The 58,351-nt window shown below is 49.8% G+C and overlaps 2 protein-coding genes across 3 annotated transcripts; one reads left to right on the forward strand and one right to left on the reverse strand.

Moving 5' to 3' along the window:
* Positions 1-1,683: 1,683 nt before the first annotated feature.
* Positions 1,684-15,910, reverse strand: LOC148454490 (protein CutA homolog). 2 transcript variants are annotated; one of them, XM_088460910.1, is made up of 6 exons: positions 15,808-15,910; positions 10,720-10,868; positions 9,321-9,380; positions 7,829-7,865; positions 4,813-4,862; positions 1,684-2,226 (listed from the first exon to the last, which is right to left on the reverse strand). In XM_088460910.1, the coding sequence occupies exons 1-6, from the start codon at positions 15,880-15,882 to the stop codon at positions 2,124-2,126; spliced, it is 474 nt and encodes a 157-aa protein (XP_088317036.1). In that variant the 5' UTR covers positions 15,883-15,910; the 3' UTR covers positions 1,684-2,123. The 2 variants fall into 2 exon arrangements, with proteins under 2 accessions (XP_088317036.1, XP_088317035.1); XM_088460909.1 differs by having other exon boundaries at positions 7,820-7,865.
* An 8,484-nt stretch (positions 15,911-24,394) lies between these two features.
* PSMD5 (proteasome 26S subunit, non-ATPase 5) lies at positions 24,395-44,711 on the forward strand. The gene is made up of 10 exons (XM_088460908.1): positions 24,395-24,639; positions 24,716-24,860; positions 32,439-32,552; positions 34,204-34,332; positions 35,007-35,116; positions 35,622-35,764; positions 35,845-36,036; positions 39,652-39,761; positions 40,819-40,959; positions 44,359-44,711. Exons 1-10 carry the CDS (start codon positions 24,467-24,469, stop codon positions 44,614-44,616), a joined length of 1,515 nt encoding a protein of 504 aa, XP_088317034.1. The 5' UTR covers positions 24,395-24,466; the 3' UTR covers positions 44,617-44,711.
* The last annotated feature ends 13,640 nt before the right edge of the window (positions 44,712-58,351 follow it).

Consider the following 58,351-nt stretch of genomic DNA (forward strand, 5'->3'; position numbering starts at 1 on the left):
TATGATGTGTGAGGGGCTGACGCGCTGGGGATCGGGATAAATGACTCAGGCGTAGCTGCCCAACATCACAGTCACTAAGCACCTGGCCCCTATGATGTGTGAGGGGCTGACGCGCTAGGGATCGGGATAAATGACTCAGACGTAGCTGCTCGGCATCACAGTCACTAAGCACCTGGCCCCTATGATGTGTGAGAGGCTGACGCGCTGGGGATCGGGATAAACGACTCAGGCGTAGCTGCTCGGCATCACAGTCACTAAGCACCTGGCCCCTATGATGTGTGAGGGACTGACGCGCTAGGGATCGGGATAAATGACTCAGGCGTAGCTGCTCGCCTTCACAGTCACTAAGCACCTGCCCCCTATGATGTGTGAGGGGCTGACGCGCTGGGGATCGGCATAAAAGACTCAGACGTAGCTGCCCGGCATCACAGTCACTAAGCACCTGGCCCCTATGATGTGTGAGGGGCTGACGCGCTGGGGATCGGGATAAATGACTCAGGCGTAGCTGCCCGACATCACAGTCACTAAGCACCTGGCCCCTATGATGTGTGAGGGCAGAGGCTTAGGTGCTGGGGATCGGGGATCTGGCGTAGCACAGTCACTAAGCACCTGGCCCCTATGATGTGTGATTGGCTGTGACTGCCCTCCTTTTCCTCACCTATATATATATATATATATATATATATATAGAAGGGTACGGTCCAGCACTCTCTCTTAAAAATAATTGTTTGCTCCGGTGCCCTCAGCATACACTGAATTTCTAGACCACAAAAAAGGGATGCGGCACTCAGAGACTGAAAGCAAATTAAATGTATTAAATGGTGTCACATGAAACAAACCAACGTTTTGGAGCAATTGAGCCCCATTATCAAGGTGTATCACACCTTGATAAAGGGGCTCAATTGCTCCGAAACGTTTATATATAAACGTTCTATATATATATATATATATATTTATAAAGGGGCCTAGACCATGCAGTGCAGTATCCATGTTGTCTGCAGGCTATGCACTCTGTAATGGTTGGCAAGCCTCTGAGGTAACTGGCCACACCCCTTAAACATGGGCTCCTACCACTGCATTCCCCCTGTTGGCCCTTCATGCTCTCAGTCCGACGCTGGGCGTAAGGGGGGAGACAGTCAGTTACCTCAAACCAACTGTCACGCTGCGTGCCTCACTATTATTTATAGCTCCTGGGTTGCCATAGCAACATCCCTCCAAATCACCTCTTACCTGTGGCAGCTGCATTAAACCCCTTCACCCAGGGCCTGAATAACCACTTACCTGACCATTTTTTATTTATTTTTTACCAAAAACCGCTGTCATTTTTTTTTTTTAATTTAATAAAGTTTTAAATCCATTTTTAAAAATATATTTAAATATTCTGTGACTATAGGCCCCTATTATAAAATGACCACCCATCAGAAATAGCCCCCCCAGTGGAAAAAGATCCCCAGCATTATCCCCCCCAGCCCTCTAGTGGTATTAGACTTCTGTGCAGAGCCCTCATCCTTACCCCCAATGACAATGGGCCCCCACTGTTTACTGCCCCCCTCTCCATGTGTCACTATACATTCATTTTATTTTAATATGGTGTCTTATAAATCCGTGACCGTAATAAGTCCAGAAACAAAGTTATCGGACTAATTTATTGTGATACAGGTGTAAGGCACATGTGTGACTAGTGTGAGATACCTTTATGGATCACTAATGGTTTGCTTGCTCTTCTCTTTGTTGTAATCATACTTAGCCATTCTCCTCCTTTCATTGCTATGTGCACACCCAGCACCCACAATCTACATCCTCTTCCAAATTTTCTGCCATCCAGATAACGGCCTGTCCACCAAGACCTGGAGGAAATGGATGGCTGCTCTCCCCTGTCCCAGGAGCACTTTGTCCGGCATGCTCCATAAGATCGAGAGCCCCCCAAGTGACATTGACGATCCAGGAAATCATGATAAGCAGCATATTCCCAGGTGGATGAGGTCAGACGTTTGCTAAGTGTGTCTACTGTGACTGGGAATGACATCTACTGATGGCTGTACTGCTGGTATTCTACTGCTTAGGAATGCTCCAGGTATCTGCTGCAATAAAATCCTGAGGGTCTCCCGGACCACAAACCGCGTTCATTTCTCTATCAAAACTTCTTCAATCCACCTGAAATAATCTGAGTTTCCCTGGTCAATTGGAACAGTTACAAGGTCTGGTGTCTCGAATGGGTGGACAAGTCTGGAAACAGAAGGAAAAAATAAATATTCCAAATGTGATTTACATTGTATGATCTGGAGATCAGCACACACAACCAATTGGGAAGGGGGGCTTGCTAAACTGATTGGCCAGAAACGGGAAGCACTCAACTGAGGCAGTTTCTGATGGTTAAACTGCAGCCAGATATTGGGGTCTACTATGTAACTATAAATATGTGTCTATCTGCACTGAGGCAATTATTATGGTTTTTTTTTAATATAGCTTCCTTCCCATGTATGCAGGGATGGCGGTTCCGAGAACACGTCGTCCCTGCAAAATACAAGATGAGAAATGTGCGCAGTGACACATCGAGGAGGACAGAGGTTGTGGCCAGTACTGGGTGGGTGTGACCAGTGCCAAATGAGTATGTACATCCCCTACACCAGGGGTGGCCTACCAGTCCGAGTCAAAGAGCCCAAAACTATCTGTAGGTATGGTAAAGAGCCAATATCGTGCCAACATGCAAAAAGAGGTGTGGCCTTGTACCAGCTAGGCCATGCCCCTGTTATGATTTTTTTGTAGGAGCATGTAAAAGAGCATGCACACAATCACCCTGGAGGTAACTATTAAAGGGAAAGAAAAAGCCAGAACAATTAATAAAACATTAAAAAAAACAGATCCACATAAAATACACTGAAAAAGCCACATCCACAAATAATACACTGAAAAAGCCACATCCACATAAAATACACTGAAAAAGCCACATCCACAAATAATACACTGAAAAAGTCACATCCACAAATACACTGAAAAAGCCACATCCACATAAAATACACTGACAAAGCCACATCCACAAATACACTGAAAAAGCCACATCCACATAAAATACACTGAAAAAGCCACATCCACAAATACACTGAAAAAGCCACATACACATAAAATACACTGACAAAGCCACATCCACAAATACACTGAAAAAGCCACATCCACATAAAATACACATCCACAAATAATACACTGAAAAAGCCACATCCACATAAAATACACTGAAAAAGCCACATCCACAAATAATACACTGAAAAAGCCACATCCACATGAAATACACTGAAAAAGCCACACCCAGAAATACACTGAAAAAGCCACATCCACATAAAATACACTGACAAAGCCACATCCACAAATACACTGAAAAAGCCACATCCACATAAAATACACTGAAAAAGCCACATCCACAAATACACTGAAAAAGCCACATCCACATAAAATACACTGACAAAGCCACATCCACAAATACACTGACAAAGCCACATCCACATGAAATACACTGACAAAGCCACATCCACAAATACACTGACAAAGCCACATCCACATGAAATACACTGACAAAGCCACATCCACAAAAAAATACATTGAAAAAAAAAATCAGATTCACATAATACAATCCAGCTCCCCCATGTGTCACAACAGCAGCCTCTCCAAGTGTCCCAACAGCAGCCTCTCCAAGTGTCACAACAGCAGTCAGTGTCAGTCAGGGGAGCCGCATCAGGACAATGGAAGAGCCGCATCTGGCTCAAGTTCCAAAGGTTGGCCACCGCTGCCCTACACTATCTGCCCCCATGTCTCCCTAAAACCATAAAAGTAGAATAATTGCAATATTTTGTGAGGAAAATTGAAGTAAAATTGTAATACTAATGATTTTTGACCTACGCTGAGGTCAGCTGGGCGGCTAGTCGTCATCACGCTGTCATAATGATGGGCCTATTTTAATGCGGAGGCCTGCAGCTGTCGCCCCATCTGTCCCATTGTTACTCTGGCCTGGATGGGCATGTGGGAGGGGGATCTATCTCCTGCTCAAAACTTTTGAAGCCATCTACAACCTACAAGGCCAAGCTACAAGGTGCTTAGTACATAGGGGCAGATCGCAGTTCCCATTACGAATAATGGGGAGTGCTGTCTGAAGCGCTATTTGGCCTTATCTATGATACCTCTTGCATAGGGCTATTGTTGCTTTGCCAAGATACATATTGTGGGGCTTCATAAAAACATCTAATAACAGGAAACTGATCGCCTTATGTTCTTAGGGACCAAGCAAACCAATATATCAGTTGGTTTATATAAAACACATATATAACATCCGCATGTTGTATACCCTCCGGGAGGGGGCTGCCTGGCTGGTGGAGCAGGGAGGGTGGGGGCGGCTTAAGTGGCAGAGCGGAGGCGTGCCAGCGCGATTGTGTCATCGCTTTATAATGCTTATATTACAGGCATTGTAAAGTAGGGGGCAGGGCTACATTGACGTGATTCAGTGCGGATCGCCTCATCCCCCCCCTCCCAAACCGCCCACTTTCACGTGTGGGAGCTGGGGGTCGCATGGGGCTGGCGGGCTGCTGGCAATCCCTCCTGGACCCATGTGCCCATCTGCACGGCACGCCCTGAATCCATTATAGATACGCCCATGTTGTGTTCATAGCCTGTGGAGCAGTGGTCCCAACCTCATGACGATAATAGATGGTGGTGTTGTAAATGGAGCATGTGAGGCGTGTACCTAGATATGTATCCCCGGCCTTACACATGTCATGGTTAGAGGCTCTGTAATGTGAAATAAGTACTCAGGTAATGAGAAAATACCGAACGTATCCTGATAGTTCATATATCTTCGCTGTTCTTGTTTTCACTACCTGTACGAAAAAAAATGAAGATGTGCTTCACAGGAAAGACAAGGGATGGGACGGTCACATAAATAAATAGAAATCAAATGTGTGGGGTAAATACATCAGAGAACATTTAGTTTTCTATCTGATTAACGTATAGCTTCATACACGTAAAGATCTTCTGTCCAACCAGCCTACTAGTTGATTGGTTGGAATGAAAATCTGGTAAGGTATGATAGTAAATGACAATCAGCAATTTGCTCCCAAATGCCGGAAAATGGACAAAAACTGTTGTTTGAACAAATTGTTTAGATCAAACATTTAACAAACTTGTCTGACGCCATTTTCATCTGTTTTCTGGCATTTAGGAACAAATTGCTGATCATCAGTTACTCCCATACCTTACCAGATTTTCATTCCAACCAATCAACTAGTTGGATTGTTGGACAGAAAATCTTTACGTGTGTATGCAGCTTTAGGCCTGTGGCTGAGGGCACCAGAGACTCACAGGGAGCTTATATGAAGAACCAGGAACCATATTTAATGGGGGGATTTTAGGAAAATAGAGTTCTACATAATCTGGGTTGTGTCATCCCAAAAATCCAGCAGGTCCCCCCAAAAGCTCCAGTGGTCCAGTACAGCTCCTAGGGGCCAGCTTTCCTCCCTGCTCCTAGGGGCCAACTTTCCTCCCTGCTCCTAAGGACTAGCTTTCCTCCCTACTCTTAGGGGCCAGCTTTCCTCCCTGCTTCTAGGGGCCAGCTTTCCTCCCTGCTCCTAGGGGCCCACCTTCCTCCCTGCTCCTAGGGGCCAGCTTTCCTCCCTGCTCCTAGGGGGCAGCTTTCCTCCCTGCTCCTAAGGATTAGCTTTCCTCCCTGCTCCTAGGGGCCAGCTTTCCTCCCTGCTCCTAGGGGCCAGCTTTCCTCCCTGCTCCTAGGGGCCAGCTTTCCTCCCTGCTCCTAGGTGCCAGCTTTCCTCCCTGCTCCCAGTGGCCAGCTTTCCTCCCTGCTCCTAGGGGCCAGCTTTCCTCCCTGCTCCCAGTGGCCAGCTTTCCTCCCTGCTCCTAGGGGCCAGCTTTCCTCCCTGCTCCCAGGGGCCAGATTTCCTCCCTGCTCCTAGGGGACAGCTTCTCTTCCTGCTAACAGGGGCCAGCTTTCCTCCCTGCTCCTAGGGGCCAGCTTTCCTCCCTGCTCCTAGGGGGCAGCTTCTCTCCCTGCTCCTAGGGGCCAGCTTTCCTCCCTGCTCCTAGGGGACAGCTTCTCTTCCTGCTAACAGGGGCCAGCTTTACTCCCTGCTCCTAGGGGCCAGCTTTCCTCCCTGCTCCTAGGGGACAGCTTCTCTTCCTGCTAACAGGGGCCAGCTTTACTCCCTGCTCCTAGGGGCCAGCTTTACTCCCTGCTCCTAGGGGCCAGCTTTCCTCCCTGCTCCTAGGGGCCAGCTTTCCTCCCTGCTCCTATGGGCCAGCTTTCCTCCCTGCTCCTAGGGGGCAGCTTTCCTCCCTGCTCCTAAGGACTAGCTTTCCTCCCTGCTCCTAGGGGCCAGCTTTCCTCCCTGCTCCTAGGGGCCAGCTTTCCTCCCTGCTCCTAGGGGCCAGCATTCCTCCCTGCTCCCAGTGGCCAGCTTTCCTCCCTGCTCCTAGGGGGCAGCTTTCCTCCCTGCTCCTAGGGGCCAGCTTTCCTCCCTGCTCCTAGGGGTAGCTTTCCTCTCTGCTCCCAGGGGCCAGCTTTCCTCCCTGCTCCTAGGGGCCAGCTTTCCTCCCTGCTCCTAGAGGCCAGCTTTCCTCCCTGCTCCTAGGGGGCAGCTTCTCTTCCTGTTAACAGGGGCCAGCTTTCCTCCCTGCTCCTAGGGGCCAGCTTTCCTCCCTGCTCCTAGGGCCAGCTTTCCTCCCTGCTCCGAGGGGCCAGATTTCCTCCCTGCTCCTAGGGCCAGCTTTCCTCCCTGCTCCTAGGGGCCAGCTTTACTCCCTGCTCCTAGGGCCAGCTTTCCTCCCTGCTCCTAGGGGCCAGCTTTACTCCCTGCTCCTAGGGACCAGCTTTCCTCCCTGCTCCTAAGGACCAGCTTTCCTCCCTGCTTCTAGGGGCCAACTTTCCTCCCTGCTCCTAGGGACCAGCTTTCCTCCCTGCTCCTAGGGGCCAGCTTTACTACCTGCTCCTAGGGGCCAGCTTTCCTCCTGCTCCTAGGGGCCAGTTTTACTCCCTGCTCCTAGGGACCAGTTTTACTCCCTGCTCCTAGGGCCAGCTTTCCTCCCTGCTCCCAGGGGCCAGCTTTCCTCCCTGCTCCTAGGGGCAGCTTCTCTCCCTGCTAACAGGGGCCAGCTTTCCTGCCTGCTCCTAGGGCCAGCTTTCCTCCATGCTCACAGGGGCCAGCTTTCCTCCCTCCAATAGACGCAGCTGCGGAAAATGGATAAATAACCCTCATTGCAGCTACGTATAAATATATATTTTTCAGCAATTTTATGATACTATCCATACGATTCCTTTTTAAAAATGTTTTAATTAAAATAAAGTGTTAATATATCATTCAGAATAAACTTTATAAGCAGCTTAACTCTATCCCAGTCAGGTGACAGTCTAAACACTCTGCCAGAACTAATTATACGCCAAGGTTACATTACCCTTCTAAGATTAGTTTCAACTAGAATAGCTAAGAGAAAAAAATAACATGTTGTGTCTTTACATGACACAGAAGTCCTCTGATTCAGAGGTGAGCACGGTGTTAACGCCGCTCGCAGTCGGCCCTCAATCCACACACGTATTTCTACATAACAAGTCTGCAAAACTGTCAGTCCCCCCGTGTCTGCTATGTTACGATAGCTCCTCCCCCCTAACATGGCTGTCTGCTGCAGAGAGGCGACAGACAGCTTGGTCATGTATAACCACTGCAATTACTTCATTTATGTCATAAACCTCGGTAACACGCAATCTGTGATCTACACTAATGGCGTACCGAGGCTGTACTTGATTTTAAGGGCGAAATTAAACACTTACTAAAAGTACCTCTGAAGATTCCTCTATTTCTCCTTTCCAAATATATCTGTAGGATAAGCATAAATAAGAATGGTACATGAGATAATGAGTTGTGATACCATAGGAAAATATACAGTATATCTATTGTATAACTTTGTTAAATGCCTAAAATGAAAGTGTTGCTAGGAGGAGCTGTCCGTACACGTGAGGATTGTAACTCATCAGTTTAAGTAATAGGATGAAACTGACCGGCTGCCTAATTGTGAGTTACACCCTAATCAAACTCCAGCCCGACCGGATCCGATTTCATTGTGTCAGGCAATAACCCCCTGACTTCTAAGGTTTATCATAAGACCCAGGTGTACAGCAGCGGGTGCCAGTGCTGCAGATGATAGTGCATTGCGAAACGCGTAGCAGAATATGTAAGTTAGAACCAATCTAAGAATTTATACTCTTACTTTATTTTTATACTTTTTTTCAACATTTTATTGCTTGTATTTATATTTACACTTAATCCGCCCCTGCTCAGGCAAGTGGTTTATATCCTGGAATACAAGCTACAGCCAGTTGCCCTGCCCTTCCCCCTATACCCGTCACTCCATGTCCGTGGATGCACTGCCATGTTTGTTATCATGCTTTTTACTTATGAGATGATTAACTGCTGTGTATAGTCAGGGCAGTAACTAGGGTAGTGTGACCAGTGCCATGGCACAGGGCACCGCAGGGCAGGGGGCGCTGTTTGGGCCTATTTATCCACAGCATCTCCTGGCCTCCCCTATCTCTTCCCTGGCCCTTCCCCATGAGGCCATGGCCCTCTCTAAGGTGCACTATATTATGTCCCTATTTATCCCCATCATCTTCTGGCCTCCCCTATCTCTTCCCTGGCCCTTCCCCATGAGGTCATGGCCCTCTCTCAGGTGCACTATATTATGTCCCTATTTATCCCCAGCATCTCCTGGCCTCCCCTATCTCTTCCCTGGCCCTTCCCCATGAGGCCATGGCCCTCTCTCAGGTGCACTATATTATGTCCCTATTTATCCCCAGCATCTCCTGGCCTCCCCTATCTCTTCCCTGGCCCTTCCCCATGAGGCCATGGCCCTCTCTCAGGTGCACAATATTATGTCCCTATTTATCCCCAGCATCTCCTGGACTCACCTATCTCTTCCCTGGCCCTTCCCCATGAGGCCATGGCCCTCTCTCAGGTGCACTATATTATGTCCCTATTTATCCCCAGCATCTCCTGGCCTCCCCTATCTCTTCCCTGGCCCTTCCCCATGAGGCCATGGCCCTCTCTCAGGTGCACTATATTATGTCCCTATTTATCCCCAGCATCTCCTGGCCTCCCCTATCTCTTCCCTGGCCCTTCCCCATGAGGCCATGGCCCTCTCTCAGGTGTACTATATTATGTCTCTATTTAAAAATTGGAAGGGAGGGGGGGCGATAATGATTTCTCTGGCACAGGGCACTAAAAAGTCTAGTTACGGCTCTGTGTATTGTACTGTATTTATATGACTGTACTTACAGGGATGAGCTTTTAGGCATAATATTCACGCTGGCAGCCAGTTTCTTTTCCAGAATGCCCCTAAGGGAATCAGACTGTGTTTTAGACAAATAATATCTATGCATTTTTTTGGATAGGTTCATAATTTATTTCTCTATTTAAGACTCACTACTTGTCCATACCATGCATTATACAGCCTTGTGTAGCAGAATCTGTGCCACAGCTTTACTTCCTACAATACAGGGAACCTCATTTGCCTCTTAATTACAGAAACTAAAGTGGTAGCCTCCATTTTGTTGTTTTGGGGCCTGAATCAGAGATGGACGATATTTCACAGCCACAAATAAGTGTGTGTGTTATACCGTCTAAGAAGATGTGAAGGCATCAGAAAGTGTCTATAGGAAATAGACACCTCCTGCATTATATTTGCGATCCGAATGCTGCAGAACTGCCGACTACGCCAAGCTGCGCATACGTGGAGATAAGCCTGTTTCCAGACGAATCTCTCGCACCAGTGATAGGGCTGATAATGATGACGGCTGTGATACCTAGGGGTAGATTTACTAAGCATCTAAAACATACAAGCATTGATGTCGCCCATAGCAACGAATGAGATTCTGTCTATCATTTTCTAGAATGTAATAGAGAAATTATAGCTATAAACTGTTTTGTCGCTATGGGCAACACCCCCACTCTTAATTTTTAGAAATTTTAGTGAATCTACTCCCTAGTGTACGGATAGGGGCACTATAGTCGCATACAAGTCAAATCTGAATTTAGGGCCTGATTCAGAGCCGGACGCTCTGACAGAGCGCTCGCTCTGAATCAGGGCCAGGCATTTTTTTTTTTTAGAACAGCCTCCTGGCCGCTCGCATAGCTGTGGGTGACCACCCACAGCTATAGCGAGCGGCCATGATGATGGTCGCGATGATTAAGACCATCGCGACCATCGTGCTTGTGACGAGACCCTTGTGGTAGGGTCTCGTTGCTGCAAGCCCCAGAGAGCTTTCGGCTCTAACAGAGCCGAAAGCTCTCCCACTGACATCACTTGTGATGTCAGTGGGGCCGGCCCCAGACGGTAGGTGTTCCCATGGGAACGCCTCCGTTTGGGCAGCCACGCCCCTGGCCCACCCACCAAAGGGGGCATGCTGTCACTCAACATCGACAGCACACCCCCTTTGGTACGAGACCCGGATCGACGTAGTGCCGTCGCTATCCGGGTTGTGCGCATGCGCACTGGCCTACCATCGACCCGGTTGCGAGCGCACAGCGCTTGCCACCGGGTCTGAATCAGGCCCTTAATTCCATGCATTCAATGTGGGTGTAACTACGTCTATCTTGCATTCAACTCCACATCCGCCATAGTGTTGTTACTTATATATAAATACGGCCCCAACACCTCATTGAGGTCTTATTGCACCTGGCAATTTCTCTTGCTACTTGTTCATTGGGGCAATTGACGAAAGCCAGAGAATGAGCCCCTGAGATGTAGCTTCCGGTGACCGCGGAATGAATCTGACAGAAAATGCTTCTTAATACCGGGTACATTAAGCACGATCCAATCACTACCTGCAAAATAAACAAATCATATACAGATTATTGCTAGAGCGTGCGTGAAATAATACATGTATTTCCCGTGTCTGGCATATTGCGCCCATGGAATATATATCGAGCCTTCTCAGCTACAAGATTAAGAGCTTTCATAAAGTTTGGGGCCCTTTGTGCTCGGGGCATGATTAAGAGATGGGCGCTAATAGCAACGCCGCAGCGTCATTGTACGCAGCGGCTGTGCGAAAATCCAAAAAAGCCACAGGAGGCGTCTTGGCCCACTGGCGGCCTCTGTAATCCACTGCTGCGCCCAAATAGATAGAACAGAATGTATTAACATCTCATCTGCCGGAGTGAATCAGCCCCTCGTTTCACAGCTTTCCCATGTCAGGGACTCTCTATAGATCAAGGGTAGGAAACGTCCGGCACTGTGGGGGGGGGGGTCGTGGAGCAGCTGAAGTGGGCAGTGCTGGGGGCGTGGTGATGCAATTGCATCATATAGGCCCCGCCCCTGCATTGTAAAGTGGGGGACAGCCAAGATGACGCAATTCACCGCAAATCACCTAATCGTCTGCCTACAACGCCCAATGTACTCTGGAAATGGCTGGCTATGGCCTGAGTAGTGGCCGGCACCAGGAGACTTGGCTTTTTCTCTGGGCGGCTGGGAGCACCACCCAATTTTTGGAAGCTGTGTGTGCTGGGCTGCTGACAGAGGTGGAGGGAGGCATCATCAGACAAGCCCGGGCCCGGGGATTGCTGGAGGGAGGAGTTTTACAATGGTACTAGATATATTATACTATACAAACAAACATACAAAACAGACTGAGAAAAATATCCTCTTGTACAGAGTATATAATAAAACTCCCCCCCAAAAAATAAAAAATAAAAAACAAAGACATAAACAGCCTAAACAGTAAACCACAAGCATGTAGCCTGTAATGCGGTGGTATAGACACCCTTATCTACTCCATGCCATGTTCCCAACAATATCTGGTTCTTTTTGGAGATGCCTTTCAGCCCCAGAGGCCTATTCATTAAACCTAAAAATTCTCTGGAGATAATTAGCTTTAGAACTCATGGAGTTCTAGCTAATTATAGGTGGAATTCATCATTCCTCCTCTCCATAAGGATCTATTCCGAAAAGCTGTCACTTTTGTGATGACAGCTTTTCGGGAAATAGATACTTTCCCTGCCTACACTACCTTATCGTGTCTGGAAACAGTGCTGTGCATGCGCTGTTACATCTGTAAAACCAGCGCATGCGCAGCAGTGCCTACAGATGCGGTAAGTTTCGTACCCCCCCCTCCGCTCACCTCCCCCCCACCGACTTACCTGTCCGCGCAGCAGCCTCAGGCTCCGGAGGCTGGTCGGACATGTGTGCTCCCCAGCAGACCACATGACAGATTAGAAAAGAAAAAAAATTTTTTTTTTTTCGTCTAAACTTTCTTGTGCTCTGCTGGGGAGCACACATGTCCGACCAGCCTCCGGAGCCTGAGGACGGAGCAGAGCGCCGGAGGGACTCGTCGGGGGACCTGCACACGCGGATACAGGTAAGTTTCACCTGCTATTCACCACCTCACAGTGGCGAATAGTAACTGCATCAAATTCCGAAAATTTATAATTTTCGGAATTTGATGAATACCACAATTTCCACATCCCCATACTAATGTACTAATGTACCCATACTAATGTACTAATATACCCATACTAATGTACTAATGTACTAATATACTAATGTACTAATGTATGGGGAGTGTGGAAATTAACGCAGGGGAACTTAGCAAGGAGATATCTGTGATATCTCCTGTGCGAAGTGGCTACATGAATACCAAAATAACGTTATTTAAGGAAAATGTCCTTAAAAACGTTATTTTAGTGTTGATGAATAGGCCCCCCAGGGTCTTTACGACATATTTGGTGGGACTGTCCTCGATTATCTAAATTCTGGTCTGAGGTTATTTCCATTTCGCCAAAAATCCTAGGCTACCCCGTTCCTACTGATCCCGCATTTTGGCAGCTTAACCACTCACATACCTCACTAGGGCCCTATAAAGAATCCTTGCTACGCCATCTTAGTAATGCTGCTAGGGCAGTTATTCCAGTACTTTGGAATTCTCAAATCCCCCCCTTCCTGTAAAGATTGGTTTCAGAGGATTGCTTACAATATGTCCATGGAAGACCTCCTAAGCTCTTCTACTGACAAACCGTCTCTTTTCACCGATATTTGGTTCCCATGGCTGGAATATAAATCCACCACGGAATATAAAAATGATGTGCCTTCAACCCACCATCCCAGATAATGTTTTGGTTTCCTTCTAACCTGATGCCATCAGCTTGACCCTGTATACTGTCCCCCCAGTTCTTTTTTGTCTGTATATATTTGATGTTTTACTATACGAATTTTATTGTATTTGATTCCAATTTATGTATACCTTTGCTACATTATCTGTCTGGATACAGATACGTGTGTACTATCATGCTTCTGTATACTTGTTTCTTTGGAATCCTTAATAAAAACAGAATACACAAAAAAAAAAGAATGTAGTCTGATTCCAGCTGTTTTTGAATATCTACTATTTTTTACTTTGTATATACATTTTTGTTTGTGATTTACATGCTTACAGTACATTAGAATAAAACAACTATTATACTTTATTCTATGTGGCCTCTATGATAAGACCCTTACATATGCACTTATCTTCTTGCTAGCACTATAGAAGCTGGGTACGCCCACCTATGATTTATTTGCGATAGACGATAGAATTTCTGGGAACACAATAAAGAAACCATTATGACTTTGTGTGAGTACGGTAAGTAATTTCACCACACTCCCATAGGGTGAAAATCACTACCTTATCGATAATTACACTACAGGGGTGATCGCCCATTTGGTAAATATACGATACGATTATTTGTGTTCCTTTTGTGTGTAAGTACGGTACGCATTACGTATATTTATCTATGATCAACTTATCAGCTAGGCGGGGATCTTTCAGTCCCAAGCTGAATTACTTATTGCGAGACTAATTCTTTTGTTGGCAGATATATATACTATACGAGCGTCCTTTCTCTTTTATGTTTACTTCGACTATCTGGGACTGAGAAGCAACTTGGAAGAAAATAGTTATTGCAAATTGTTTATCACACATTAAAAGAGAAACACACTTCATTGACTTATGAGAAGTTGGACATTTCTCCAGGAGTGCATGTAAGGACAATGGCCCTCATTCAGAGCCGTACACTCTGAGCAGAGCGCACGCTCTGAATGAGGGCCGTCCTCCATAACTATGGAGCGTCCTCCTGGACGCTCGTATAGCTGTGGGTCACCACCCACAGCCTATACGAGCGTGCAGTTTGATGGCCGCGATGGTCTTGACCATCGCGACCATCGAAACTGCGAGCCGGAGCCTGCGGTTGAGGTTTTCAACTGCAAGGCCCGGAGTGATTTTGGCTCTATCAGAGCCAAAATCACTCCCACTGACATCACTAGTGATGTCAGTGGGCCGGCTTCTGACGGTAGGCGTTCCCTTAGGAACGCCCCCGTCAGAGAGGCACGCCCCCGGCACGCCCACCAAAGGGGGCGTGCTGTCAATCAACATCGACAGCACGCCCCCTTTGATCAGACACAACGAGCGAAGGAAAGTCCTTCGCTCGTCGCGTCTGGCGCATGCGCACGACGGAGCAGAACATCGACCCACTTGCGAGCGGACAGCCGCTCGCGAGTGGGTCTGAATCAGGCCCAATGTTTTCCCTTTTATAATTTCGACTTATATAAGTGGGGTTGGTGACCTGTATTCTACATTGTCCCCCTGCAACTTCTGGTGTGCGCATTCTGTATATATTACCTGTTTGCCACTGTATATCACTACAGTAGATAAATATCAGTTGTAGCATAACTCCAAATCTATATACAAGCCCGTAAGCTATGCTCCAGGCAGCTCGGACTAATTCAACGGCATTTGGCGTATTTAGATTGTAGCCGTCTCTGTCAAATCCTGTCGTACTTGGATTCAGCTTCACGAGTAATATACACATATTTTTCATGGGATACTGTTGTATTTACCCACATTGGAAACTCAGGACCTGTAGTAACCATCCAAGCTCTTGGTATACAGACCTTGGCTAATGTGCAAAGATTAATGGTGCATACACACGGTCATATTTTTCTTCAGATCTGAACGATAACGATTTAAAAAATCGTTCATATCTGAAGGAAAATCTGACATATCTGAACGATGCACGTTCCCGATGGTCAGATAACGATATCTGACATCTGATGTGTTTGCAGTCAGATTTGGACGATTCCATTCATTTTAATGCAGTCACAAATCGTTCATAGTTCAAATCGTTCATCAAATCGTTGAGATCGTTCATTCAATCATTCAATCGTTCATCTGACACGTCTGACAGTGTGTATGCTCCATAACATATATACTTAATGTGTTTTTTTATAACCTATATTTATTGACATTGCCAATGCAGTCCATGAAACGTTTTAGACCCCTCCGAATAACATACGAATTGAGAAGCCCCCAAATTCTACATTACATCCACATCCTTTTTTTTTTCTATCATTTTGTACAACATTTAAAGGAAAATGACTGATTAATGACTTCATCCAACGTATTACAAAAAGTGAATCTGCCCAAAAAAATAATAAATAAATAACTTGACAAGTTCAAATTCCTGTACATAAAATAAGTAGTTTTATATCTAGTAACACTGAGTGTAATGCAGAAAGCACATACAGAGGTAACATCTAAGCTGTGAGAGGTAAAGCACCTAGTAGCAGGAATGCACTCAGAGGGGTGCCCGGCGTTGCCAGCCCTGTGACATTTCTCTACACATCTATTTAACCCTCCAGTGCCAGGGGCCCCTATCCACGGATGAGCGAGTCTAGCAGGACAAAAAATATCCAGCCTGGACTGGAAAATATATTGCCCACATCACAGCAACTCACCAGCGCCAATGTCATCCAGCCTGGACGGAGCCAGCTCTGAGTTGATGCTTGGATCCGTTGGCACCAGCAACCCATGGTCACGTCCTGGCAAGTTATGCCCCTGGTTCCCTCATGACAGTGGATAGTGGAGGGAAAGGGGAGGAGGGAGGTGGGTCCAGCCTGGTGTGCCAGCGTACTCATTAGCTGTAACTCCTGCCATGTGAGCGGAGCTGCCCAGCTCTACCCACCCTCTCCGGCTTCTGGCAAATCATCTCCTTATTTCCATGCCCAAAGACCAGCCCATCTCCTCCACTCGCTGTGTGCAGGTCATGTCAGTGTGAGACACCAGTGTTCCTATATTCCACATCAGCCTGTAACTCTCCAGCATCAAACCAGTGATAGTGCACATTTCCAGCTCAGGTCACTGGTGATGTGGGAGGGTTAAGCTGCAGCAGGGTGAAACATGACTCTGCTCCTGATACTGCTGCACTAAATATACTTTCCAGCCCTCCCTGCATAGAGAGCGATAGGGAAACACATACAGTAAGTTCTACAGCATAGAAGGTAGTGTCTAAGAAAAATCAAAATGTTTCTGTATTGTCTTAATGGAGATGTACTTAAAGATAAAGTGGAGAGAGATAAAGCACCAACCAATCAGCTCCTAACTGCCATTTTTCAAACTTATAGCCTGTAAAGTGACAGTTAGGAGCTGATTGGTTGGTACTTTATCTCTCTCCACAGCTTAGTACATCTCCCCCAATGTATTTTAGTGAAAAATAAAATGTGTTTAATTCTCTGCAGTGACAAAAGATGTGAGGTGTTAACTACACCGGAACTGGAAGGGCGAGCTACGGGCCTGATACAGAGAGGGTCACGATGCCGTTGTTTACGCATTTGAGCGATTATCGGGGGTCTGTGTCGCCATGCATTAAGTTTCCATTACTAATGTCGCACGCAGTGAGGATTCATGCGCAAAGTGATTGACAGGCAGGGACCGTTTGCGGGCGGCAACGGGGAGTTGCAAGTCAAACGCACAGGTGTCTCGCCACCGTTTTCGGCCGTGTCTATGCCTGCAACTGCGAAAAAAAAACGCCGGCATCTTAGTTCCCACGCCCATTCTGCGCAGCCATAAGTGGTGTCTCAATACAAATCTAGACAGCTGCTACATTTGCATTTTTTGCGCACAGGAGATGCGTGCAAATTCGCAGCGACATCAGCGCCCATCTCTGAATCAGACTCTTAGGGGTAAATTTACTAAGAATCGAGTTTGGGAGAGTTTGATTTTTTTTTAACTCGTTTAGCTTCACCGACACTCAGGTGATTTGAGGCTCCTGAAACTCTCAAATTTACCAAGAAGTGAGTTTAGCTGAGAGCGAGATGGCCGATGGTGAAGCAGAACGAGATATCTCCCCCGAGTAGCAGGTTTTGCAGGAGATGACTCACCCGAGATTGTTACAATACAATAAGAGACAAAATTCAGATTTCACCTAAATCTCACCGAGAGCAAATCTGGCTACGGGTGTCATCGATTAAAGTCCGAATAGCCGAGTTCCTGGTAGCAGAATTAGCAAGTCTGTAGGGAAATGCCGACTTAAGATAGGTAAATCCGCAGCTTCGGAAGCAGATGGTTCATCGGAAGTGAGCGGACCATGGGCCTGATTCAGAGCTGAACACTCTGACCAGAGCGCTCGCTCTGAATCAGGGCCCTCCTACCTTTTTTTGGAGCGTCCTCATGGACGCTCGCATAGCTGTGGGTTACCACCCACAGCTTATGCGAGCGTCCATGATGATGGTCGCGATGGTCTTGACCATCGCGACCATCGGGCTTGCGACGGAGACCCTGCGGTAGGGACTCGCTGCCGCAATCCCTGGAGTGATTTTGGCTCTATCAGAGCCAAAATCACTCCCACTGACATCACTAGTGATGTCAGTGGGGCCGGCTTCAGACGGTAGGCGTTCCCATGGCAACGCCTCCGTCTGGCAGGCACGCCCCCGGCATGCCCACCAAAGGAGGCGTGTTGTCAATCAACATCGACAGCACGCCTCCTTTGGTGCGAGACCCGGAGCAACAGCTTGGCTGTCGCAGTCCGGGTCTCGCGCATGCGCACGACGGAGCTCCATCCGTCGTGCGCATGCGCAGTGGGGCAACATTGACCCGTTTGCGAGCGTGCTTTGCACGCGAACGGGTCTGAATGATCTCCCATGGCTTTGGTTAACCGATTTCTGCAACTAGATCAAATAACTCACTTTGTTAAAACACTAGAGCAATGTTGTGGCATCTTATTACTCGTGTATGTTCTATGGCCATTCGTATGCAATACTAATTTAGCAGGTGTAATATTTGTTATGGGAAGTGCTGGGATTGGCTCGCCAACAGCGCAGTACGCAGTGGTTTCGCACTCTCCTATGGAAAGGGCTGTGCAGATCAGGATCACAATTGTGTTCTCTCTGCAAAACTCTCCCGAGCAAGCAGCCTGCACATATCAGTGAGATATGTCTAAGCTGCTTGTGTTCTAGGCTGTTAAAAAAGGGGATAAATGTTAGAAAAAAAAAGACATAGGGTCACCCCCCTAAAGCTTAACCAGCCCCGGACTTGCCAGCTAGTCCTGGTTCCTAAAATTACGGGGAACAAAATGAGTAGGGTTCCACCGTAATTTAGAAATCAACACCAGACTGCAGAGCCAGTCCTGGATTTAATTATAGGGGAGAAAAATGCGTAGGGGTTCCCCTATAATTAAAACCAGGACCGGACCCAGAACAGCCGGGCTGTAATGCTACAGCCTGGAGACCCTATTACTGGGGCTCTGTGGCCAAAGCATTATCAGTCCAAGCTACTCAGGCCAAGCCGGGGATCTCAGGGGAAGTGGGGACCCCCCCAAGAAGGGGTCGTCCCCCCAAAACCACAGGCTTGGACTGAAGCCCGGGGAACTTCCCCGCACCCCTGGGCTGTGGGTATGGGGGTAATAAAGTTATAAATATAAGTAAACTATTGTATTTTACAGTGGGACTACAGGTGCCAGCATGCCTGCCCTTTGGTACTTGTGGAACTACTACCACTGTAAAATAAATTATTAAATAAAGACACCACACACACACCTTGCCTAGTAAAACTTTATTCCATACACCTACCCACATACTTACCTGCTTCCAGATGTTTCTTTCCCCTTCTCCAAGTAGAATCCATGGAAGGAGCTGAAAAACAAAGTCTAAACTCACCTAGATCCTGGCGCTGCTCTCCGTAGCATCTAGGGTCTTGTTAAAACAATAAAACGACTTACCCGAACCATGGCGGACATGTGTAAGTATATGCTGTTGCATATATACTTACTCGTCCCGAAATGACAGGTGACCGAAGTCAGCTGTAATTTCTCACAGGCCGCGAGCCAATCACCGGCCACTTTACATATAGCGGCCGCTCATTGGATGGGGCCCATCTGGAAGCAGGTATCTATGTGTGAGTGGGTAGGTGTATGCAATTTTTTTCCCCCTATAATTAAATCCAGGACTGGCCCTGCAGCCTGGTGTTGGTTTCTAAATTACGGTGGAACCCTACTCATTTTGTTCCCTGTAATTTTAAGAACCAGGACAGGCTGACAAGTCCGGGGCTGGTTAGGCTTTTTGGGGGGACCTCATGTCATTTTTTTATTTAAATTAACTTTTTTTTTTCTATTTACAGTCAGAAACATACATGGATCAAAGTGATCTGTGTATGTTTCTGCCAAACTCGCAGATCACAGGCAGGTGAATTTTTTCCCCGAGTTTTTACAGGAGAGTTCTCCCTTCTCAAGAGAGTTTAGAAACTCTCTGCTTAGTAAATTCCAGAATCCTATCTTCACCAGTGAAAAGGTTCTCGAGTTTTGCCGATGGTGAATTGCAGAGAGTTTGCTAACTCTCCAGTATTTTCCCGTAGCAAAGGAGATCTCTCTCCCGAGTTTGACATTAGTAAATTTACGAGTGGAAAAAAAATGCCCAAACTCTTCAGTGTATGCTAACTCTCCCAGACTCGATTCTTAGTCAACTTACCCCTTAGTATCTGTGCAAGCTTGATTCCTAAAGGACCTTGGACGGAGCACAGCTGATAGTACGAGATAGGAAATCACCTGTATAAGTCCCTTAAGTGGAACTTATCAGTGTTATCAGGTTACTATCAGGATGGACCTTGGACCTTCAGCTATAGGGCTGATTCAGTGACGGTGGTAAATACCATCGCAGTTGCCTTCCTGTACGCATCGGATGTAAAAAGAAGATGCAAATATCGCAGGTGCCGGGACTTGTATTGAGTGTAGAAAGATACAACCATCGGACGTAGATCGGTCGATCATTGAGCTTCTAAGTGACCCTATGGCTGCACACAATGGCCATCAGAAGTAAGACGCTGGAGCATTCTCTACTGTGTACGGGATCGCAATTGAAGCCTGAGACAGGCCCTTGACACGGTCACTACACCTCGTTACTGCCCACATACGGCCCCTGCCAGTAACATATGCAGTGTGACTTATAGCATACCCCCCAACTTTAATAAACTGATGCCAAAGAGGGGTTGTGGCTTTGAGACAGGAGGCGTGGCCTCATGGGAAACATGGAATCCACAAGCCACGCCTCCAGTTCTCATCATGCTGGGGGCATGCCCATTGCTCCAGGACAAGCCCCCAGTCCCTCTCTCCAGTGAATGTGCATAGCATCCCAACCTCTGCCCTCAATACGAGACACTGCGGCCCACGGGTGGAACAGCGGGACAATGCCCAAAAAGCAGGACTGTCCCTCCAAAATTGAGATGGTTGGGAGCAGTGGTGTAACTAGGGCAGGGCGAGCGGGGTGTGTGCCCTGGGCGCCATTGGACCGGCGGCGTGGGGGGGGCGCCGCCGGCCATAGTACCGGCCCGCCCGCCATAGTTAGCCAGTATAACGCCGACTGCAATGACTGCGGTCAGCGCTACACATTTACACAGGACCGGCGCTAGGCTTCCAGCGCCGGTCCTGTGCTGCACACCTGAGCCCGTTCCCTCCCCCTGAGCGCTTGCCCAATAGCGCTAGGAGGCGGGCTCAGGCTGTGCATAACATACGCATCGCCGCCAGCGCTGGCGGCGATGCGTGTGTTAAACAGCAGCCAATGAGAGTCAGATAGACTGTCATTGACTGCTGCAGCACCCACTGCAAGAGGCGGACTTCCGTCCGGCTCCTGCAGTGGGTAATGGGACAGACATCATGACGTCTGTCTCATAATGCTGAGAGCGCCAGCCCGGGAGGACTGGCGGGCGGGAGCGGCGTCGCAGACCGGAGCAGCAGCAGCGTGGATTCAGGTAAGTATATTTTTATTAGGGATGTGCAGGCTCGGATAGGTTCGAGTTTGCACGTTGAGTGGAGATTTTTCCCTCCAAAAAAATGGAACTCAGAAAGAGGCAAAACGTCATCTTGCATGGACTTTTGGAATGATGATGTTCGTCCATGCAAGATGACGTTTTGCCTCTTTCTGAGTTCCGTTTTTTTTGGAGGGAAAAATCCGAACTCAACGTGCAACCTCGAACCTATCCGAGCCTGCACATCCCTAATTTTTATATATATATTTTTTTTTAACCAATCTGCACAACGGGGGAGGGGGGTGGCTACTACTGGGGGGACCTCTACTGGGGGTGGGGGCACAACGGGGGAGGGGTGGCTACTACTGGGGGCACCATTATTGGGAGGACCTCTACTGGGGGGGGCTACTACTGGGGGCACTTAATCGGGAGGGGGAACCTCTACTGGGGACTACTACTTGGGGGTGAACTACCACTGGGGGCATTATAAAAGGGGCCTACTACTAGAGGCACTGCACTCGGGGGACCACTACTGGGGGCAATAATAGGAAGGGCCACTACAGGGGGCACTGGATAGGGGGGATCACTACTGGGTGCCTGCATAAGGGGACCACTACTGGGAAAACTGCATGGGGGGGAACGACTGCTGGGGGCACTATATAAAGGACACTGCATAGGGCGGGGGGGACTACTACTGGGGGCACCATATAAAGAGCACTGCATAAGGGGATACCGCTACTGGGCGCACTGCATTGTGGGGACTGCTACTGGGGGCACTGCATAAGGGGGAACACTACATGGGGCACTGCATTTGGGGGGCCACTACTGGGGGTACTGAGTAAGGGGAACTAATTGGGGGCTGTATAAGGGGGACCACTACTGGGGATACTGAATAAGGGGCACTACTATGGGCCTGCATAAGAGGGACCACAACTGCATATTGGGGGTACTGTATAAGGGGTACTACTGGGGTTAAGGTGCATATGGATAGGAATGTTCAATGTGAAAATAAAGGGGTGTGTCATGTTGACACGCCCCATTTTTAAGTGACCACGCCCATTTTTTTTGCCGCGCGCGCCTTCGGGCCACGATGATGCTTTTGAATGTGAATTGCATCATCAAATCCCTAGATAGCCCACTTGCGGGAGTCTTTTGCCCTCTTTTAGGAGTGCGGGAGAGTCCTCTGAAATTCAGGCGTCTCTAAAAATGAGGCCAATTATCAACAAGCAGCTTTAGGAAGCATGGGTTCCTAAATAGTTCAATAGTGAGTGTCCAGGCTGAGCAGAACGAGGATTCAGAGGATGTAGAGTAGCAGGAACTCACAGGAGAATGATGTTTTCAGCTTGTGCCTACTCTGCAGCCAGATACGGAACCTCAGCCAGATGATTTGTGTAGTATGCACAAACATATGTCTGTAAATTTGCAACTGCAGCCTTAATAAAGAAAGGCTGCATTCATCCGTACGAGTACACTGGAACATTCAGGGCCTTGCACCACAAGTACCATTTTTTTCTATATGCAGAGTTTTCCATTGCCTCACATGCTGCAAATAGGAAGCCGTCTGCCTGAAGTCCATCAGTAAGAAATGAAGCACAGTCTAGGGGCTACTCTCATACCCAGGATCCACAGGAAAAACCTCTTTGTTGTTATAACTTATAAGTATTGCTCGACACATATGACCCAGTTACCCTACCCACTCGTGTGCACTAGTCCTGGCACAGAATCTTACTTTTCTACCCTACCAAATGCTTTCCAGAGGTTAATACTGCAAGATCTCTACGACATGGAAGCAAAGTTGGCAACAATCAAAAAATATTAAAACTGGGGATGGCCATCTACCATCGAGGGTTAATCTCCGATGGTAGATGGTTTTGCCATCGATGGCGGTGATCCAGTGGATCTCCGCCATCGATGGTAGAGAGCTCCCTGATGTTTCTTTTTATCTTCTACTTGGTGCCGGAACACGGAGCTTAGCTACACCCCTAGATGCGACTCGTGTTTTCCCTGTCAATGGTTTCATACCATCGAGGTTAACCATCAATGGTAATTATTGACGGTTAAACCACCGATGGCCATTCTTAATTATAGCTGAAAGTAGAAGCAACAGATGTACAGGAAGGTGTACGTGGGGGGGGCGGGTGAATCAGGAAATATGAGTAAGGGAGAGGTCACAACACTATATAATATGATATAATTGATGCAGCACCAGAGTGATGTGAGCAGAGGATATATGCTCTAGTTTTTCTCTTTTTACTAGCATATAAAAATGTGATTTCGTATCAGGGATGGTCATCGACCATCCATAATTACCAACCATCGAAGGTTAACTCCTGATGGCCTATGGTTTTCCGATGGTTGTCTGCCATCTATGGCACAGAGCCCCACAATGTTTTTTTTTTCTCTCCCTGGCGCCGGGACACGGAGCACAGCTTCGTCCGTATCCCCTCCGCGATGCCCCGTCCCCAAATCTGTTTGGCCCGCCACCCAGTGAGTAATAGGGACGGGCAAAACCATTGATGGTTACCCCATCGATGACCATCCTTACTTCGCATTTGTCGATGACCTCTGCATTGTTGTTCTCCCCTCTTTTTTGTCCCATTACTCTCTATTCTTTCTGTACCCCATCATTTGAAACTTCATTCAATAAAAATCATTGATAACATAAAAGTCTTTATACTGCCCGTCATCTGTTTGCATCCCTGCATAAGAGTAGCCTGTATAAAGGCTGGTGTATATATATATATATATATATAATATAATACATTTATCAGTTTCTTTTCCATAAGAAAACATTTCCTGGCCATAGCGACAAATGACGGTTTGAGGATTACCGCATTACAAATGGATCCCATTTCCCATATGTATCAAAAAGCGTCACAGCCTTGACCCGATAGGCAACGCCACCACAGACGGTCTTGGATCCCTCTCCGTCCCCCCGTGGCTTGTGCATGACAGGAATATTATCATGGCCACCCCCAATCATTTTTTAAAAAATATAGCATTCATTATCCGGTGCGAACACAATATATATTTATTTATTTATTTATTTTAGTTGTTCATAAATCACATTTGTACATGTTACAGGTTCCCCCTATGGCTCTCTAGCTGTAGAACTACAAATCTCAGCATGCCTGTAATAAGCAGATAACATGAGGGGGGTCACATATTATCAGGTATGTAGGGAGCAAGAACCACCACAGGTTAGCATTATTACATGCCAGTGGTGGGCTGGCCGCAGGCATTCTGGGAGTTGTGGGGTCTTTTCCGCCATCCAGTCGGAATGAGGAGACTACAACTCCCAGAATCCCCCGTGTCACACAGCGCGGAGTGAGCGTGGTCTCGTCAGTCACAGTCTCGCGAGAGCAGCAGGCTACTGTCGGCAAGATGGCGGCGGCCATAGAGGAGATGCTGGCTGCTCTGCCAGGACTTGCGGAGCCCATTGAGGAGCTGCGGTCGCTGAAGACTGCGGCACTGGCGCTGCCCCTGAGCGCCCTGAGGGAGAGGGCCCCGCAGCTGCGCCTGGGGCCCCTCTTCTCTCTGATGGCCGTGGCTGACAGGTGAGAGTCTGACACATGACAGCTGTATGCAGTGTGTGTGATAATGGGCTCATGTGGCTGCACCGTGTCATTGCAGGGAACAGGCTGCTCTGTGTGTGGCCATATTGGAGCGATTCCTCCAGGCTCTGGAACCAATTCATGTCGCCAGAACTTACAACGAGGAGCTCCGGAGGGGGCTGTATCATACTGATGATGCCGTGAGGCTCCTGGCTATATCACAGGTGTGTATGGGTGGGGACCTGGGGACAGGTGTGTATGGGTGGGGCTGGGAACCAAGTGTGTGCGTCCAGGGATAAGTGTGTGCATATGGGGGACTGAGGTGTATATGAGAGGGGACCGAGTGACAGGTGTATGTGGCTGGGGACAGGTGCGTCGGTCCAGGGAGCGGGGGACAGGTGCGTGCGTCGGTCCAGGGAGCGGGGGACAGGTGCGTGCGTCCGTCCAGGGACCGGGGGACAGGTGCATCCAGGGACCGGGGGATAGGAGGTGCATCCAGGTACTGGAGACAAGTGCGTGCGTCCGGGGGACACGTGCGTGCTTCCAGGGACCGGGGGACAGGTGCGGGGGACAGGTTCGCAAACTCGGTCCTCCAAACAGTGCATAATTTGCAGGTCTCCTCATAGAATCACAAGTGCAATAATTAGCTCCACCTGTGGATCTTCTAAAATGTATCAGTGAGTAATGACTACACCTGTGCACCTGTGAGGTGATCTGGAAAAAGTGAACTGTGTGGGGTCCTGAAGACAGAGTTTGAGAACCATTGGTTTAGGAGACAGGTACGTGCGTCTGGGGGACAGGTGCGTGCGTCTGGGGACCAGGGGGACAGGTGCGTGCGTCTGGGGACCAGGGGGACAGGTGTGTGCGTGCATCTGGGCACTGGAAGACAGGTGTGGGTTGTGGACTGGGGAACAGATGTGGACCATAACAGAGATGTTTGGCTGGGGACCAATGGGCAGGGGTACAGTCTGGGGGCCGGAGGGCAGGTGTGTGTGGCTGGGCAGCACGGAATGGACTCGGGAACCCATTTATATCACCAGTATTTATATTTCTACTTCAGGGTCCATAGGGTATCCACAGGATACCTTGGGGTATAGGTGTGACGTCAGTCATCGGGCACCATAGAGTTAAGCTTTCAGCCTCCCAGGATGCACTAGGGTCCCCCTCCTATACCCCGCCCCCGAGCCAAGGCACCTCCGTTTAGTTTGGTGCCCGGCCGGAGTCGGGTGCACCTGTTGGAGTGGGGGCTAAGAAGAGCCCCTGAAGTTTTCCTGCATGCAGCTGTGGCTGCACATCTGGATGTACAGCATGGACAGTCAGTCCTGACGTCCATGCTGTCTTCCCTACACCCCCGCCGGTACCGATCCGGGGATGCTGGTGAGCATCTGGGGTCACAGCTAGCGGTGACCCCAGATGTTCCGGACCATGGCCGGAATCAAGGGGGACAGCAAGGTAAGCAGCGGGGTCCCGCGGTGGGTCCCCGCTGTTACATGGTCCAGAGTCCCCAGGCAGGGGGCTCCCTGGGGACTGGCTGCAGTGTGGAGCCAGGTATATAACCTGCGCTTCCACTACCCCCCTGGGACAGCGGACCGCAGCAGAGCGGTAGCGCTGCGGCGTCCCGGGGGTTAAATGCATGCCAGGGGAGCGCGCCTTCCCTGTCTCACAGCCGGCGCCTCCCCCGCTGCACACATTTCTCTCTGCAACACGCCGACTGGCCCTGTGGCAGCGCTCCTCCCCCAGGCCAGCCTCCTCTCTGCTCCTCGGCGGCCATCTTCCAGAACGCATGGTGAACGCTGCTGGAAGCCTGGAAGGAGGCATCGTGGTCTGGGTCCCCCCCGCATACCTCTCCTCCGCTGTGGTCAGGTCTGTGTATGCAGCGCTGTGTCCTACCAGACTCTGTGTCTGTGTAGTTGATTTGTCAGCGCTGGTTAGTGCAGGAATTGATTTTCTTTGCATTGTATGTGACTGTGCTAGCGCTGCTGCCTGTATCTTCTGTTCTGACTGTCAGCTTTATTACTGTCCCTGTTCTTTCTGCTAAGCCCTTGCGGTGCGGTGCTGCAGGGTGGTCTCTCGCCTTTTTCAAAAACAATTGGTGAGAGGGGTCACACACTTTGTACCATCATGTCTGAAAGTGATTTTCCTCTCCGGCTACAGTGTACTACGTGTAAAGTACCTTTAGTGGAGGGGGAGGGTAGCGCGGAGGGCCTCTGCCGGCAGTGTTTGTCTAAGGCGCGGCCTATTACGGTTACAGCACCGGTACAGGAGCCGCCCTGGGCTTGTTTCGCTCAGGCGCTTACAACCTTAGTGGGCCAGTTAGCTCCGCAGTCCGCGTTTACGCAGATGGGTTTCTCCCAGCAATCAGTGGTGTCGTCACCCATGCAGGGTTTCCCAAGACAGTTGGTGGTACCCCGCAGTCTCCCTATTTCCCCTCTCCCGGTTTCTCAGGAGCCGGCGTGGGTTAACTCCCTGACGAGTTCTGTACAGCACTTGTCGGATGTGTTGCAGGGGGAGGCTGTGATGCGGCCACATAAACAGCCGGTGGCGTCTCTGTCGGCTCCTTATGAGGATGACGAAGGGACATCTGATGATGGGGAGATTCTGGATCCTTACGATCAGGAACCTCTCCATACTAAGGACGCTGACGCTAGGTCCAAGGTGTATATTCCTGGACTTATTCGGGCAGTCCGCACAGCCTTGGTGATTGAGGACGAAGTTCCCCCAGCTGCTAAATCCAAGTATGCCTTTTTTAAGGATGTGAAGGGCGACGCCACAGTCTTTCTTCTTTCGGGTCAGTTAGTGGACCATTTAGAGGAGGCGTGGATACCAGCCGCAGAGGCGCCTGGCGGTGGCTTATCCGTTCGCGGATAATTATTTTGCTAAGTGGGAATCCCCTCCACAGGTGGATTCTCATGTGACACGTCTTGTCCGTAGTACCACATTGCCGATGCCATCCATGTCCTCCCTTAAGGATGCTACAGACCGCAAGGTGGAGATCTGCCTGAAGTCCGCTTATTCCCTTGCGGGGGGGGGGCAGCACGGCCGGCTATGGCCATTTGCTGGGTTGCCAGAGTGATGGAGCGCTGGGCGGATTCATTGGAGGCGTCCTTTGATTCCGACTGTCCAGCCGAACAGACGGAGTTGATTGGTAATCTCCGTGATTCGGCCACTTATATCAACAAGGCGGCCTTAGACATTAGTACCCTGGTGTCTCGAATTTCTTCAGCAGCGGTGGCTGCTCGTCGCACCTTGTGGTTGCGATCCTGGAAGGCGGACGCTGATTCCAAAAAGGGTTTGGAGGCGTTGCCCTTTAACGGAGAAGTTCTCTTCGGTCCAGATCTGGACAAGATTGTGGCCACGCTGACGGCAGCCAAATCGGCATGTCTCCCGTCGGCCGCTGTTCCTTCTGGTTCAGGACCATCGTCCTTTCGGTCTTATAGGGCCCAGGGCAGGCCCAAACCACAGTCTTTTCCCCGACAGACTGGTCCCAAGAAATCGGCCAAGCCCCGGAAGCAGGCATGGAGTACCAGACGTCCGGCCCCTAAGCCTGATGACAAGCCTGCAGCCTGACGGTCCAGGCCTCCCTTTGGGGGATCCCAAAGTGGGAGGCCGCCTGCTGCAGTTCGCCCGGTGTTGGTCGGTCACCACGACAGACACTTGGGTTCTCGAGGTGGTCTCCCATGGGTACGCCAGCTCTTTCCGGCACAGACCCCCGGCTCGATTTTTCACCACGGGTCTACCATCAGACCGGAACAAGGCCACGGAGCTGCGGAAGGTCTTGCACACTATGCTCCAGGCTGGAGTTATAGTGCCTGTTCCATTCTCCCAGAGGGGCCAGGGTTTCTATTCCAATTTTTTTTTTGGTGCAGAAACCCAATGGGTCGTATCGTCCGATTCTCAACCTCAAAGCTCTCAACAAGTCTTTGCGGGTGCCGAAGTTTCGGATGGAGACCCTACGGTCCATCATTCTGGCGCTGGAACCTGGGGACTACATGGTGTCATTGGACATACAGGATGCTTACCTGCATGTCCCTATTCTTTTGCGCCATCAACAGTTCCTCAGGTTTGCAATCCGCAGCGACCACTTTCAGTTTCGGGCGTTACCTTTTTGCCTGGCGACAGCACCGCGTGTGTTCACCAAGGTGATGGCGGTCATGGCGGCTTCTCTGCGGCTGCAGGGAGTCCGCATGTTGCCGTACTTGGACGACCTTTTATTAGTGGCAGGATCTCCGGAGCTCCTTCTGCGCCACTTGGACCTGACCATTGCGCTACTGCAACGGCACGGCTGGTTAATAAACTGGCAGAAGTCCACTCTAATCCCGTCTCGGCGGATTCTGCACCTCGGAGCCTTATTAGACTCGGGACAGCAAAGGATCTTTGTGACGGGGGAAAAGATCTCTGCTTTACAGTCGAGGGTGCGCAGTTGTCTGCACAGCCGCTGGGTGTCTCTACACTCGGCGATGAGGTTACTGGGCTCCATGGTGTCGGTGTTCGACATGGTGGAATATGCCCAGTTTCACTCCAGACCTCTGCAGCACCTGATCCTGTCCAAGTGGAACGGGCTGCCTCAGTCTCTAAAGTCCCAGACGATAGTGCTCACCCCGGAGGTTCGCCTGTCCCTTGCCTGGTGGTTGCAGACGACCCATCTCAGCAAGGGACGTCCGTTCTGGGTACCAAATTGGGTCCTGTTGACAACGGACGCCAGTCTTCGGGGCTGGGGAGCAGTTTCGGGTCCACACTTGTTCCAGGGCAGGTGGACACCGACAGAAGCGGAGCTTCCAATAAACATCTTGGAACTCCGTGCGGTCTTCAATGCCCTCCAGCAGGCACATCGGGTTCTCCAGGGTCGCCCGGTGCAGGTCCAGTCGGACAACGCTACCACCGTGGCCTACATAAACAGGCAAGGAGGAACCCGAAGTCGGGCGGCTCTCATAGAGGTGTCTCGGATCCTGGTATGGGCGGAGCGCAATCTTCTGGCCATATCAGCTGTCTTCATCCTGGGAGTGCTAAATTGGGAGGCGGACTTTCTAAGTCGCCAGGACGTTCATCCGGGGGAATGGTCCCTGCACCCGGACGTTTTTCATCTGCTGGTGGACAAGTGGGGTCTTCCAGAGATCGACCTCATGGCGTCCCGGCACAACAACAAGTTGCCGGTGTATGGGTCTCGCACAAGAGATGAAGAGGCGTCTCTGGTGGATGCTCTGTCCGTCCGGTGGACGTTCCGGTTCGCATACCTGTTTCCTCCGGTTTCCCTTCTTCCACGGGTAATCCGGAAATTCAAACAGGAAGGAGGGACGCTCCTATTGATAGCTCCCGCGTGTCCCAGACGGCACTGGTTCTCAGACCTTCAGGGTCTATCCGTGGACAGTCCCCTGCGGTTGCCGCTACGACCGGACCTTCTGTCGCAGGGTCCTTGTCTTCACCCGGACCTGACTCGGCTGTCTTTGACGGCGTGGCTGTTGAGACAGCCATGTTGAGGTCCAGGGGGTTTTCCAGCTCTGTAGTGCTTACCATGTTACGAGCTCGGAAACCGTCTTCCGCGAGGATATACCATCGCGTGTGGCATACGTTCTTCCAGTGGTGTTGACCGAGAGGTTATGCACCGCGGGAGTTTCGTCTGTCTAGGATACTCGCCTTCCTACAATAGGGACTAGATCATGGGCTTCGCCTTGCTTCTTTGAAGGTACAGGTTTCGGCCCTGTCTGTCTGGTTTCACAGTAGGATTGCTACAATCCCGGATGTGCGCACCTTTATGCAAGGTGTTCTCCGCATTCAGCCGCCCTTTGTTCCACCTGTGGCGCCTTGGGATTTGGCTGTGGTCCTGAGGGCTCTCCAGGGACCGCCGTTTGAACCACTGGGCTCAGTGGATCTTAAATGGCTAACAGCTAAGACTGTTTTCCTTCTGGCCATAGCTTCGGCCAGACGTGTTTCTGATTTAGGGGCTCTTTCTTGTAGACCCCCTTTCTTGATTTTTCATGGGAACAGGGCAGTGCTCCGCACTCGGCCTGAATTTCTTCCCAAAGTTGTTTCCCAGTTTCATGTTAACGAGGAAATAGTTGTTCCGGCCTTTAACTCACCTGGTCTTTCAGTGGGTGAGGCCACTTTGGATGTTGTGCGGGCCTTAAGGACTTATGTTGACCGCACTTCTTCGTTTAGGAAGTCGAACGCCTTGTTTGTCCTCTATGGCTTCGTAAAAAGGGTTGGCCTGCTTCAAAGCAAACTTTGGCAGCCTGGATCCGTATGGCTATTTCTGAAGCTTATCTTCATGAAGGTCTGCCGGTTCCTCCTTCTTTGAAGGCTCATTCCACTAGGTCTGTGGGTCTTTCGTGGGCAGCTCGACGTGGTGCCTCTGCAGTCCAGATCTGCAAGGCTGCTACGTGGTCCTCTGTCCATACCTTCGTGAGGTTTTACAGGTTTGACACCTTCGCCTCTCAGGATGCTTCCTTCGGGCGGCGGATTCTCCTTTCAGCACAGGAGCGTCCCCACCCTTAAAGGATACTGCTTTGGGACATCCCCAAGGTATCCTGTGGATACCCTATGGACCCTGAAGTAGAAAATATGAGATATGGTAAGAACTTACCCTTGTTATCTCTATTTCTACGAAGTCCATAGGGTTCCACAGGACTCCCGCCCTGTCGCACCTGTGCTGCAGATGGGCTTTGGTCTGGTCACCGGTTTTTCCGTCTCCCTCTGGTGAGAATGTGATTCTTGTATGTGTCCAGATCTTTGTTCTCTCTCTTCCTTCTCCTCCTCCGGCCTATGGCTTAGTAACTAACTGAGGTGCCTTGGCTCGGGGGCGGGGTATAGGAGGGGGACCCTAGTGCATCCTGGGAGGCTGAAAGCTTAACTCTATGGTGCCCGATGACTGACGTCACACCTATACCCCAAGGTATCCTGTGGAACCCTATGGACTTCGTAGAAATAGAGATAACAAGGGTAAGTTCTTACCATATCTCGTATTTTAAGAACTTGGGAGGGGGCTGTATCATAGTAACAATTCTGAGAAGCTCCTGGATATATAACGGCTATTGCATGGTGTTGGGGGGGGGGCTCGGGGCAGTGAATGATGCCCCTGGCTGTATTGCAGTATGGGTGTGGGAATGAGTGACCGGTGCGGATTGGGGAGTTAGTGATGCGCCTCCTGACTGGGTTGTGAGCGGTGTTTTGGCTTAGGGAGTAGGTGATGCCTGTGGCTATAACACGCGTTTGAGATTGAATGAATGTTTCGTGAAGGTTTGGTAAAGGTCCTGGGTGTATAACGTGTATATTTGGCTCTGAAACCACATTGCCTAACAAATGGAAGTATTTGGTACTTCTGTGGGCTGCAGAAAGCACAGGTGGCTGGATATAAATACAGCTGTATATTGACTGGTTTTTGCTGTTTTTATACTTGGTTATTTTTCATCTATTAATTCCGTATGTAAATATCTGTATCACTCTGGTATTTTTGTTATTATTGTTACTCCAGAAATACATTTTTTAGCAATGTCTGTGAATCCCAGAAGCCGTTTCCAGGCTTTACATCTTTCCAGAATCCAGCCATATGGAGTTTGTCATTTCTTTTCATTTATTTAATTTAGACAAACTCATTGTTGCATGTAAGCACAAAAACAGGGATATTAACCGCGAAAGCCGGAAATTCTATTACTAAATCCTGATCTCTGAATATCGTCTATCTACAGCAATTTGCAGTACTTTTTTGAAATAACATATTTATAATTTATATAGGACTCAAGGTTCCTGTAATTACTGTGTTTATCTCATGCCTTTTTGTAAGAACTAATGCTGAGGCCTTCTCCTTGTAGGTTGGGAGAATTGTGGAATGTTCTGAGGCAGTAACAGAGATAATGAACAGCTTGGACCTGCTCAGGCAGATCATCCTGTGTATTGGAGGGGAGAAGATTTCTGTGGCTAAGGAGGTGCGCTAACTCATGTAATATTGCAGTCCTGGACGCGTGAGCGGTATCACTGCCACTGTTGAGAATCCGCTGAGAGTGATGGGTTATGTCTCTATAACAGGGGTGGGGAACCTTTTTTTCTGTCGTGGGCCATTCTGATGTATATAACATTATTCGCAGGCCACGCCCCCTCCATGTGACATCACATGGGGCGGGGCTACAATCACCAGTGATTACAATAATGCCCGGAGTATCCTGGGGATGCTTCGGGGAGCTGTAAGGGCAGCAGTGTGACTGTCTGAAGCGTCCTAAGGATTCTCCAGGCGGCACTGCTGCATAGGTTCTGGCTGCAGGGTACCATTCTAGGCACACGGCTAGCCAGATGAGGCTGGCAGAGAAAAGCTCAGAGGACCAGACCAAATGATTCCGCGGGCATTATATGGCCCCCGGGCCTGAGGTTCCCCATCCCGGCTCTATAGACTAGCACTGGAGAGGCTTTGCTAACTGTAAGGTGGAAATATGGAGCCTCTAGATTAGAACAATATATGTGAAATATGTAGATGCTGGCATTGGGAAGGGATGTAGTTTATAGGGTTAGGTACCCCCCGGGAGGGTTGGGTTTAGGGTGTGGTAAGGAGGGGTTAGGGTTAGGCACCCCCCGGGAGGGTTGGGTTTAGGGTGTGGTAAGGAGGGGTTAGGGTTAGGCACCCCTGGGGGAGGTTAGGGATAGGCACCACAAGGGGAGGGATAGGAGGGGGGGAGGGATAGGGTACTTACCTGCCCTGTAGGGATCTTCTCACTCCGGACTGCCGGCGTCAGGATATGAACCGGCGGCTATTCAGCCACCAGGACTTCATACCCATTCTATCAGGAAAGGGTGAATGGAGCCTAATTGACAGTAATAATAATAATTTTATTTATATAGCGCTTTTCTCCTAAAGGACTCAAAGTGCTTTACATTTACAGTACAAAATACAAAATAAGCTTAAACAAGGGACATTAGTGAAATGCTTGGGTGAATAGGTGAGTCTTGAGTCTATTTTTGAAGGATTCTAGAGTGGAGGCCTCTCGAACTGTGCGGGGAAGTGAGTTCCAAAAGGTTGGAGCCACAAAACTGAAAGCTCGACCCCCAGACGAATTCCGTGAGATTCTAGGTACTGTTAATAGTCCTTCGTCAATGGATCGCAGTAATCGAGTGGGACAGTAAGGAATCAGAAGCTGTTTCAGGTACCTTGGGCCATGGTCATGAAGGGCTTTGTAAGTTATTAATCCAATCTTGATAGCAATTCGCCATCTGACAGGCAGCCAGAATATATATCAGCCGTACAACTTATAGGGTCAATATTGCTCTTAATGTACATGAGTTGTTAAGAGCAGACAATGGGGTATATGTAATAGGCTTCGGACTTCAATCATCGGGGAGTCCCGATGTTTTAAAGTAGCACTCGTTTAAAAGGCAAAATAAACCTGGGTTGATTTTAATATATTCACTTGTCCACTTTTATACTGTATTTGCATATATACCTGTGCACCATCTTTTCTTTGAGAGAGAGAGAGATTAAATAGGGTTTGCATAGTCAAATTAATAAAAATGATCAGAGTAACTTTTTTGTCATTTTTTTTATTTTCAGACTGTAGATTTTAAAATAATTTTTATTCATTTTGTCTTTAGGCCATTAAATCTCTCTCAAAAATCGCCCATACCACGTCCGGCTTAGATGTGCTGTTCGGGAGTAATTTGCTGTCAGACCTTAAGTCTGTTATGATGGTCAGCGATGTTGTGCGATACCGAGTATATGAGGTAAGGGTGAGCGACGATTCTATGTTTATGAAGCCATTATGGTGACCTGTGACCCCCCGATTCCTGCATTTCTGATAGTTTATAAAGTAAATTACTGTATGCGATGTGTGCTGTGGGGTTTCCTATATCCGAGAGAGAAAATCACATTATAAACGCCTTCATCCCAGTACAGCAATCCTGTAGTATAGAACATTCCATAGTCTCCTTTATATTGCATTGACGGGAGGTAGTGTGTGTGTGTGTGTGTGTGTGGAACCAGAACATCCCTGGGGCCAGATAATAGCCCAGATCATTATGTGCCATGGTGGAAAAATGCCATCAGCCTGCGAGTGGGGGCATCCTCCAACCATACTAACAGGCCGCAGCGCCACAAACGGTCCAGTTGTTCAGCCCCAATGACTGAGGCGTTTGGTGAATGGAATCGCCCACCTACAGGTTAGAGCTGCTTCCATAAAATAGGTGACAATGACTCCCCAGTCCTGTCAAAACCCTTATATCCCTCCTTTTCCAAATACCAGGAACATCTTCTGTGTTACCTGTCACAGTGATGTCACTGGTTCCTAGTAAATGCTTAGGCCGCATTATTATGAGTATTGATACAGACCACAAAATGGCTGCTTCCTGTGTGAGGAAACTTGCTATATCTGCTTATATTGGCCTGCTATTTCTTACAGTTATTAGTCGAGATCTCGTCTGCGTCTGCGGAGTCTTTAGACTTCTGTGTGAGGAGCGGGATTTTACCTCAGTTACTTGAAGAACTGACTGGGGACGATGTGTTACTCAGGTGAGAGGGATTGCCATATTAGTCGGCTAAATGTTATTTAAAATCCTGGCTTTGCTAGACATCCACTTATATAATATTATTATTACTGAACGTTTGCCCTGATTATAAGCATCTATTTCCCAATAGGCAACGGCATCTGTAGATGGCGTTGCTTCGTAGAAGTCCATTTTCTTTTCAGCTCTTATCGGAAGAGTCGTCCTATGCTTAATTGATTATACATACGATGTTACTAAATGCCAGTATGCATGTGATCATTGGCGCGATGCATCACTTCCAAAATGTGAAGCGTGATGCATCCCGCCCTTTATATGTTTTAGAGGCCACTTATGGCGTTACCCAGTGCCACGGGGGGGAATGTAACCCGTTGTGAGGACTGCCATGGAGCACCCTGAAGTATAAGGCTTCCATCTATAATAGTTTGTGCCTTTATTTGAATGCAGGCACTTAGTAGTATTGTTCATCGTGCAACAATACAAAACCCATTGTCTTTGCGTCTCTCCTGTAGAGTGACCTGCACGGAGATGGTCACCGTGTTGGCTGGCACCCTTCACGGGCGCCAGTACCTGGCACAGCAAGGAATCATTGATAAAATATCCAATATGATCCTGGGGGCAGATTCTGACCCATTCTCCAGCTTCTATTTACCAGGTAACTTCCTCGGCTGTAACGTAAATCTGTTCTCTCTAGTTGGTCATACTGTTACTATTAGTTATCTGTGTTTTTAATAGGATTAATAAAATTCTTTGGCAATTTGGCCATTATGGACAGTCCCCAGCAAATCTGCGAGCAGTACCCTGCGTTCCTGGAGAAAGTGCTTGATATGGCCGAGGGCAGTGAGAATACTCTGATCGGGGTGGCTGTGGACACACTTGGAGTCCTGGGCTCTAACATTGAAGGAAAACAAGTTCTACAGAAGACGGGTAAGTTCTACATCCTGACTATAATTCCATGTGCCACATAAGTAAGACTGTGCTTCTCTTTTATTATAGTTCTGGGGGGTGATGCTGGTTGCACTGGGGGGGGGGGGGGGGGGGTGATGCTGGGGGGGGGTACTGGTTTGCAATATGGGGGGGAATGCTGGTTTGTACTGGTGAGACGCTAGTTAGTGCTTCTCCCTGATTTGCATTCCTATCATCTCTAATATGTTCATAACTAACCCAACTATCACATGTCAACCAATCGTAAATTCCACAGGGAGACTGTTCCATCACCGTACTCAGTGAATCCCAACATTAGTTCCCCATTTCCTCTAGAATAGAATTCAAATGAATCACCCTTACCTACTCTACTACTCACACTGGTACACCCTCACACCTCCCCTACTCACACTGGTACACCCTCACACCTCCCATACTCCCACCTATACTACTCACACTGGTACACCCTCACACCTCCCATACTCCCACCTATACTACTCACACTGGTACACCCTCACACCTCCCCTACTCCTACCTATACTACTCACACTGGTACACCCTCACACCTACCCTACTCCTACCTATACTACTCACACTGGTATACCCTCACACCTATCCTACTCCCAACTGTACTACTCACACTGGTACACCCTCACACCTCCCCTACTCCCACCTCTACTACTCACACTGGTACACCCTCACACCTCCACTACTCCCACCTATACTACTCACACTGGTACACCCTCACACCTCCCCTACTCCCACCTCTACTACTCACACTGGTACACCCTCACACCTACCCTACTTCTACCTATACTACTCACACTGGTACACCCTCACACCTATACTACTCACACTGGTACACCCTCACACCTCCCCTACTCCCACCTATACTACTCACACTGGTATACCCTCACACCTCCCCTACTCCCACCTATACTACTCACACTGGTACACCCTCACACCTCCCCTGCTCACACTGGTACACCCTCACACCTCCCCTACTCCCACCTATACTACTCACACTGGTACACCCTCACACCTCCCCTACTCCCACCTATACTACTCACACTGGTACACCCTCACACCTCCCCTACTCCCACCTAAACTACTCACACAGGTACACCCTCACACCTCCCCTACTCACACTGGTACACCCTCACACCTCCCCTACTCCCACCTATACTACTCACACTGGTACACCCTCACACCTCTCCTACTCCCACCTATACTACTCACACTGGTACACCCTCACACCTCCCATACTCCCACCTATACTACTCACACTGGTACATCCTCACACCTCCCCTACTCCCACCTATAATACTCACACTGGTGCACCCTCACACCTACCCTACTCCCACCTATAATACTCACACTGGTACACCCTCACACCTACCCTACTCCTACCTATACTACTCACACTGGTACACCCTCACACCTCCCCTACTCCTACCTATACTACTCACACTGGTACACCCTCACACCTCCCCTACTCCCACCTATACTACTCACACTGGTACACCCTCACACCTCCCCTACTCCCACCTAAACTACTCACACTGGTACACCCTCACACCTCCCCTACTCACACTGGTACACCCTCACACCTCCCCTACTCCCACCTATACTACTCACACTGGTACACCCTCACATCTCTCCTACTCCCACCTATACTACTCACACTGGTACACCCTCACACCTCCCATACGCCCACCTATACTACTCACACTGGTACACCCTCACACCTCCCCTACTCCTACCTATACTACTCACACTGGTACACCCTCACACCTCCCCTACTCACACTGGTACACCCTCACACCTCCCCTACTCCCACCTATACTACTCACACTGGTACACCCTCACACCTCTCCTACTCCCACCTATACTACTCACACTGGTACACCCTCACACATCCCCTACTCCTACCCATTCTACTCACACTGGTGCACCCTCACACCTACCCTACTCCCACCTATACTACTCACACTGGTACACCCTCACACCTCCCCTACTCCCACCTATACTACTCACACTGGTACACCCTCACACCTACCCTACTCCTACCTATACTACTCACACTGGTACACCCTCACACCTCCCCTACTCCCACCTATACTACTCACACTGGTACACCCCCACACCTCCCCTACTCCTACCTATACTACTCACACTGGTACACCCTCACACCTCCCCTACTCCCACCTATACTACTCACACTGGTACACAATCACACCTCCCCTACTCCCACCTATACTACTCACACTGGTACACCCCCACACCTCCCCTACTCCCACCTATACTACTCACACTGGTACACCCTCACACCTACCCTACTCCTACCTATACTACTCACACTGGTACACCCTCACACCTCCCCTACTCCTACCTATACTACTCACACTGGTACACCCTCACACCTCCCCTACTCCCACCTATACTACTCACACTGGTACACCCTCACACCTCCCCTACTCCCACCTATACTACTCACACTGGTGCACCCTCACACCTACCCTACTCCCACCTATACTGCTCCCACTGGTGCACCCTCACACCTCCCCTACTCCCACCTGTACTACTCACACTGGTACACCCTCACACTGGTACACCCTCACACCTCCCCTACTCCCACCTGTACTACTGACACTGGTACACTCTCACACCTACCCTACTCCTACCTATACTACTCACACTGGTACACCCTCACACCTCCCCCTACTCCCACCTATACTACTCACACTGGTACACCCTCACACCTCCCCTGCTCCCACCTATACTACTCACACTGGTACACCCTCACACCTCCCCTACTCCCACCTACACTACTCACACTGGTACACCCTCACACCTCCCCTGCTCCCACCTATACTACTCACACTGGTACACCCTCACACCTCCCCTACTCCCACCTATACTACTCACACTGGTGCACCCTCACACCTCCCCTACTCCCACCTATAATACTCACACTGGTGCACCCTCACACCTACCTTACTCCCACCTGTACTACTCACACTGGTACACCCTCACACCTAACCTACTCCCACCTATACTACTCACATTGGTACACCCTCACACCTCCCCTACTCCTACCTATACTACTCACACTGGTACACCCTCACACCTCCCCTACTCCCACCTATACTACTCACACTGGTACATCCTCACACCTCCCCTACTCACACTGGTACACCCTCACACCTCCCCTACTCCCACCTATACTACTCACACTGGTACACCCTCACACCTCCCCTACTCCCACCTATACTACTCACACTGGTACACCCTCACACCTCTCCTACTCCCACCTACACTACTCACACTGGTACTCCCTCACACCTCCCCTACTCCTACCTATACTACTCACACTGGTACACCATCACACCTCCCCTACTCCCACCTATACTACTCACACTGGTACACCATCACACCTCCCCTACTCCCACCTATACTACTCACACTGGTACACCCTCACACCTCCCATACTCCACCTATACTACTCACACTGGTACACCCTCATAACTGTCCTTATTGTCTTTCTTACCCAGAATGTTTGTTCTGAGGATTATTGTGATTATGGCTGTAATTAGTAACACTGCTCTCTTCCTGTAGGAATCAGATTTAATAAAATATGTAGGCGCATCGGACACCATGCCAAAAATTCCCCCACGGAGCTGAGAGTCCGATGCTTAGATTCCATCTCCTCTCTTATGTTCCTGCCGGTAAGTGTCGTCTTTATAAACCCATGTTCCATAAAATGTATGTATCGCAATAGTTCCAATATGAGGAGTGAAGGCACCCACCGGACTTCACCCCAGTGACTGGCCCTGAACTGTGGTGAGAGTGCAGAACCTTTGGACTTACATTTGGGGCAGCTCCATTTAGTTGGCGCTTCTGACACCCATCAATAATTTATACCGGTTAAAAATTGGGAGATGGCACATGCACTTTATGCACACTTATAGCGAGGAACACATATTTGCACCTATTGAAGTCTGGTGAGTGCCTTTCCAAACCTTTTGAGCTGCACCCCAGTGGCTGGACCTGAACTGTGATACAGTGTCCTAATCAGTGAGCACGTAGCCTGTCGGGGGGGGGGGGGGGGCTACTGGTGTATGGACCACCTGCACTTTCTAAGAGTGCTTTTTCTCCATATAGAGTTTGTGCACTTTCAGTCGGTAAAGCTACAAGTGCGGGATGGACGGCCTCATACCCGCTTTTGGTTTAGTTGCAGGCGGTTGGAAAAAAGCTTTTGCCGTTGATTGATGAGCAGCAAATTACTTTATGCTCCTTGATATTGAACCCCAAACAATAGCTTTCTCATTCGCAAGCCATGGATGGTGAGTTTGGGTATTGACAGTACTCACAGTCTGATCTCCTTCCCCAGAAGTTCTGTGATGAAATTGAGCATAGGTCTTGATACCCAAGTAAGCCGGATTGTAATGCAATAAGGCCTACAGTATATTTATGCATTAGTCCCCTACGGCTCACCCACCCAGACATTTTGCTTCCAGTTTAAACGGGCACTTTGACATAAATCACATACGTTTATGCTTATTTTCTTTACGAAAGGATCATGCAGGGGTTTGAATTCTTCCCCTCCAAACTGCATTATAGTAAATTCTGTGTCGTGGGGGGTGATACACACTTGCTGCTGCTGTCGCACTCTCTGACGCTGATGCACTCGCTCGCTATAAGTAAAATCAGCTAATTTGTAGAAATTACAGCGTTGTATTGCATTTTACTGAATAATATCCTATGTTAAACCTCCTTCATCAGCCAGATGAGCACACCGATGATCTTTTAGCGATGACTGAATCCTGGTTTAAATGCCTATCCCAGCAGCCGATGGAACTGTTCCAGAGTATTGTGACGCAACCATTCCCCGAGCTGCACTGCGGGGCGCTGAAAGTCTTCACAGTAAGTTCACACAGTGATTTCTACGCTTTAAACTCTCTCCTGGAATTTTAGATGTTTCATACAAAAGATCTATAACATATCTATGTAAATATAAAAACAGGCTAAAGGAAACAAAGTGTCTGCTATAAGCTTTTACACCAAAGTCTTGGGTCTGACCCGGGATTTGGAACACGTTTCCAACCCGGATCAGACCCGGGACAGACCCCATTTTACACCACGGTGCCGACCCAGCTGTGCCGGGGCCGGCACCGTTCACAACGCTCTCCGGCGCAGTTAAACAGAGCTTCTTCCCCTCCGACCCTCTTATCTCACTCCGCAGGGTCCGGAGGCATGGAGGGCAGGTGTGGTGGGCTGCTCCTTCCTGGTCGGCCCGGCAGTGGACACTTGGAGATTGTCATCTCCAAGCACCACTGAAGCCGGCCAGTCGGGCGGCATGCGGTGCGACCTGGGTCATCGTGCTCAACCCTGCAAGCCAGCCGGGTCGGATCCCCGGGTCACTGGACCCGGGTTGATTCATTTACACTGACAAAAATCCCGGGTTGATGCGCGTTCACGTGCATCAACCCGGGATTTTTAAGTCTGTGTAAAAGGGGTATAATATTCTTCATATTCTGGTGTGTTTACCAAAACATAATTTTACAATTCTACAAGGGATCAGAAAAAAAATGATGTAAAAGTCTGAAGCGACCAATTTTCTATAAAATAGGGATAAATGCTGTTATGCTCAAATAAATAATTCAACTCCTCTGAGCGGATTTACAAGTCCTACATGTGGTTTGTACAGTGTTTCCCATTACTAAAGCAAGAATTACTTAGCACTAATTATTTTTTGCCCTTTGAGTTCTGGAACGTAAAGTGCAAATTGGCTTCACTTCACGTGCGCGCCGATCCCACGCATGCACAGAACATCTAGGCTGGCGTAGCAGATGGACCAGCATTGTCGGACCACACCCGGCTTTGGGCCCTTGGAACAGCTGCTTGCCGTCCTACAAAGCACCTTGACTGCACAACTTCCTGTTCGTGTGTGTGGTTCCCTTCTATGCGTGGCTTACAACCCCATCATTTAAGCAGGGTTGGTTTACAATTAAGTGTCATGTTCCAGGGCACTTGGAGGTCCGCGCTACTTCATAGAACCTTTAAAGCTCAACTTTTCTGGGCTCCGATGTACAGGAGTCAATTCACTTAGGGGGTCATTCAGACCCACTCGCAAGCGGCAGTACGCTCGCAAGTGGGTCGATGTTCCCCACTGCGCATGCACACGACGGAGGGAGCTCCGTCGTGCGCATGCGCGAGACCCGGACTGCGACAGCCAAGCTGTCGCTCCGGGTCTCACACCAAAGGGGGCGTGCTGTCGATGGTGACTGACAGTACGCCCCCTTTGGTGGGCGTGCCGGGGGCGTGGCGGCCAGACGGAGGCGTTCCCATGGGAACGCCTACCGTCTGAAGCCGGCCCCACTGACATCACTAGTGATGTCAGTGGAAGTGATTTTGGCTCTGATAGTCCGATGGTCGAGATGGTCAAGACCATCGCGACCATCTTTTTGGACGCTCGTATATGCTGTGGGTGGTGACCCACAGCTATACAAGCGTCCAGGAGGACGCTCCATTTTAATGGAGGAGGGCCCTGATTCAGAGCAAGCGCTCTGGTCAGAGCGTCCGGCTCTGAATCAGGGCCTTAGACGCAACTCGTAGGGCTGTGTACAAAAATCCACAAGTCTGGGGAACAAGGGGGTGTGAATTGCGGGGCTGTTGGTGATGTTTCCACGTCCTTAGCAACTCGCATCTGATAGAATCTACCCCATAGGGGTTAAATCAGTTAGATGCGAGGGGGGCAAGTTGCCAATGTAGCAACATGGAAACTTTGCCAATGGCACCGCAATTCACTCCTCTTGCGGCCGGATCTTGCCTCGGAATCCTGCAAGGGGATTAATTGAAAGTGTTTTGAAGCAGGCAGTCTCACAGTGCTGCCTCCAAACCTGAGCGACTCTCTGTTCTCGGTACCTCAACCTTCTCGTCTGTCTCCCCGTGTGGCACTGTCCTCCAGGTTGACCCCCTTCACCGCCAGTGGGCTGGTTAATGGGAGCTTCTGTGCCGCCTCTGCTCTATCACACTAGTACGACAGCACCAGATTTTGCCGAGGTAGAAGTCTCCAGGTGAGTGACTCCCCTATTCTAGTTCTGGTGAGCGTGCAGGTGAGCCAAGTGTTACAATACTCCCTGTATTGGGACCAGCACTGAGTGCAGTCTGCAATCTCCTCTGAGAACCACGTATTCAGTACTGGCCTCCCGCTGGTCTGAATAAAATGTTACGCCCTGCGAGTAGCTTTGCAGACATTGCTCGCCACAAGCGTAATCACTCCAGTCCCAGCAAATGAGTGAGGATGGAGCTTTAGTCAAATATTTTCCGGGACCATAAACCAAATTGTTCTTTTCGGACCATTTTAAACCTCAAGACCCATAACCTTGGACAAATTCAAGATGGAATAGTTGAGATTGTGTTCAACTACCTCAACGGGCTGGCACTTTGCCGTATGGAAATACACAAATGTGATGATGGTCAGCAGCCCTCGGGAGCTTTCATTCTTCACCTATTTTATGGTCTGCAGTCCCTGGCAGGGGCCAATGGTCCAATTCATGTCATACTTCTCTAGCGGGAGAAACCCATACGAATATTTTAATCCTCAGGAGTCAGAATTGAGACCAGCAGCTTCATGCGCTGGGCATAACAAAATGTTCCAACATTTTCTGGAGCATTCATACCAGGATGAAAAAGCGAGAGGCCAATTATTTCAGCAGATAACCTGCATCCAGGAGAGAGGTCCCTCAACCCAGGCACCTTTTCAGCAGATTGTGGTCAGATTGGGTTACTCCGATAGTGATTTTGCTCAAGTAGCAGGGATCCACGGGTGTTCTGGTAGATGCCATGACGGTGCCTTGGAATGTTCATCCGATTTACGTGTTCCTGCTGATGGCAATGCTGCCGTGGGTTCTCGAAAAGCTAAAAAGAGGATAAATCCTGGTGCTGCTGGTGGCACCAGACTTCCCACGATGGTCGTGATACAGACGTTCTTAGCTTGTCTGTCGGCCCATCGTAGCATCTTTCTCCAAGGATAGATCTGCTAATTGGGATGGGTGGACACACGATTTGTTGGTTGTCCTCAAGCACAGTAGTTTTTATGTAACTCTTACTTTTCTACAGCACTGTACACACACACACACACACTGTGACCTTCCACTATTAAGTGTCTGGCCATCAGTGGCTTGTACGTGATATCAAGGCAATCATTGGATTTTATTAGAGTTTCCAGCAAATCTCTCTCTGTTTTGTTTTTTGCTGAACATCCTCCAACACTGCCCATTGTTTCTGATTTATCATTTCTGATTTATCTAATTCTCCTAGGCCATCGCAAACCAGCCCTGGGCACAGAAGATGATGATTGACAGTCCGGGATTTATAGAATATGTCGTAGACCGAACCGTCGACTCGGACAAAGACTCAAAGGATGCCAAATTTGAATTGGTAAAAGCACTTGTGAGCTCGAAAACTTCAGCTGACGTGCTTGGAAATCGCCATTACCTGAGGTTGCGCGCCTATCTTCGGGAAGGGCCCTACTATGTAAAAGCGGTATCTACTGTGGCCGTAGAGGGATCTGAATAGGCGAAGAATAGAACATTTCTTTCTGAACTGTATTGAAATTTGAAACCAACGGGAACCAAAACCATAACGACCAATAAAATGCTAGTTTTAGAGAACCCCTCAAATACATTATTTTGTGTCCACCTCATAGTTCCTGTTTTTTAGGAAATATCCATATTTGGTGGCAGGAGATGTGCGTTGCTGTTCTGCTAGCGCTGTATCCCAATTACAATCTTCCCTGATACATACAGTATGACTAACTTAGTATTTACCCTAGAGGAGCAGTGTGATAGGCAATAGTTCCCAGGCCAGTGATGGACTTTTACATTCGCTGTGACGTCACTGGTTCCTAGGGCAGAGAGAGGCTGCTGTCTCCATAATGTTACTGGTTCCTAGGGCAGAGAGAGGCTGCTTTCTCCATAATGTTACTGGTTCCTAGGGCAGAGAGAGGCTGCTTTCTCCATATTGTCAGTGGTTCCTAGGGCAGAGAGAGGCTGCTTTCTCCATATTGTCACCGGTTCCTAGGGCAGAGAGAGGCTGCTTTCTCCATAATGTCACTGGTTCCTAGAGTTAGGGATAGGCTGCTTTCTCCATATTGTCACTGGTTCCTAGGGCAGAGAGAGGCTGCTTTTTCCATAATGTCACTGGTTCCTAGGGCAGAGAGAGGCTGCTTTCCCCATAATATCATTGATTACTAGGGCAGAGAGAGGCTGCTTTCTCCATATTGTCACCGGTTCCTAGGGTTAGGGATAGGCTGCTTTCTCCATAATGTCACTGGTTTCTAGGGCAGAGAGAAGCTGCTTTCTCCATAATGTCACTGGTTTCTAGGGCAGAGAGAGGCTGCTTTCTCCATAACGTCACTGGTTCCTAGGGCAGGGTTAGGCTGCATTTTCCATGGCATCATTGGTTCCTAGAGCAGGGTTAGGCTTCTGCATTTTTGGTAATGTTACTGGTTCCTAGTGCAAAGATAGGATGCTTTCTCCATAACATCACTGGTTCCTAGGGCAAGGATAGGATGCTTTCTCTGTGGCATCACTGGTTCCTAGGGCAAGGATAGGATGCTTTCTCTGTGGCATCACTGGTTCCTAGTGCAAAGATAGGATGCTTTCTCTATAACGTCACTGGTTCCTAGGGCAAGGATAGGATGCTTTCTCTGTGGCATCACTGGTTCCTAGGGCAAGGATAGGATGCTTTCTCTGTGGCATCACTGGTTCCTAGGGCAAGGATAGGATGCTTTCTCTGTGGCATCACTGGTTCCTAGGGCAAGGATAGGATGCTTTCCCTGTGACATCACTGGTTCCTAGGCCAAGGATAGGATGCTTTCTCTGTGACATCACTGGTTCCTAGGGCAAGGATAGGATGCTTTCTCTGTGGCATCACTGGTTCCTAGGGCAAGGATAGGATGCTTTCTCTGTGACATCACTGGTTCCTAGAGCAAGGATAGGATGCTTTCTCTGTGACATCACTGGTTCCTAGGGCAAGGATAGGATGCTTTCTCTGTGGCATCACTGGTTCCTAGGGCAAGGATAGGATGCTTTCTCTGTGGCATCACTGGTTCCTAGGGCAAGGATAGGATGCTTTCTCTGTGGCATTACTGGTTCCTAGGCCAAGGATAGGATGCTTTCTCTGTGACATCACTGGTTCCTAGGGCAAGGATAGGATGCTTTCTCTGTGGCATCACTGGTTCCTAGAGCAAGGATAGGATGCTTTCTCTGTGACATTACTGGTTCCTAGGGCAAGGATAGGATGCTTTCTCTGTGACATCACTGGTTTCTAGGGCAAGGATAGGATGGTTTCTCTGTGGCATCACTGGTTCCTAGGGCAAGGATAGGATGCTTTCTCTGTGGCATCACTGGTTCCTAGGGCAAGGATAGGATACTTTCTCTGTGGCATCACTGGTTCCTAGAGCAAGGATAGGCTTCTGCATTCTTGGTGATGTCACTGGTTCCTAGAGCAAGGATAGGCTTCTGCATTCTTGGTGATGTCACTGGTTCCTAGAGCAAGGATAGGCTTCTGCATTCTTGGTGATGTCACTGGTTCCTAGAGCAAGAATAGGCTTCTGGATTCTTGGTGATGTCACTGGTTTCTAGGAAGGGATGGATGGATGGATAGGTTGTTGCTTGAGCAGTGATTAAAAAGTTCTAGTGCACCAATTAAAGGAAATATTTAAAAAAAAAAAAAAAAATGCTTCCACTAAATCAAAATGTATTTTATTACAATAATAAAATGAATATAGTAGTAAATTGCACTTCTATTTTGTGTAGTTGCACTTAAGGCTGTCCCCCCCCCCCCCCCACTATGTGCTGCAGCCTCCATTACCCATTCATTTAAAAATCCTTTACCCACCTTGCTGATACAGATGCCTGGCATACTCCCTCTTACACTGCTCCCCCTGCAGTTCACCCTCATGCTGCACCTTCCCAGTCACACCCCTGGCACCCTCCTTTTCTTTCTCTTCCTTTGCAGTTGACCCTATGGGCTAGATTTAAGAAGCAGGGGGACTTCAGCTGAACATTTAAAGCGGCAATAACATTGTGTGAAATCAGTGTAAAGCACGTCGGGGCTTTACAGTTAATATTAGGGCTACTTTATATTTTCAGATGAAACCCGCTGAGAAGCTTCGTAACATGTAGCCCTATTTGCCCATTCTGTCTTCCACACCTCGATGGTGCTGTCATTTATCGCACCCCAGTGCCACTTTTCCAATTTATTGATTACTTGGCTGGCTGGTTCACTTATCTCATCGCCTACTCTCATGCAGTACTAGGTGATTTCAGCATTCTCCCCATCTATGCTGCCACTAAGCTGCTTTTGCTGATTCTTCTTACTTTGGTCATTCCCAGTGGATTTAATTTCCCATCCACTGTGATCTGGTGTCCTGCCATCTCTCCATCCTTCCTGCTCTCCGACCACAACCTACTTTCCTTCCGCTTCACCTGAGAGAGAGAGAGATCTATTACACACACACACACACACACACGTCTAAGGTGAATGTTATAGTTCAGTAAAGAACAATCCCTCTGTGTGGCAACAATCTTCCAGAAGCACAATCGTACATGTGCAAGATAGTCTATAAATTAAAGACAGTTGCACCTTTTTTTTTTTCTACTTCAGGGTCCATAGGGTATCCACAGGATACCTTGGGGTATAGGTGTGACGTCAGTCGCAGGGCACCAAAGAGTTAAGCTTTCAGCCTCCCAGGATGCACTAGGTCCCCCTCCTATACCCCGCCCCCGGGCCAAGGCACCTCAGTTTAGTTTGGTGCCCGGCCGGAGTCGGGTGCACCTGTTGGAGTGGGGGCTAGAAGAGCCCCTGAAGCTTATTCTTCATGCAGCTGTGGCTGCACAACTGGATGAACAGCATGGACAGTCAGTCATGACGTCCATGCTGTCTTCCCTACACCCCGCCGGTACCAGAACGCCGGTACTGATCCGGGGATGCTGGTGGGCGTCTGGGGTCACAGCTAGCGGTGACCCCAGATGCTCCGGACCATGGCCGGATTCAAGGGGGACAGAGGTAAGCAGCGGGGTCCCGCGGTGGGTCCCCGCTGATCACATGGTCCTAAGTCCCCAGGCAGGGGGCTCCCTGGGGACTGGCTGCAGCGTGGAGCCAGGCGACCAACCTGCGCTTCCACTACCCCCTGGGACAGCGGACCGCAGCAGAGCGGTAGCGCTGCGGAGTCCCAGGGGTTAAATGCATGCCAGGGGAGCGCGCCTTCCCTGTCTCACAGCCGGCGCCTCCCCCGCTGCACACAGCCCTCTCTGCATGCTGCCGACTGGTCCTGTGGCAGCGCTCCTCCCCCAGGCCAGCCTCCTCTCTGCTCCTCGGCGGCCATCTTCTCCAGAACGCATGGTGAACGCTGCTGGAAGCGCTGGACGGAAGCATCGTGGTCTGGGTCCCCCCGCATACCTCTCCTCCGCTGTGGTCAGGTCTGTGTATGCAGCGCTGTGTCCTACCAGGCCCTGTGTCTGTGTAGTTGAGTGATCAGCGCTGTTAGTGCAGGAATTGTTATTTTTCTGCATTGTATGTGACTGTGCTAGCGCTGCTGCCTGTAATCTTTTCTTCTCTAAACTGTCAGCTTTATTACTGTCCCTGTTCTTTCTGCTAAAGCCCTTGCGGTGCGGTGCTGCAGGGTGGTCTCTCGCCTATTTAATACTTAATTGGTGAGAGAGGTCACATACGTGGTGCCATCATGTCTGAAAGTGATTTTCCCCTCCGGCTACAGTGTACCACGTGCAAAGTACCGTTAGCGGAGGGGGAGGGTAGCGCGGAGGGCCTTTGCCGGCAGTGTTTGTCCATGGCGCGGCCTATTACGGTTACAGCACCGGTACAGGAGCCGCCCTGGGCTTGTTTCGCTCAGGCGTTAACAGCTTTAGTGGGCCAGTTAGCTCCGCAGCCCGCGTTTACTCCGATGGGTTTGTCCCAGCAGTCTGTGGTGTCGTCACCCATGCAGGGGTTCCCACGACAATTGGTGGTACCCCACAGTCTCCCTATTTCCCCGCTCCCGGGTTCTCAGGAGCCGGCGTGGGTTAACTCCCTGACGAGTTCTGTACAGCACTTGTCGGATGTGTTGCAAGGGGAGTCTGTGATGCGGTCTCATAAAAGGCCGGTGGCGTCTCTGTCCGCTCCTTATGAGGATGACGAAGGGACGTCTGATGATGGGGAGATTCTAGATCCTTACGATCAGGAACCTCTCCATACTAAGGACGCTGATGCTAAGTCCAAAGTATATATTCCTGGACTTATTCGGGCGGTCCGCACAGCCTTGGTGATTGAGGACGAAGTTCCCCCAGCGGCTAAATCTAAGTATGCCTTTTTCAAAGATGTGAAGGGCGATGCCACAGTCTTTCCTCTTTCGGGTCAGTTGGTGGACCATTTAGAGGAGGCGTGGAAACAACCTGGCAAAAGATACCAGCCGCAGAGACGCCTGGCGGTGGCTTATCCGTTCGCGGATAATTATTTTGCGAAGTGGGAATCCCCTCCACAGGTGGATTCTCACGTGACCCGTCTTGTCCGTAGTGCCACATTGCCGATGCCATCCATGTCCTCCCTTAAGGATGCTACGGACCGCAAGGTAGAAATCTGCCTGAAGTCCGCTTATTCCCTTGCAGGGGGGGCAGCACGGCCGGCTATGGCCATTTGCTGGGTTGCCAGAGCGATGGAGCGCTGGGCGGATTCATTAGAGGCTTCTTTTGAATCCGACTGTCCGGCCGATCAGGCGGAGTTGATTGGCAATCTCCGTGATTCGGCCACCTACATCAACGAGGCGGCTCTAGACATTAGTACTCTGGTGTCTAGAATTTCTTCAGCAGCGGTAGCTGCTCGTCGCACTTTGTGGCTGCGATCCTGGAAGGCGGACGCAGATTCCAAGAAAGGTCTGGAAGCGTTGCCGTTTACCGGAGAAGTTCTCTTCGGTCCGGATCTGGATAAGATTGTGGCCACGCTGGCGGCAGCCAAATCTGCCTGTCTCCCGTCGGCCGCTGCTCCTTCTGGTTCGGGACCATCGTCCTTTCGGTCATCTAGGGCCCAGGGCAGGCCCAAACCACAGTCGTTTCCTCGACAGGCTGGCCCTAAGAAATCGGTCAAGCCCCGGAAGCAGGCATGGAGTACCAGACGTCCGGCCCCCAAGCCAGATGACAAGCCTGCGGCCTGACGGTCCGGGCCTCCCTTTGGGGGATCCCAGGGTGGGAGGCCGCCTGCTACAGTTCGCCCAGTGTTGGTCGACCACTATGACAGACACTTGGGTTCTGGAGGTGGTTTCCCACGGATACGCCCTCTCCTTCCGGCACAGACCCCCGGCTCGCTTCTTCACCACGGGTCTCCCATCAGACCGGAACAAGGCTACGGAGCTGCGGAAGGTATTGCACACTATGCTCCAGGCTGGAGTTATAGTGGCGGTTCCATTCTCCCAGAGGGGCCAGGGTTTCTATTCAAATCTATTTTTGGTACAGAAACCCAATGGGTCATATCGTCCGATTCTCAACCTCAAAGCACTCAACAAGTCTTTGCGGGTCCCGAAGTTTCGGATGGAGACCCTACGGTCCATCATTCTGGCGCTGGAACCTGGGGACTACTTGGTGTCATTGGACATACAGGACGCTTACCTGCATGTCCCTATTCTTTGGCGCCATCAACAGTTCCTCAGGTTTGCAATCAGCAGCGACCACTTCCAGTTTCGGGCGTTACCTTTTGGCCTGGCAACAGCACCACGTGTTTTCACCAAGGTGATGGCGGTCATGGCGGCTTCTCTGCGGCTGCAGGGAGTCCGCATGTTGCCGTATTTGGACGACCTGTTATTGGTGGCAGGATCTCCAGAGCTCCTGTTACGCCACTTGGACCTGACCATTGCACTGCTGCAACGGCACGGCTGGCTAATCAACTGGCAGAAGTCCACTCTAATCCCGTCTCGGAGGATTCTGCATCTTGGAGCCTTATTGGACTCGGGACAGCAAAGGATCTTCGTGACGGAGGACAAGATCTCTGCTTTACAGTCAAGGGTGCGCAGTTGTCTGCACAGCCGCCGGGTGTCCTTACACTCGGCGATGAGGTTACTGGGCTCCATGGTGTCGGTGTTCGACATGGTGGAATACGCCCAGTTTCACTCCAGACCTCTGCAGCACCTGATCCTGTCCAAGTGGAACGGGCTGACTCAGTCTCTAAAGTCCCAGACGATTGTGCTCATCCAGGAGGTTCGCCTGTCCCTTACGTGGTGGTTACAGACGACCCACCTCAACAAGGGACGTCCGTTCTGGGTTCCAAATTGGGTCCTGTTGACAACGGACGCCAGTCTTCGGGGCTGGGGAGCAGTTTCGGGTCCACACTTGTTCCAGGGCAGGTGGACGCCGACAGAAGCGGAGCTTCCAATAAATATCTTGGAACTCCGTGCGGTCTTCAATGCTCTCCAGCAGGCACAGCGGTTTCTCCAGGGTCGCCCGGTGCAGGTTCAGTCGGACAACGCTACCACCGTGGCCTACATAAACAGGCAAGGAGGAACTTGCAGTCGGGCGGCTCTCGTAGAGGTCTCTCGGATCCTGGTTTGGGCGGAGCGCAATCTTCCGGCCATATCAGCGGTCTTCATCCCGGGAGTGCTCAATTGGGAGGCGGACTTTCTAAGTCGCCAGGACGTTCATCCGGGGGAATGGTCCCTGCACCCGGACGTTTTTCAACTACTGGTGGACAGGTGGGGTCTTCCAGAAATCGACCTCATGGCATCCCGGCACAACAACAAGTTGCCGGTGTACGGGTCTCGCACAAGAGACGAAGGGGCGTCTCTGGTGGATGCTCTGTCCGTCCGGTGGACGTCCCGGTTCGCATACCTGTTCCCTCCGGTCTCCCTTCTTCCACGGGTAATCCGGAAATTCAAACAGGAAGGAGGGACGCTCCTGTTGATAGCTCCCGCGTGGCCCAGACGGCACTGGTTCTCAGACCTTCAGGGTCTGTCCGTGGACATTCCTCTGCGGTTGCCGCTACGACCGGACCTTCTGTCTCAGGGTCCTTGCCTTCACCCGGACCTGACTCGGCTGTCTTTGACGGCGTGGCTGTTGAGACGGCCATGCTGAGGTCCCGGGGGTTTTCCAGCTCTGTGGTGCGTACCATGTTACGAGCTCGGAAACCGTCTTCCGCGAGGATATACCATCGCGTGTGGCATACGTTCTTCCAGTGGTGTCGACCGACAGGTTATGCACCGCGGGAGTTTCGTCTGTCTCGGATTCTCGCCTTCCTGCAAGCGGGACTAGATCATGGGCTTCGCCTTGCTTCTTTGAAGGTACAAGTTTCGGCCCTATCTGTCTGGTTTCACCGTAGGATTGCTACAATCCCGGATGTGCGCACCTTTATGCAGGGTGTTCTCCGCATTCAGCCGCCCTTTGTTCCACCTGTGGCGCCTTGGGATTTGGCTGTGGTCCTGAGGGCTCTCCAAGGACCGCCGTTTGAACCACTGGGCTCAGTGGATCTTAAATGGCTAACAGCTAAGACTGTTTTCCTTCTGGCCATTGCTTCGGCCAGACGTGTTTCTGAGTTAGGGGCTCTTTCTTGTAGACCCCCTTTCTTGTTTTTTTATGGGAACAGGGCAGTGCTCCGCACTCGGCCCGAGTTTCTTCCCAAAGTTGTTTCCCAGTTTCATATTAACGAGGAAATAGTTGTTCCGGCCTTTAACTCACCGGGTCTTTCCGTGGGTGAGGCCTCTTTGGATGTTGTGCGGGCCTTAAGGACTTATGTTGACCGCACTTCTTCGTTTAGGAAGTCGGACGCTTTGTTTGTCCTCTTTGGCTTCCGTAAAAAGGGTTGGCCTGCTTCAAAGCAAACTTTGGCAGCCTGGATCCGTATGGCTATTTCTGAAGCTTATCTTCATGAAGGCCTACCGGTCCCTCCTTCTCTGAAGGCTCATTCCACTAGGTCTGTGGGTCCTTCGTGGGCAGCTCGACGTGGTGCCTCGGCAGTTCAGATCTGCAAGGCTGCTACGTGGTCTTCTGTCCATACCTTCGTGAGGTATTACAGGTTTGACACCTTCGCCTCTCAGGATGCTTCCTTCGGGCGGCGGATTCTCCTTTCTGCACAGGAGCGTCCCCACCCTTAAAGGATACTGCTTTGGGACATCCCCAAGGTATCCTGTGGATACCCTATGGACCCTGAAGTAGAAAATATGAGATATGGTAAGAACTTACCCTTGTTATCTCTATTTCTACGAAGTCCATAGGGTTCCACAGGACTCCCGCCCTGTCGCACCTGTGCTGCAGATGGGCTTTGCTCTGGTCACCAGTTTTCCGTCTCCCTCTGGTGAGAATGTGATTCTTGTATGTGTCCAGATCTTTGTTCTCTCTCTTCCTTCTCCTCCTCCGGCCTATGGCTTGGTAACTAACTGAGGTGCCTTGGCCCGGGGGCGGGGTATAGGAGGGGGACCTAGTGCATCCTGGGAGGCTGAAAGCTTAACTCTTTGGTGCCCTGCGACTGACGTCACACCTATACCCCAAGGTATCCTGTGGAACCCTATGGACTTCGTAGAAATAGAGATAACAAGGGTAAGTTCTTACCATATCTCATATTTTTCCCCACCGTCTCGTACCAAATAAATGATCAAAGATTGCTTATCTGAGATTTGTATTTCTTAAGATGGGTAAACGCTATATAATGTATCGTACGATCTATCGTTCTGACGCGGATCAGAATGATATATCATACACATCGTTTAGTGCAGAGGTTCCCAAACTCTGCCATTACAGTCCACATTTTAAACATATATCCATCCTTGAGGATGTATTTATACAAGACTGAATATGTCCATCATACATATCGCCCCCCTCAGCGGCAGGTTCCCATGGTAGGAAAGGAGGTTCTTATTTAACAGAGCAACTATGAACTGCACAGAATGATGTCACAGCAGCTCAAATGGCTGCAGACTCCTCCCAGATCCCTGACTTCATACACTGTCTGTGATGGTGGAGCAGGTAATACTTTGTGTTAGAACAGTGGGGGTGTCCACCCTCCTAGGCTTTAATTCTTACATCCTCAGCAGAGGGATGGCGAAGGGCCTGTGCGTTCTGTGCTCATGCATGGAAGTCTGCATGTGACTGGTAGTGATATATAGTTCTGTAATCATGCTGCTTTTTTCTCATACTTCCCACACTCCTGATGTCTAACAGGCAGCACAGAACAGAACCACTTTTTTCTACTTCAGGGTCCATAGGGGGTCCACAGGGTTGACCTTGGGGTATAGGTTGGGAACCAAATCCGGGCACCACGCAGTTAAAGCTTTTAGCTCCCAGGATGCACTTGGGTCCACTCTCCCTATAACCCCACCCCCAAGCCAGAGGCACCTCAGTTTAAGTTGGTGCCCGGCCGGAATCGGGTCACCGTTTAGTGCAGTGGGGAGCTGATTAGCAGCCCCTAAGCTTTATTTTTTCTAAAGGACAGAGTTTTTTATTTTTCCTTTGGATTCTTCAGAGCGGCAGCGTCAGACTGTCCATAGGACGTCTAAGCTGCCGCTCCGTCACCCCGCTGGCGCTGAGACGCCAGTACAGATCTGGGGATCTCAGCGGGACCCCAGAGTCTGTACTAGCCGGACTCTGCGGGCGCCCAGGACTGCTGCCGGATCCACGGGGAGCAGGTAAGGCGCGGGTCACCGCTTGCGGTGATCCGCGCATTTGAAATGCAGTCCTGTGCCTCCGGTCTCTGGGGACAGACCGGAGGCGCCGGCAGTGGCGGCGGGCCCCCCCATACCCCGTGTGTCCACTAGACCACCAGGGACTTAGTGTTCGGTGCAGGGAGCCGGCGTCCCGGGGGTTAATAGCCGGCCAGGGGAGACAGCCTTCCCTGTTACAGCGGCTCCTCCCCTCAGTTCAGCGCGCCTTTCAGTATCTATAGTCTGGCGTCGCTGAGCTGCTTCCTCCGCGGGCCACGCTTCTTCTGAGGTCTCCAGCTGCCATTTTCTCTGTGGTGCAGCAGAAATCTCTGGAGATGGCAGTGAGTCCAGTCCCCCTGCGTACCTCACCATCAGGTCAGTGTACACAGCGCTGTAGCCTTCCCAGACACTGAATCTGGGCAGTTGAATGCAGTGTAATAGTGCAGTATATTATATGACATGTTTATGTATATATGTGTATATCTGCATTGTATGTGACTTATGCTAGTGCTGACTGTACTTTATTCTCTCACCTGTCAGTGTATATCTATCCCTTTCCTTATCTGCCCTAATACAGCTGTACTTGGGGTGGTTCTGAGACCTTAAATTTATATACTTGTTAATATTTGTGAGGTTTGTCACATACTGTTGCGTGCTGCACGTTGCCATATTTTGAGTGGAACTGTGTGTTGCATACGCTGAAAATGGGTCCCTGCAGCTAATTTTTAGTTTCAGTCAGGACCAGTATAGCGCTGCTTGATCACAAGGCTTGGTCAGATATGTCTGACCAGGAGATAGAGCGTTATACTGCACCCATTTTTACTATCCTGCAAGCCATGTGCTGCAGTTGTTAGTGCGGAGGATTTAACTCTTAAAGGGTTCTGTATGTGGCGTCATCGGGTGCCGGCCCCTTTCACGACCCCCTTGGGCGGTTTGTTTTCTCGGGATCCTCTTAATTGCGGATCGCCGGGCGGGCCCCATTGTTGTACCTCCCTTGGGTTACTTCACCATACTGCCCTTTTTCATCTCAGGGTATCTCGCAGTTTCTTGCACTCTTCGCCTGTGACACAGACTACCGCTCCCTACAGGGGTTTTTCGAGTATATGAATTCCCCCTGGTGCCACAATAGTCTGTCATGCCCCTTGCAGGGATTACCACAACAGCCACCCTGGGTGGATGTAGTTTTTCTATGAAACGCAAATTGGCGTGGTTGACGCCCTGTGCTTACTTCCCACTTGGCTCTACCGTGAACTGGATACTGTTTTGGGCTCTTTCCCTCTTACACGGGGGGAAGCCTATCTCAAGTATTATTATCCCTGTTTTAGGGCTGGTAGCAGGTCCATTCTGCACCTGTATCATACACCCTCAGTATTACGTGCCTTTTGGGTCCCTGTTGCTGACTAGCGGGTGGATCGCATGGCGGGACTCTGGCTGTTGCCAGATATGAGGTATTACAACAGTGTTTGGTCTCCTGTCCCAAATTCCCTGAGGGTCATCATGAGCCCCTCCTGGGGTGGATGGGCGTGTTACTCGTCGGATTACAGACGTTGCTACGCATCCCATTCCTGCGTGGTCGGATTCTTCTGATCCGTAGGTGGTAACTCTGCCTGAAATCAGTATACTCGCTTTCAGGGGTTGTTACCCATCCTACCATGGCTATAGCATGGTTGGTTAATACTATTGCATATTGAGCTGATGCATTTGTAATGTTTTTTCCCCTCCAACACGTCTGGGGTTCAAATGTATTTGGTCGCTCACGTAATATATGCAGTTGTCATAGGTGGACATGCCTATATTGGATACCAGCTCCTAACTTTCAGAGTTCCGGCTGCGACGGTATCCTCCGTAATACCCTATGGCTGCGCTCTGGGAATGCAGAAGTGCAGATACCATCTATAGGGTATATCTTGTTGGGTCCTGACCTTGACAGTGGCAGTACAAATTTCCCGCCGTCAGCTATGCTCACTACGGGGCCTCAGACTATTAAGTCTTTTTGTCCTCTGGGTCAGCCTAAAGGTCTGTTTCTTCATAGACTGTCGGCCTTTACAAGGGCCGACATATCCAGTTCCGAGCAGGCCTGGACTGCCAGCCGATCCTGCTTCTGAACCTACGGATATATCGTCAGCCTGACGAGACAGGCCTACCACTGGGAGATGGCGATTTCTCAGTTTGCCCGGTACTAGTGTCTAGTTGCCGCGGCTACGTGGGTAGGAGGGTACGCACTCTCTTTGCTCAGGCGGCCTATTTCCATGTGATGGTACGCAGGCCCTTATTCGGAACAGGGCCTTACAAATCCAGAAAGCTATACAGTTGTTGCGGTAAGCGGAGCTAATTGGGCCATCCCCACTTTCTCAGCGAGGGACTGGTTGTTCTGCTTTCTTTCTGGTGCGGTGGCTGAATGGTCCTCGTTGGCCTATTCTCTGTCTCAATTCCCCGAACCAGTTCCTAAAGCTACCTGGGCTCAGGAAGCAATCCCTATGCTCCATCATACTATGTTTGGAACCTGGGGACTTTATGGTATCACTGGATATACAGGATGCGTGCCTACGGGTACTTACAGAGGCCTTACCTCAGCATGGACTGAGGTTTGCTGTATCACAGCACTTACGATTTTTCGGGCTCTGCCTGTTGGGACTGCTCTCAGCCCCACAGGGGTTTACCAGCGTTTTGGATTTTCTGACAGTTCTTCTGTTCAGTATATCCCAATGCTCCTGTACCTGGATGGCCTCCTGCTCTTAGCAGGATCACCGGGGTACTTTACAGCCGGGTCTGACTGACTGACAGGGGGGTTGACTGCAGACGTTTAATCAATGGGGAAAAAGTCCTCCCTGCATCCCTCTCTGGGTATTCTTCACCTAGGAGCCCTGCTGGATTCTCAGAATCTGAGAATTCTTCTGGCATAAGACGGCATCTCCACTCTTCCATTAGGAGTACATGGATGTCTGCGCAGTCAACATATGTCTTTACACTCTGGGATGCATGGTCCACTATTCAGTGTCTGCCTTTGGAAGGGTGGAATGGGCTTAGTTCCATTCCAGGCCTTTCCATAATTGGCTTATCTCCAGATGGAACAAGTTTTTTCTGTCTGATCACTGTTCAAACGATGATGCTCTCCCCGGAGGCAAGTCGGTCCCTTTTCGGGTGACTATGGCCATCTCGTCCAGGGTATTCTTTGCTAAGGACAGTGTCTGGTTCGCATCCATTTCAGTGCAGTTGGATGTCTGTCGATTCCACCCTGTCAATTAACTGGTTGGAACTTTAGCCTGTCTTGGGCCTTCACTCTGGCATAACCCTTGTTTCCCGGTGAACCTGAAAAAGTTCAGTCCGACAGGGTCAGAACAGTGGCTTCCTTTTTAGCAATACTGTTCGTTGGGTGGCAATGTCAGGTATGTCATACATTCGGACATTGTCTGAGGGTCTCCTCCCGACCATCTCGACAGTGTTCATTTCAGGTGCTCTCCATTGGTAAGCGGGAGTCCTCAGCCGTCACGACGTGCATCCAGGGGACTAGTCTCTTCCCCAAGAGAGGTTTCATCTCCTGGTGAGCAGGGGGGGGGGGTCCTCCTGAGGTGACCCTCATGGCCTTCTGACTCTATCACACTATGGTGTTACAGTCCAACTCTGGGGATTCTGAAGCAA

This window comes from Taudactylus pleione, unplaced genomic scaffold (assembly GCF_031769625.1).
Source record: "Taudactylus pleione unplaced genomic scaffold, aTauple2 ptg000988l, whole genome shotgun sequence".
Classification (NCBI taxonomy): domain Eukaryota; kingdom Metazoa; phylum Chordata; class Amphibia; order Anura; family Myobatrachidae; genus Taudactylus; species Taudactylus pleione.

Coding starts and splice junctions, on each gene's coding strand:
- LOC148454490 (XM_088460909.1), bottom strand. CDS start 15,882: ATGGGTTGCTGGTGCCAACGGATCCAAGCATCAACTCAGAGCTGGCTC. Junction 10,869..15,807: donor GCTGGATGACATTGGCGCTG/GTGAGTTGCTGT, acceptor TTTATTTTGCAG/GTAGTGATTGGATCGTGCTT. Junction 9,381..10,719: donor GTAGCAAGAGAAATTGCCAG/GTGCAATAAGAC, acceptor TGATTCCCTTAG/GGGCATTCTGGAAAAGAAAC.
- PSMD5 (XM_088460908.1), top strand. CDS start 24,467: ATGGCGGCGGCCATAGAGGAGATGCTGGCTGCTCTGCCAGGACTTGCG. Junction 24,861..32,438: donor GGCTCCTGGCTATATCACAG/GTGTGTATGGGT, acceptor TTCTCCTTGTAG/GTTGGGAGAATTGTGGAATG. Junction 32,553..34,203: donor AGATTTCTGTGGCTAAGGAG/GTGCGCTAACTC, acceptor TTTTGTCTTTAG/GCCATTAAATCTCTCTCAAA.